The sequence below is a fragment of the Lissotriton vulgaris genome, chromosome 7 (genome assembly GCF_964263255.1).
Source record: "Lissotriton vulgaris chromosome 7, aLisVul1.2, whole genome shotgun sequence".
NCBI classification, from domain to species: domain Eukaryota; kingdom Metazoa; phylum Chordata; class Amphibia; order Caudata; family Salamandridae; genus Lissotriton; species Lissotriton vulgaris.
Genome location: NC_141695.1, coordinates 1,334,035,637 through 1,334,107,725, shown reverse-complemented (window position 1 = coordinate 1,334,107,725; position 72,089 = coordinate 1,334,035,637). Strand labels below are relative to the sequence as shown.

The 72,089-nt window shown below is 44.3% G+C and overlaps 1 protein-coding gene across 1 annotated transcript; it reads left to right on the top strand.

Moving 5' to 3' along the window:
• The first annotated feature begins 13,976 nt into the window (after positions 1 to 13,976).
• On the top strand, positions 13,977 to 68,475 carry LOC147703637 (zinc-binding protein A33-like). Its single transcript, XM_086931976.1, has 6 exons — positions 13,977 to 14,552; positions 55,328 to 55,423; positions 63,052 to 63,285; positions 63,688 to 63,710; positions 65,667 to 65,803; positions 66,158 to 68,475. Exons 1-6 carry the CDS (start codon positions 14,175 to 14,177, stop codon positions 66,697 to 66,699), a joined length of 1,410 nt encoding a protein of 469 aa, XP_086788102.1. The 5' UTR covers positions 13,977 to 14,174; the 3' UTR covers positions 66,700 to 68,475.
• The last annotated feature ends 3,614 nt before the right edge of the window (positions 68,476 to 72,089 follow it).

Genomic DNA, 72,089 nt, shown 5'->3' with positions numbered 1-72,089 from the left:
TTAAGTAAACACCCCGACTACCAATTCACCTGAACCTTCCTCAAAATTCCCCCAATACTAGAGACAGAGACGTACACCATATATATCTAGAGCTGCTCTACTTCCCATAAGAGTCCAGGTACTCTCTTGCTTTAATCTCAGAGGTAAAGTACATAGTTTGCCCCTCGTTTATGACTTTCAGTTGAGCTGGATTGATTAAATAAGCCTGCATTTTCTTCTGCTGAAATGGATTAATCAGTTGCCTGAGTCTCCAGCGTCTCCCCACTGTTATATGGCAAAAATCCAGGCGTACGAAGAACGAGATCCCATCAACGTTCCTCTTGGCATCCGGTCTTGCCTTCTCCGCAATTGTCTGCCTCAGCACAAAGTTACCCAAGAAGATTAGGATAGCTCTAGGTTTGTCCCCTTCTTTGGTACCTTTTTTGATTTTAAACGGTGTGCGGTGAGCTCTTTGGATTTCTGCTGCCCAGGTCCAATTAGTGAGCTCTGGAAATGCTTGTTCAAATATTTTGATGACATAAGCTCTGGCATCAGATCCTTCCGCCCCTTCGGGAACCCCGAGAACCCGGAGGTTGTTCCGTCTCATCCTATTTTCTAAGTCTTCCAATTTCCATCGAATATCTATGACTTGTGCGTTTTGGGCTTCAACCTTGTTGACTGCGGCTGCTGCTCTCGCCTCCGTAGATACAACTCTATTTTCCAGATTAGTTACCCGATCTTCCAAATTAATACAGGCCTTAGACAACTTTCTAACAGCCCCCTGGATTTTCTTCATGGCTGCTTGGGATTTTCGACTGTCCTGCTGGGCTTCCTCTCTGTGGGCCATGATCTCGCTGTGGATAGTCTCTAATAGCGACATCGGTGCGGCACCTCCCCCGGGGCTCTCCTGCAGGGGCAACGCTGAGGAATGGTCCCAACTGAGCTCATTTTGAGGGAACTCGCGCTTATTTCGTGGTTTGACCACTGTTACGGGCTCGAGATCGCTTTCTGCATCTGGATCTGAGACCGCGTTGGAGCCAAGCTCTTCATCTTCATCGTCCTCTGACCACTCCCCCCACTCCGACACTGAGAAGAAGCATTCACTTGGAACTTTTTCATTTTCTTTCACCTTCTCAGCTTCCCCACTGGCCGCCAAATTCTCCTTAATAGATGAGCCATCATTAGGTCCCTCCTGATCTTCTGCCGTATTGACGCCCTCAACCAGAGCCGCTGGGCTCTTCTGGGAGTCACATATAACTAACCCGGCAATAGAGTCCCCTGGCTCACACATTATAGTGTTACTATTAGTCTCTTTCTCTTTCCCCATAGCCTCATTCTCACATTTGCCAGGAATATCTGGTTTAGGCGGAGGGTCGGGGTCAGGTTCAGACATTAATTCTATAGTGTTCTGGAGGGGGAGAGGATCAATCGAATCAGTTGCATCTGGGAGAATCACATAAATTTGCATTGAGAACTTTGTTGCCTAGCAGGGTCCGGGGTGAACTTTCTGAAATTACAATCATAAATACATCAACCCTAAACCCAAATTAGGAAGAAGGGAAGAGGAGAGGCTAAATGGTGAATGAGAAAATAGAGAAAGAAAGTGCGAGACACATAAATCCAATGGAGGGGAACTGGTAAGGAAAAAAGAAGAAAGGAAAAGTTTTTTTAAACTTGAAGGTTTCGCTGCAATAGATAATGGAAGAAAAAGAAAGCAAGTGGAGTGAGGAAGAAAAGAGGCAAGAGATAGTGGAGACTAAGCAGAAGAAAATGTGAGAAATACGGGGCAACTGCTTCTTCTGGTGTTGTACATAAGAAATGGGAAATACACAGGGCTGGACTGGGAACCAAAAGCAGCCCTGACAAATTTTGTTACACCATACGTCGTAGCAAGTGAGCATGGCAAGCGAGCCCCTCTACTGCATGGGGTGCTTGGGTGGTTCTACTCCCAATGTATCTTTGAAAATAAATTAAATAGGATGAGTATTAAAACCTATTTTTTCAATATAGAACCTTGTTCAATCATTGAGTGGATTAATGGAGATTGGAGCCAGAGCCGCATTGCTCAACGAATGAACAGTTGGATGAGTGAGGAGTGTGTGGATGAATTAATTTAGGAATGCAGGAAATGAATAAAGGCTTTTACTTATCTAGAACAAATGTCCCTAATGCACTGACCAAGGATGGGTGCTTTGGTTTCATTTTAGGTACACCATTAAAACATCATCCTCCCCAAACACTACCAACAAAAAAACATGTGAAACAAGCATATCCCGATGTATTTAATACAGTGCATTGATGTAGCACCTCAAAGAATTAAACTAAAAAAATTAGGCTTTGATCTAAAACGGGAGAAAAAAGAGATTACAATATATTGGCTGAACTGCACACCATGAAATGAGAAAACCATGCAGCTATTCCTGCTTTTACATAAGCCCATTGCATGATCCTAGGCAATTACTTATCTTTCCGGAGCCTCCCCTACCTTCAAAATCACATGACAGCGCCTTGAAATACATCACATGAGGGTGTGCGGGGCAAAAAAAAGAAAACTAACTTTCCTGTTATTCACTAATAGTATAGGAGTCAGAGCAGTGGTGGTGAAAGCATAATTGTTTCCCAGTTTTTGTTTAGAATCTATCCCTTCTAACAACTGCAACTTGAAGGAAACCTGCCTTTTTTGCATGGTCAGCTCGGATTATTCATGTTTGCTGGACCAGCTTTTTGTTTCCTGGACTTAGAACTCTAGAGAACACTAAATAACACTTTACCTTGTTAACCCCCTCTAAACATGTTTGATTTGGCCTATTTCTAATTGGTATATGTAACTTGCCTGTAAGTCTCTAGTATATAATGTAAAACGTGCACCCAGAGCCTGAAAGTGTAATGCCATCTGTGGACAGTAGCATTTACTGTCCCATCCACAAGTGTGACGAAGCAAACATGACTTCAGGCCTACTCTATCTACCCTGACTGCAGCAGTCTGACCTGTTAAAATAACCCCTTTGACAGGTAATACAAAATCTATTTGAAATATTAGTGAGTAATCTATAAGGCTTGCAGTCCACAAGGTAGGGTGCATGGTATTTAAAAGTGGGACACATAGGAAAAACATATTACCATGTCCTTACAGTGACAAGACCAAGAACTCTATTTTCACTGTCGCAGGCCTACCCCTCCTATGCAGAAAACTAGAGTACAGCTTAAAATACTTATACTGTAACTTGGAAAAGGGAACAGCTTGAAAAATAATTAAACCACTATTTTTAATACCTATTAAACATCCAATTGAATTGTGAAGTTGTATTTTTAATGAATATTAGAGAAAAGTTACTTTTAGAAAGTTATCCTATACCTGCCTGAAATGTCAGAAGGCTAATTATTATAAGCCTCAGACATTGCTCAGCCTTGAGTATGTGTGAAAATGTGTTAAATGCTTTCCAGGAGCAAACAAAAGGCAGACCCAAATGGGCAGAGCTGACTCCTCTGAATTCCACAGACTATTCAGAGTGGGGGGGAGGGTCCCTTTTAACACTACTGTATCAAGTCCTGATTGACCGGTCTTTTGAGCCACATGTAACACCTAGGGCACACTTGAAAGGGAAAGGAAAAGATGCCAAGAACATTCTTGTGGAGCCCCTGTCTGGTTGCTGAAGGACCCTGCTTTTGTCCTACCAGAATTCTGTCTCTGGGTTCCTTAAGAGTACAGTACCTGCCTGAAATTAGATTTTAGTATTAGATGTGGAAGGACATTATGATTACCATAGTACACTACACACACAGCCCTCAGAGCCCAAGTTTAGTGTGGGTGCTTCCTGGTCGATGATGTGAAAGGTCATTGTGACTTCTTGGTAATCGGGTTGTATGGGTACTGACATCCGTCCTTGGAGAGGCAAAGAGGTGTGGCTCCCGTATGCATAGATTTTGGTATGTGACGGTACCAGTTGGGGCTTGGGTCGAAGGCGGTTGTACTGTTGAGCCCCCATCACGTTGACTGAGTGTGAGAGGCTGGTCTGGTATATGATGTCCACTAATGTAAGTGGGCACCTTGCACCAGTCCAAACAACCCTTATGGGGATTTAAGAGGTCTCAGACAACCTTAGAAAGCTCTCTAAGTGGTAGCTTTGGAGAGCAGACTTCAGGCTTAGTCCAGAAGGAGTGCAAAGCAGCTTGTTTTACCAGAATGCAATCTTATAGAATAGATTAAATGACAAGAACCATACATAGTATTTATACAATATGTATTTATCATATAATACTCTCTAGAATGTTCAAGTATCTCCAACATGGAGATAAACACAATGCACACAACACTTTAGCAAAGAAACACAGTAAATAGCACAAAATACACAGTGGCCCCAGGGGAGACCCGGCCATATACTAAGAAAGTGATATAAGAACCACGACTCAATTCATGATGGTGTCGAGAGGACGTAGAATTTCTGGGGACCCACAGAACCACCCAATGTAAGTAGATAGGGACCTCACGGAGAGCATGTGCAGTGTGAGAACACTGCGTGCTCCATACAAGTCTATGTGCAAATCGTGGTTGGATTTTTAAAGATTAAGGACCATTCCCAGTGGACCCTGAAGAAACCCTGTGCAAGACAGACGGTTGGAGAGCCACCCCACCTGTGGATACTCGAGTACCCATGTTACCTACACCAGGGAAGCCGGTGCATATTTGTGAAGTGGTGTCGGAAACCGCCATCGAATCCAATGGAGGACTTCAGGAAAGTGCCGCTGCTAGAAGAGGAGAAAGTGTGAGTGAGAATCCAAATGTGGATTCTTGAAGAGGAGTACCTGAAAGCAGAGGGGACAGAGTCTATGTCACTCAGGAGTGACCAGGAGACTTGGAAGACGAATAACCTTTGATGTCGGATGCTTCAGGAAAGATAATGATGACCTTGACTCTGCAGCTGGGAGGACCAGGCGACGCTGAGGAAGACCAGGACCCGGATACAAGCTGTCCTACAAAGGATGTCGAGTGCTGAGGGGTCGTGTCCAGGAAGAGCACCAACAAGCCTTGGCAAAAGCAGCCCACGCAGGAAGTCAAGAAGGTGCAAAGTTGGGACCAACAAGATCAGGGGACTCACCACAAGCAGGGGAGTCAGGGCAGGCTCCAAGCAATCAGGTGAGCCCAAAGGAAACAAAGGTGACCCTCAAATGGACCCACAGGCCGAAGGCACTGGAGCCGGGTGAGGACCTCAAGCAGCTCACCAAAGGACCGTGCCACGGTGCCCACAAGGTGATGTGGCTGAAGATCTTGGTGAAAGAAGTTGCCGGAGGCTGGGGCTACTTGGAGCCCAATGCACTTGTTGTAAATTTGCAAACAAGCTTTTGTACTTGCAAAATAACATGGTGCACAGGAGTTCGGTTATTGCAGCCCTCACGAGAGATACTGGCCTCAAAATTGGTAAGAGGGCAGCTCAGGCCTAGATGGACATGGAAAACTACCACCTGTGTTGTTGAACCCTTAGGAGTCCGCAGGAGCTTGGAATCAGCAGACCGGTCTGCAGTGTTGAGGTGCCTGCCGAATGCAGGGAAGTAATTCCCTTCACTTCAAGGGAGATTCCTTCAAGTGTCTTTGATGCTCCACAGGCCTTGGAGGGCTTCCGTATGAAGCATGGGCACAGACGATGCAACAGACAAGCAGGGAGACGAAGTTGGGCCCTTACGAAGTCCAGATGGTAGAAGTGCAGTGGTTTCTGATCTAAATCTATCCCACGACAAATCTAGGGACCTATACCCATATAACCCCTTAAGTACCCTAGGGAAAGAGGTGGGAAGATTCAGGGGACCCTCCCAGTTGAGGGTCTGGACATGGAGGAGGTTACTCCCATGTCCTTTGTCCAGTTTCACACCAGAGTGGGAGCCAACGGCTCCCAGAACTGGTTTGAACTGGCCTTATTTCTGAAGTTATTTGTTTGAACTGCCCCTTGCACTGTTCTATTTTTAATTAGGAGATTAATCCTTGTTCTAATAAAATGTTGACCATTGTGGGCTTCATCATCCTATTTTAATTCACCATTTCTACTGGTTTTGCACAGCACTTGATTGCTGTTTTGATTAATTATCATGTCACTTATATTCTGTTTTTAGCGAATGTGGGTTTGATCCATTTTATCCTTGTGGGGATGGTAATATATCTCTATGATCAAGAGACATACTATACCGCCATTTGGATGACATAGGGGCATATGTAGGTAATTTCCATTTTGTGATTTTCAAATAGCAATTTTTAAGGAATCGCTATTTGAGAATTTCAAAATGGAATGTAGGTAATAATTCGCAATTTTTTTGCGAATCTCTAACATTCCTTAATTGCGATTCGCAAATTGCGAATCGCAATTAAGGAATGAGTGTCCCATTCATTCCTATGGGCCAAGAGGCCCATAGGAATGAATGGGGATACATTCTCAAATTGCGATTTTCTATGAGAAAATCGCAATTTGAGAATCGCAATTCCAAGGGTGCCAGGGTGTCAAAAGCACACCTATTGCACCCTTGGAATGTGCCTGTAAGTACATGGGGTGCACATACATGCCCTAAGGGCATGTCTGTCCACCACATGGCACTTTGAATTTTTTTTTAAAATGCATTTTGACAGGAAATCGCAAAATACCATCTACTTGAAGTAGGTGGTATTTTGCGATTCCTTAAGCCAAAATCGCAATTTTAAAGGCACCCCTACATAGCATTTAAGGAATTGCAAAATTGTGATTCCTTAAATGCTTGAGCAAAGTAAGGAATCACAATTTTTGCGATTCCTTGTTTTGCTAAGTGGCACCTGCATACCAAAAGGCCATTTGCGAATCGCAAACGCCTACCTACATATGCCCCCAAATGATAAGATTGATCATTAAGATACATTGATGGCAATCCAACTATATGATATTGGATCATACCACGTATCACTCTGTTCACGCACTTTTTTCAAGTTCTGTCGCTTGGGCTTTATTGTGACTTTTGCACCACTTGATCTCTAAGGAATTCAGGTTAAGCCTGCCATAATATTGGCTTCTTGACCCCCGGTTCTTTTTGTGGTTCATATTGTAGGATGTAGGGATGTGAATCAGGGCATGTCTTTAAATTCCCTATGACCCTCTTTCTCTCTGTACTGTTATTGTGTTGAACTGGGCTATGCACAGGGACACCAAATGTGCCCCTCAAGCAGACTTTCAGGCACTGGCAAGCATTCCCAACCGGTCCCAATACACTAAATCGTGTCTGAGAGGTGGTCACACCTCCCTGTGATAGGATGCCTATTGTTCCACCTTCCTCTGCTCAAGCTTGGCTCAGCAGCAGGAGGGCAGAAATGTGTCTCTGGTCGGCAGCAACCATTTTGTGCTGTCTGGGACTAGAAGGTTGGCACTGGTAACACTGATAGCCTAACGGAGGGCTCTTCCAGTGCTTGTAATCATACCTCCCACACCGTTTATGGTGTGGGGGTATGATTCCAACACGTTTGATACCAAAGATGATAGGATTCGTTGCAGCCAATTTCGAGATGGTCATCGCGTAACTACGCTGAGCCTCGCTATATAGTATATGGCTGCTTCACTGACAACCAGTGAGAATGGACTTCGTAGGCTGCAGGGGTGTCCTGCTCATGCAGGGGCACCCTCTCACTTAGAACCAAGCACCCTGCCTTCAGGATTGCAAAGGCCTGCTATAGGGGTTACTTATAGGTTTTAAATACAGTGACCCTTAGATATAGTAAACCTATATATTTAGTAAGAAATTGTAAGCACCAACTTACACAGGCTGCAATGGCAGGTCTGTAGTTCCATTTTGAATGGTCTCTCATGGGTGGCACACATGCTGCAGCCCAATGGAGACCTCTGGGGTACCTCTGCCCTGGGTACATGGGTACCATATACTAGGGACTGACAAGGATACCCCAGTATCCAATCTGGGATGTACCTAAGTACCGAAAAAAACTATTTAGGGAGAAAGCAGGTAGACTGGGGTCTTAATTAGCAGGATCCTAGTCAGACTAGTAAAAATCAGTATCACTTAAGCAAAAAGTGGGGGTAACCATAGATGTAGATCCTACTTTCCTACACTGAGTTTCCAATATTGATGATGGCTTTCACCTCCGATCCTGCCCCTAGGGCGATATATGTCTGTTTTGGCTCCTATCACGTTTCAATTCCCTTCTGAATGAGAAGAGAATGGTCTCTTCTTCATCTTGTTCTGGGGAGGAATCCTTGAGACGACGATTTTGTCTCCCTTGCATTCTAAAGTCATCTTGGTGTGCTAGGTTCGTGAGGGACAATTGGTGGACTGCTTTTGCCAGTGGCCTGTTGTCTTTGTGGCCTTTACTCCGGGTTTTCTTTCTGCAGACTGATGCAAAGTGATTTTGGATGCCGCAGTTGGAGCATGTGCTGGTCCTGAGCTTGACATTAGTTGATGGGGTGTTCTTCTCTGCCACAGTACCTGCACATTGGTCTAGTGTTCGGGAATCTCCACCCTTTGACAGTGTAACTTCAGCTTTTCATTCGAATGACCTTGGCACGCTCTATCTTGATGCTTGCCGATTTGTCTGGGGCCTATGTGAGGGCCTGGTCTATTTTGTTTGACCAGACTGTGAACAAACTGTGTGATCGCGCTAGGATTTGGATGTCTTTGAGGCTGATGTTTGGTTGGCGCAGAATCAGGCCTCGTAAAGTTTTGTTTCTGCATCCTTGGATGATCTGAGCCGGGATTTCTTTGAGTTGGTCATCTTGTGTGCAAGTACTGGCCATCTCACTTAGCCTGGCGTAGAATGCGGCAATATACTCTCCCTCTCGTTGCCGGGCTTGGCGCAGTTTAAACCTTTCAAAGTCTGGGTTTAGCTGGGAGTCCAAGTGGGCGTTGAACGCACTTACGGCTGCATCGTAGTCTGTGGTAAGGCCAGTATTTAGTAAGTGTTTGAATCGTTTATATATTTCTTCTCTGACATGATGGAGGAATAATGACCTCTTGACAGCCCCTTCAGTTTCTCTTGTAACGATAAAGTAGGTCTTGAGTTTCTCGATCCATATCTTCCTTTGTGGGGAAGCAGTCGCTGGGTCAGCTAATTAGCTGAACGGCGGCAGCACCCCTGTGAGGGCATATTGTACTGGTGCCTGGTGTGGAGGCGGGGCTGGGGCTTCATCTACCATGTGGGCTGGATCTTGGGGCCTCACTGAGTGTTCGCGGGTTCTAGTCTTGTTTTGAGAAGGTGGAGAGCATGGCTTGGGGGCTTTTCATGTGGATTCTAATGTTGTGTGTCCCTTTAGTTATGTTTTCCTTTCTGATTGATTTCTTGTTTTTTCCCCCTCTTTTGCAGGGCCACTGCTTGTTTGGTTATTATTGTCTTTAAGGCATATTTTACTTTTTTTTCCATTTTCCTCTCTCCACCAGCATGGAGCTGATTTCTAATGGCCTCCTGTGCCGGTCGGGCCTTGCGCGGCCTTTACTGTGGTCAAGAGTCACCCGGGAGCACGTGCGTTGCTGTGCGAAGGGTGGGGCATGCTCCAGCCTTCTACTGACAGCAGTCTGAACGCTTGTGAAGATATGCAGCCGATTCTGTGGCTTTCGCTCAGCTGAGCGGGAAAGGGTGTCAACGGTTGGTACAGCGTTCTTGGCTCCCAGTCAGTGGGAACGCAGGACATGTGATTCCTCGCGGTCTGTGATCACCACACTTTACGGTCTCAGCGGTACGCGGGCCAATCCTATCCTCATCGCTAGAGGGGCAGGTAAGGTGCAGCCCCGTGTGTGGCCTGCACCGTGATAGGCCCCTGCTTAGAGACCTAACACAAACAACACTCAAAAACTGTGTCTCTGTATTGGAGTGAGACCCCGAGCGGTCTCCTCCATTTTATTTTACTCCTTGTTAGGTTTGCTTTGGTGGGTTACACCAACTCTGTAAGAATGGGAGGGGTGTTATTAGCCAGGTCTAGATAACATAACATAACATGTGTATTTGTAAAGCGCACATTCACCCAGAGGTCTCTTGGCGCTGAATAACAGTTGTTCATTGTTACCCAACTCAATGGTACTCATTTTATTGACCTTAGATGGATGAAAGGTTGAGAGGACCCGCCGGGATTTGAACCTGTGACCATGAGGTTGAACACATGTCTCTGCAATGGATGCATTAGTCCACTGAGCCCTAACAAAAGTAAAGGTAGTTGCAAAAAGAAACTTACAAATTTATTTCCATATAAAACTATATCATTTTTAATGACTTCTCATGTTAAAAATCAATATTTCTGTACATCCACATTACATAAAAATAACCACAAAACACAGATCATACAATTCTTTTAAAATATAGTCACACAGTATTAAAAGAGACAAAAGTGGCAGTCAATACTTTCGAGTCTTTCCCATTGGTCCAGATAAAGAAGATGTCATCTATATATCTGGACCAATAGGAAAAGGATTTAAAAAATGGTGCTATTTCGTTATCAATGAACTTGTTCTCAAAAGAGGACATATAGATGTTTGCTATTGATGGAGCAACCGGTGCACCAATGCTTACTTCCTTAAGCTGGCTGTATAGAAATTCTCCAAATTCAAATGTGTTTTCGGTTAAAACGATAAACAGACAGTCAATAAGAAATTTCTTAGGGCAAACTATGCTGTGCCTATCAATAAACCAATCCTTTGCCTTGATCGCCTCATCTAAAGGGATGTTACTGTATAAGGACTCAATGTCCATTGTGACTAGTATGTCCCTATTAGGTACAAACTCCAGATTCTCAACTATATTGACCATGTGTCCTGTATCTTTGACATATGATTTAATTGTTGGTATATGTGGTCTTAAGTAGTGGTCCACAAATTTGGACAAGGACTCTGTTGGAGTACTGATTGTAGACACGATAGGTCTATAGGGGGATTTTTTGTATTCTATATGTATCTTCGGTAGTCCGTAAATACATGCTGTCTTGTTTTTATTAGTGTTCAAGAATTCATGTTCTTTAATGCTAATGTCTCCATTAGTCAGGGCTTCATTCGTTAGATATTGAATCTTTTTTATGATATTATTTAAGGGATTGAAGTTAATTTTCAAATAGGTGGAGCTGTCGTTTAACATTTTAATCATATTGCCTTCATATTCATCAGAATCAAGTACGACAATACCGCCTCCTTTATCACATCCCTTGATTGTCAATTTATTGTTAAATGATAGTCCTTTCAAAGCTAGTGATTCCTCCTTGCACAAATTATATAGAGGTTTTGGAATGAACCGAAGTGTTCTTTCAAGTTTCTGGAGGACCACCAATTCAAAGGCTGCAACTTCTGGACCCACTTGGTCCAGACCTGGACTAAAGGTAGAGGGTAATGTCAATCCTCTTTGTCTCATTTGTTCATTATTAGTATCATCATGGGCATGAAAAAACTTTTTAAGTCTGATCTTTCTGAAAAACGAGATAATGTCCTTATATAATTCAAAGGTGTTTACATTTGCTTGTGGTACAAATGAAAGACCCTTAGATAACAGAGTTTCACTGTGATTATCAAGTTCTGTAGATGATAAATTGAAAATGGGGATTACATTCCTTGACCCCAGTACTGCCTGTTCCAAGTTTCCCTTATAAATTGGGGCTCCTGCTGGTGATGTTGATGCTGCTGATGTTGTGGCTGATGTTGTTGCTGATTCATCTGAAAATTTCCCATGGTCTGTCCTTGCCCCTGAAAACTCACTCTTGGACGGCCTCAGCGATGCCCTCTGTTGGATAAAAAAGGGCGCTGTTGGGGTCGAGAGACAGCATAGGAATTAAATCCTCCTTCTGGTTCATAATAGTTGCTGTTAGAGCCTTCACCCTCAGAGTCTGATGTATCAGTAAAGTTATTGACTCTCTGTTGGGCATTTCTAGATTCATCTACATAATGATTTCGTTTATAGAAATCTTTACCTAGATAAGGATATGCGGTTTCTTCAGTATAAAATCTTTTATCTTTATTGAGTTTATCTGTTTTCCGTTTATTGAGGTAGCTAGCAAAGGATTCTAGCTCTTTGTTATACTCTTCTATTTTTTTCATTGCCTCTTCTACCCCGTTTAGCTGTTTAAGTTTTTCTTCTAGCTCATCTATTTCAATTTGAATAGCTGCTGCTAGTTCTTTAGATGTTCCAACGATTAAGATCATTAAATCGCGCGAGCATCTATTCGCTATAAAGCTCCATTTCTCCAGAAACGGTCTATGATGTACGAAAAGGCCAGGCACATTCCATACTAGTAGCCCGTTGGGAATGATGCCCAATTTTAAGTAAGATAACATGAACTCACCATGGGCCTCCATCCGAATGAGTTTCTTTTTCAATTCTATAAGTTTCTTACCTTCATCATTACCTCTGGTATTAGAAATGGTGTTACTAGAAGAGGCCGAGGTACCAACCAATGTGGCAAACTCCTCATTGGTAAAACCAAAAGTTTGTAAATTGGCCATGACTAAGGAGACAAGAAGATAAATATTAAGGTGGTAATCACCCTTAAACACAACTGCACAAATATTTAACAATATACTCAAAATAATGAGCACGATGAGAACGGCCCTGCACAGACAAGCTGTGGGAAATATAATGTAATCAACAAGGACCCCCTGATTAGAATTAATAATTTGTGAGACAGGGAAATGAACAATGTGTACGTAATTCAAATAGTCCTAACAAAAGTAAGGGTAGTTGCAAAAAGAAACTTACACATTTATTTCCATATAAAACTATATCATTTTTAATAACTTCTCATGTTAAAAACCAATATTTCTGTACATCCACATTACATCAAAATAAACACAAAACACAGATCATACAATTCTTTTAAAATATAATCACACAGTATTAAAAGAGACAAAAGTGGCAGTCAATACTTTCGACGCGCGTTTCGGCGTCCTAAAAAACGCCTTCTTCAGGAGCCACAAATTATATCTGAAAAACATAATAAGTACACATAAAAATACAATAACTTACATCTATTTAAAAGAGATTTACTTCATTTAACATTAAAACATCATACGAGGCATGATTATTTCAATAAGTCTGAAATAATCATGCCATATGTGTGGTTTCTGTCTACAAAGTGGAGGGGGGGTTGAGGTGTCACGCACGCAGACTCGACAGGGTCCAAAGGCTGGCATTGTGATGACGAGAGAAGGTGACGTCAGACTGCAGAAAGCATGTCAACGTGTTGGTTGAGCAAACTATTCAAGGCGTCCTGGTCTCCGGATCTAAAATATGATAGAGGCCGGGAAGGTCAGACGTCTCATTCTGAAGTTAGGCCTTTGTTGGCACCGGCAACAAGGTTATTATTAGAAGTCCTAAGAAGGCGGGCACAAGTGCGTCTCTGCAGAATTCAGAGTAGGCAACAGTTGACCATAATGTACCTGTTAACCCTCATCTTCACAAATAGGCGGGGGGACATTTAGACAGTATAGGAGGGGCCGTCTGCTTCCGGGATGCTGGTCAGGGGGAGAGTGGACCTTCCATTTCCGGCACGGTGTGTTCCGGCACTGGTTGTTCGTGTATCCGTCTGTCTCTTTCCCTGTACTTTTCTTTTGCCCGTGCCTGCCTGCTAGTGAGTGTCTGTGTGGTGTGCCCTTTCTGTGTTTGCTTTTCTGTCTGCGTCCGTCTGTGTGTGTGTGGTTCTGTCTGTGTGGGTGCATGTGGCTCTGTGTGTTGCTCTGTGTGGGTACAAATGCAATAGGTATCGCATTTACAAGAGATTAAGCTATTGGCATTGTACATGACAATGCCATTTATTTATCTATTTTCAAAACCAACACATAAATAAAAATGTTGTCATTTACAATGCCAATAGCTCAAACTTTTCCAAAGGCAAAACCATTGCATTGTAAATGCTTGTTCATCCATGATTCCTCCCTTTGTCGCTTTTTCCAGATGTTTCTCTTCTTCCCCTTTGAGTCTTTCTCTGAGTCAAAGTCTGGGGATTATTTCTTGCCCCTCCCCATGAACGAGGGCCCCTGCCCTCCGCCCGCACAATGCAGTCCTGTGTGAGGGCGTGGGGAGCCGCAGGTGCTCGCAGCGCAGGTATGCGCGAGCCAGATTATGAATGAATTTGGTCACGTGGTGCAAGGAGTAGGCTCTCGTGGAACGAGGAAACGCGGGCGCACGGGAGCTGCTCGGAGCCTGCCCTGCTCAGTGCAGGCTCACAAGTGTCGAGGAGCGCGTGGCATAGAGACTCGCACGGCAAGGGGGAACCATGTCCAGCATGCTGCCCGCCGAGGACATCGCCCAGGAGCTGAGCTGCCCCATCTGCCACGAGCTCTTCCGCGAGCCCGTGGTGCTGGAGTGCTCGCACGCCTTCTGCCGCGAATGCATCGACCGCTACTGGGCCAGCGTGGACGTCTGCACGTGCCCCATGTGCAAGCGCGAGCACCCCGGAAGGAAGTACACGCCTGTCCGCACGCTGGGCCGCCTGGCCGACACGCACCGCGAGAAGGAGGCGGCCGACGCGGCGGGCAGGCAGCTGCTCTTCTGCGAAGAGGACGAGGCCGTGGTGTCCGGGCATGCCGCCTCCACCCCGGAGCACTGCGGTCACAGCCTCCTGCCGCTGCCGCAGGCCGCCGCGCTCTACAAGGTACGTACATTAATATAGCGCTTCAGCACTCCCCTAAAGCGTCGTTGCACTAAGCTGTGTACGTTTATAGTGTGGTATGCTGCTATTTATTGTGAAGCGCTCTGACACCTTCGGGTAAAGTCCGCGCTATATAAAAACGCATAAAATAAATGAATACATACATTTCGCCCTGCTGTACTATAACTTTGTAATTCTCTGGGTTGAATTATAAGTCTAGCTGTGGCATACCGGGGTATCCTTCGTGACAGTATTTTATATACTTTGATTTAATACGATGTCTTACGTTATGCTGCCTAGTGTTATGTTGTGCAATTTTAAATATATTACGATACATTGCTCACAGTTTATTTCCAATGTCAAACTGTGCCTTTTTACCATATTCTACACATGTCAAACTAAGCCACCTCATGCTGTTCATCTCCTCGCCATACCGTGCTCCTTCCCTCATTTTATTAGTCCGCAGAACCCCCTAACACCACCAGGCGCTATAACTAAACATCAGATTCATTGAATGTTTAAGAACTGATTGTGAATTATAACCTCGTATATTGTCGCGTCCTGATATTTTGCCTCGAAACATACTGACTTTGGTTGTACTGCACTATATAGAGTGTTTCGTTACGTCCTTTCCATGCCAGGGATAGTGCCCTACATACACCCGAATACAGTACAATATCTTTGGTGGGTGTTTAAGCTCCCACACAAGAAAACATGTTACTCTGGGGCGAAAGCAAGCGGGTCTGACTTTTCCTATGAGGGCACAACATAGCTTGCAGGTCTGACGTGGTTTCGAAAGCTCTGGGCGTGAGAAGATAACACACCCCCGCCACATAAAACATGTGTCAGGTGCCGAGACTGCGAGTCCCATCCCGTGGGCAGCAGGTGGAAGAATGTATTGACTCAGCCCCAGGAAAGCAAACGCCCAGCAGCCCTGCATTCCTCCCACTCATGCAGAGCTCATGTTTACTGCGGTGCCAGGACCCTGCCAAGCATGACTCTGGTAACACGTACCATAAACAGTTGTGATCTATGTTTCCTTTATTTTAGCGCAATGTAGCAAACTGAATGTGATTTCCAGATGCAGTGATTCTGCAAGAGCGTTTTATTAGAGCTGTCTATGCTCCCCAGTCAACAGAGCGTCAACTCGAAGCATGCGGAAACAGCCAAACTCTCTAAACCTGGATTGAGCTGTCTTTTGACATGCTGCGGTTTCCTGCCAAGTGGTGATGTAAGTGCATCTTCGCCTCTTGGTACGCCGGTGTTTTCCACTAGCAAATGGGACTTCTCAGTGCTTTCAATGGACCGATACTGTCCAAGTACCGGCACTTTTTTTTATTTTGGGAAGGAAAGTACCTGCACTTCTTAAGAGAGACATAATACTTTTAATTGGAGAGTACCGACACTTCTCAGAAACAAGCATGTACTCTGTTACAGAGTACCTGCACTTCTATTTTTCCATTCCCTGCATGCTGGCGTAGACGCAGAGCCCGAGAGCCCTTTCCACATGGGCCCGGTTTGCACCGCTTCTCCATTGTCACAACATCTAATAGACAACATCAAAGGTGGTCTCAACGAGGGGCTCATGACTGAACCTTTCCGCTTTGGATTGGAAGTACACAAGTAATTTTTTTAAAAGAATTTTTATTTTTGGTATTTATACACATATATGACACAGTGCACCGGGGTATCATTGTGGGGGTGGGCTAAGTTGCCAATGCAAGCGCACTCAGACTAAAATTCAAAAGTACACATATTTAGTCAAACGTATAAAATGTGCACAATTATGCTTGTCGCTTGTTTATACTGCGTGCATCATCTCAAATTCACCAACTAATGGACAACAACAAAGCCAATATGTCTTGCTTTTCAGTTGCATTACCCAAACTTCTGGCTTCACCAGTGCCTTTTGATGATGCTGTTCCGCATTAGCAAAAAATAAACAAAATGCTTGTTTCCTAATGCGAAACTACATCCCAATCTCAAAAACGAATCTGCAGCGTGATCTCATTCAATCTTACATACGTCATTACTCACGCACACATACGCCACGACACAGGAGCAGCTTTTTATTTTTCAAACTTTAACATTCCAAGATTCTGAACACCAGTCTTGGAGTGGTAAATTAAACAAAAGTATGCACGGAAGTACATTTAAGAAAGAGGAACGACCTGGTAGAAAATTGCAGTTTTAGTGCGCACCTATAAGTAATTAAATAAAAAAAGAAGCAATGTGGAGGGGAACAGAGGAATAGGAGCGGGTACCTGGGGGTAGTAAGGCAACGCCACTGAGCAGGGTGAGCAGAGCGAGCAGTGCAGAAGTGGAGGGGGTGGAATAACAGAGTACTTGACAGAGAGATTGTAACTTTTTTTTAAAGTAAAGAAAAAAGCAGAAAGGGGCTGGTTGGGGAGCACTGGATTTGCTGGGAGGGGGAGCAACAAGGAGAGCCTTGGGCGGCGATTTTGAGGGGAAAAGCAGCACAAAAGTAAAAGAGCAACAAAATGCATGCTCTCCAATGGAGTGGTGAAAGGAAAAGAAAAACATTTCCCTGAATGTAAGCATGGAATGATTTAAGTCATCCAGCCAAAAGAATGGTAAAGAAGCAATGCTGTAGGGGGCATGACAAACACAAGAAGAAGGAAAGCCATTGAATAGGAAGCAAGTAAATAGCATTGACAAGAAAGTCAATCATTGATAAGAAATGGGTTGAACCAAAGACCGCCCTAAGTTCTGGTGCTGTATACAGTTGACTTTCAGCAGCAGATAGCTTAAAGCTGTGTGAGGTTAGACCTTAAAAGGAAGTTGATGCATAAATTAAATATTGGATTGGAGAACTCAATTTCAGATAAACCTTATGAAATAGGACAGTCTCCACACTCATTAATAAGGAGGAGGACATGGAGCTCGGAGAGTTTGTCTTCTTGTTTTTTATCCCAGGGTGCATGCAAGAGGCTTTGAAAGAGAATGGTTTTCGGTATCACACCACCTGGGCCCCAGTAGGAGAGTGAGCGCCCCCTTCCTTATCACCTAGGTCATGTCCATAATGTTGTGTGTTTGATAACCACAGCCCCACCCCACCCCCACAGAGGAAGGCCTGAGTGTCTTGGAAGGTAAGCATCAAATCGTGGCAGTTAGAAGACCCAGCTGACTACATCAGAGAACACAATTCCAGAGTACCTAAAGAACCCACCTGCACTTCTCAGCCATTCATTCTGGCATCAATACTACAGGTACTAGAGGATCAAAGTTGAACCCCCATCAACAAATTCGTATTCACCAGCCACCATTGAAGAGATCTAGCGAGGTGCAGTGAATCCAAAGCCATGACTCTGTAGCCCTTTGGATCCAGTTCACAATGGGGCAGATGATGGTGGACAGCCTGAATAAGACCAAATGCTACTTGCATGTCCTAATGTGGACCAGCTAATCGCACCAAGAGGAGAACATGGTAATCCTGTCCACGTGGGGTGTACACTGTATCGGCAGACTTAAACCTGAAGGTCAGGACTCCTGCCTGAAAGTGACCACCTGGAACTGCAGAACAACAGAACCTCTAGTGAACAGGAGGAATGAGTGTGGTGGCTTATAACTAAGGCTCCACATTTTCAGTGTTTACTGATTTAAACAGTTAATTACGAACCAACAGAAAGGAAGGTGTTTCCTGCCTGCATTTATTTTTAAAAGTGGAAAAATACAGAATATTGTGCTTCTTGTGGGTGACTCTCCATGCTGTTTTTTGTGATTTCTAGGACAACGGCTGAGCAGATAGGCAGCTTGGGAAGTTAAAAATAGGTTGAGATTTCCCTAAATGCAGGTGTATGGTAACATATATTTGTATTATAATGCTCATATTTACCTGTAGGTGTAGTGTTTTGCTATATTTGGCTGCTTAATTTGCAAAAATGCGACAGGCAGTAAAGTATGAGTTCATGTTTATCACTTAAATATATGTAGAAATATACAATTTTGTGACTCCATATATCCTCAAAACACAAAATAAATAAGGATAAATACATAAGATGGGCAAAAAAAAAAATATGGATAAATACAGACGGTAATGGTAGAAAAATAAATACCATAAAACTGAGAGTACTTCAAATTGGTGGTAATCTGCAATTCCTTTGAAAAATGCTAAAAATTGATTTTTTTTAAGTGTCATGTTGCGCACACACATGCCCTTAGGGCATGCTTGCGTGACACAAGTGCACACATGCCAATTTCAAGGGTGAATCGCTATTAATGACTCGCAATTGCTTACATTGATGCAATCAATGTAAGGATTTGTGATTCCTTAATAGCGATTTTTGAGGAATCGCTATTAAGAACTCGCAATTCCTTATGCATGCAGGAATCGCTAAATAAATTGCGATTCCTAATTTGCGATTCGCTAATAGGGAATGCCTTCCCATTCATTTCGAAGGGCCAATAGGCCCATAGGAATGAATGGGAAACCACTCACAATTTGCGATTTCCAAAAAGGAAATCGCAAATTGTGCATGCAATTTCAAGGGTGATAGGGGGCCAAAAGGCCACCCTGATTCACCCCACAAACTGGCATGTGTGCACATGTGGCGCACACACATGGCACTTAGAAAAATGCAATTTCTAGCATTTTTCTAAGGACTTGCAGATTACCACCAACTTGATGTTAGTGGTAATTTGCGATTCCTTAATGAGAAGTTGCAATCTCGGAATGCTTCTTGGATTGCATGTAAGGAATCGCAAATTATGATTCCCTAAATGCATTTGCAAAATAGGTAATCACAATTTTGCGATTACCTATTTTGCGATTGGGTTTGGGCTTGATGCATCCCAAATGGCTAATTACCGGTCGCAAAGGGGCCGATTCTGCGAATCTGCCTCTTCGCGACTGGTAATTAGCTTGATGCATCTGTCCCTAAGTCCCTCACTACAAGATCACTTCACAGCTAGAGTTCCTGCATCTAATGGAAGACACACGAAAAATAATGTGTTAGTGGAGAGGTTGCCTACGGTTATTCCCATCTCATATGTGGAGCAGCTAGGAGGAAACATGAATTTTGATTTAGATCAATGAAGTGCCTGCCTCCTGGAACCGGCTTGCCTAATTTCCAAGAAATTATAAATAAGAGGTGCAAAGTGATAATGAGCCTCTGTTTCACTTCCTGTTTCTGTGCAGATGAGCTCATGCCTGAACAGGAGTAACCTTAATGTGAAGGCCTGGTATTTTGGGAATTTGGGACTACATCTGCACCTGATGGGAGTGAGAAAAAGCTGCACGCGAAATACTGAAAATCATAAACCACCATGCAGACACACAGCCCCCATACAACATACTCGCACATTGTCTTTGCCAGGAGTAAATCAAAAACGATTTTCAGGAAGGAAAGGAGCGATACATGAGTGAGCCTGAATGGCCACAAACTGCTGCGTTTGTGGGCGTTCACAAACTCTCTAGGATAACCATGCTTTGAAATTAATGTACCCCCTGAAAACTCCAGTGCATCAGAGACATTTGTTATATATTTTTTTAGGCCTCACTTTGGAGGTCTTTCTTTAAAAAAAAGTGCAGCCTGGTCCGCTATGCAGCCATTGCATGGTGAGCCAGTTTTTGCTCTTATATTTTTTTTTACTAAGGGAGTCGCATTATAGAGATAAGAGACAATTCGTTTCAATTCAATAAACTTTATTCGGCAGATTAAAACACAGCCATAAAAGTACATACAATAAATATTCAGCATAAAACCAAATACATAAGACTAATGTTAAAAAGTCAACCATGCCTCATCCCATATTCAGTCTAGCACACAATACGTTTCCTGAGGTTAATTGTCCCCCCTTATCGAAAAGAGTGACATTAAAAACATGCAAACGGATCTCCCAAAGCAAACAGATCGCTCAGTGTATTTTTATAATTACAGATGTTCTGTGCGAGAAAAATTGGCTTAAGGTAGTAACTCCTAAGATTATAACAAAAACCACTGAACAACATAAAGCGCTGAGTGCATTGTTTGAACAGGCCATCACAGAGATAAGGTCTCTTGTCTGGTGGGCAAGTATTCATTTTAGAATCTAAAATAATCGATTTAGTAAAACCCATGTCCTCTTTAGACCATATGAAGAGCACAAATAATAAAGGTTTTAATAGAATCAGCTCCTCCAGGTATAGCATGTCAGCCTCCTTATGCGCAATCATTGATAAAGCAGAAATAGGTAGGCTTAACAAACGTTTTAGGAAATTATTTCCTCTACCTGAATGGGGTAACTTGGGGTATAACCCCACACCCTGCCCCAAAAGTGGCAGTGGACCCCTTACCCCAGCCTTGTATATAACTATCATCTTCTTTACAGGTCGACTGGCCAGTTTGTGAGAAAAGCTAAAGATTGCTTGACAAATTTTACTCATCTTTGTTCTGACATTTAGGACCTGCTGGGACCAAGTACCGTTGTTATTGAACAAAATACCCAAATAACAGAAAGAATTTACTCTAGTTACCGGTGCATCCCCAATGAAAAATGGTCTACATTTTTGTGCTTTTTTCCCCACTGCCATGGTATAAGTTTTGGTTTTATTAATCACCATCTTCTTGGCTTCCATGAAGGCTCTAAGGACATTCACTAGCTTCTGCAGGCTGATGGGTGTCCGAGATATTAAAACTGTATCATCTGCATATAACAGCATAGGTATGGAACGGCTGGCGACGCTGGGCGCATCGGCCTGCAGAGCCTGAACAACACCAAATACTCCATTAAGAAAGAGTGACATTGGAAGGGGGGGGCAATACACATCCCTGTCTGATTCCTCTCCCAACCCTAAAGGGGGTGGAGCATTCACCATGGGTGCCGTATCGAACTGTGGATGACAAACTCCCATACAGGCTTGTAAGGAAGCAGATGATCACCGAGGAGGTACCAAGGTAAATCAGAGTTGACCAGAGGATGGATTGGTCGACCAAGTCGAACACACTGCTTAAATCTGCAAAGCGAAAATAAAGGGAACCTGGTTTAGCCCTAGTATACTTTCCGATCAGTAGCTTTAGGTTCACACACTGCTCGACTGTTCCCAGACACTTTCTAATGCCAAACTGTACCTCTGATGAAATAGTTACTATGTGCCCATTCCTCTAGTCTCAATAGTAGAAATGTACTGATCAGTTTTACTGATGAGTCTAGGAGGGAAATCAGGCAGTAGCATTTGCGGTCTGATTTATCACCCTTTTAAAAAATGGGTAAAAATATTGAGACCGCCCAGTATAGGGGAATTACACACTCCGCTGCTGCATTAAATACCTGTGTTAATATATTACATCCTTGACGGCTTTAAATGCATAAACAGGAACCACATCAGGGCCTGGTGGCCTTCCCCACCTGCACTTTGTGTAGGGCAAGGAGGACCTCCTCAAGACGAATATTTAAGGAGAGGGATTACTACTTAGTTCCCCCTTATCCATAATTGGACTACTATCGCCCTGATTAGAGAAAATGGCAGAAAAGGGTGTGACTCGTGCTTCACAAGAATCTAAAACTTTATAAATAAATTATAAATAAAGAAGTGAAGCCCTGGGATAAGATCATTTTTAAAAAAAGGGGCATTTACTGTGTCCTAAAAGAACGTAATGTCATTTGTTTTAGCAGCTTGGGGTCAGTTTAGACCAGGCCTCTTCCTGTAACACCTTCTTAGCCTCTAATACCTGCATATACGTTTTATGCTGAAGCTTCATGACTGTATAATCCATGGGGAACGTTGCACGGGCAATTTGAAGAGCTGGGAGGCATGGGTACATGAATGATAATTTTGGTGGGTCCCCGGGGTCATGTGAGGAAGGAATTTATTGTGCAAGTGATCTGGTGGAAAGAAAAAACAACAACATTCCAGGATCCGCTTCAAGACAGTAATCAAACTCTCCTGTATTCCCATTTACTACTTGGTATAGTACTCCGATGGGATCTAATCCTGCCCATTTAATACGCACACCATTCGGTCTAACTGGGGTGATATTAACTATGCGTACAGTGTTTATGGTATTATTAGCCCTAAAGAAAAAGGGTAATACTGGATTGTGATCACTCATAGCTGTAGGAATAGTACTGGAGGTACGATCCAGGCGACAAGCAGAGGTGGAGATCAAGACATGATCAATAATACTATGAACATTTCTAACAATATACGAGGGGGTTAAGTTCCCAACATCTTGTTGTTTACAATCTAGCAGGAGGAGCTGATATTTAGAAATGAATGAGTTCATTGCATGTCCATAATCGTGATGGGGGAAATGTGAGAGGCCAACCCCCTTGGGACTGGAAAAAACACATATCTCCTTCGCTGAGAGGGGGAATGCCAGAGTATAAAAATCACCTGCCCATAACAGAATGAAGTTGGAAAGAATAGGGCGCTGAAAGGCTTCCAATCCCTCATCCAGGGCATGGCTCACTGTGTTACGGGAGGTGTCAAATACATTGTTGTAGAAACTGACTGCCACTAGGTCGAAGTCACCCTTCATTGACTGCCACAAAAGTTGGAAGTGGGGTGTAACTACTGAAAACTTGTTAACAGTAACAGGTAATTTATTAGGAATTAAAATGTATAGCCCCTTTTTCGCATGCCCGGCTGTGGACGGTTCAGCACCCAAGAAAAGATAAGTGAAGCCTTCAACCTGAATTGGTCCACCTACCAGGTTTCTTGTATGCAAGTAATATCAAAGGTAATGCAAAGCCATTCTGGAATATCCAGCTAGGTCTGTAGCCCACACACATTCCAGGTGACAAATGTCTATACGCCTTCATGACCCAATTGGGTAATATGCAAATGGAGGACTACAGAGAGAAACTCAGCAGGGCCACCTCTATGCGCAATAACATTTACAGTTGTCTGGTCAGTAATATCTGTGGCACAAACCTCTGTTTCAGATATACCTAATGCATTAGATTAAGAAGGTTCTACAATTAGGTGAAATAGATTGTCCACGTCTCCCCCCTGACATGAAGAGGGGATAGAAGGAACCCCCCCCCCCTGTGATAGTTAATCATTAACTTGAGGTGAGCTTAAGTCCAGGAATCTATGAGACAAGGCTATAGGGGGAATATGAGAGAAACTCCAACCTGTCGACTGTTAAATATTGGGTTTGTCACTAGGCTGCTATACAGTCCCTCGTAGATGGCGATAGAAAAAGCCTAGTGGAATTAGAGCAGTGTTCTTAGCAAATGGAGCAATTTGCATTGACTTTGGTAAAGACTACTCTCTAGGTTGTTTAAAATTGATAATGATACAATCCCCCTTAAAGACTTTTCCTAAGCAGGCCAATCCACCCCACTCGCCTAGTCATCAAAATTTGGTCAGCCATAGCAAGCAGAAATATATGCCTCAAGTGGAGTCAGTGTATAATTTTGTTCTTTAATAGTTCTGGTGGATCGTTAGTGTCCGGAGTCGAAGGACGGGCATTAACCAAGACTGCCATTTAGGGGCAACAGGCTGATGATAAATTGATAGTTACTGGGTCACAATAATCCTCAATGATGTTACTCTCGGGCAGTCAAATGATGGTGCAGTCGTCTGATTCGAAGACGTGGATGGACAAGGTGGCAGGAGTTATCTACAGTTAATTATCTTAACTGGCGTAGAAATACTAACCATAGGGTTACATTTGGAAGCATGGTTACTATAATTAGAAAGTGGTAACGAAGGGATGACACTTAAAGTGTTACCACTGGTAGCGTCAACTTACTGAAGGATTTGAGGCGACCAGCTGTGCATGATCAGGCGCAGACAGTGACTGAGGTGGATGGGCAACTGGAACATCACTACGCGAGTACTTTAGACTAAGCAAGAGTTCTTCGATTTTTTTCCCTGGCGCTTTGTAATAGTTAGTAGCAGGCTGTGCAGCATCCCCCTAACAATCATAACATTTCTCTTGGAAGGTGGCTAAAACCTCAGCGGAAAGCATATTCGTATTTGCAGAACAGGTAGTGACCTCCAAGACAGGTTGTGAATCATGTAAAGGGAGACCCTATTTTCTCCCCTGTCATGTTTTCCTTAAGGCTGGGGGCGCTCTATCGGCAGCTCTGTCCGAGGGGGGTGTAATTATTAAGTTACTGTCGTGTCCAATGTCAGCAGTCTTATGGGGGACATATGGTGAAGCTTGTGGAAGGTCTGTGGTTGTATCCATGACCACAGTTAAAGTCTGGACGCTTGCTTCAAGGGGCAGCATGGTACCAGGAGCTGGAGCTACGGATTAGCTTCAGTGGCAGATAAGCGTAACTCCACGCTCTATTTCTTTATTCAGAGTACCTACGGCATCCCTAATATAGACATCCAAAGTGTTATCACTAATTTTAGCAGTGGGCTGGAGGCTTGTGTTTAACCATGCTGCAACAGAATAAGGCACTCACTTACAGGCAGGTCACAATGATAGTTTAATACCTTGTTCAGGCTCCTGTAGAATGAGACCAAGAGAGATGGCCCATCCCAGCCTCGCCCAGGTGCCCCTGGGAGACTGCACAAGGCGCTTTTCAGCGCTTCCTTTGAAGGCCCCGCCCCTCCTGGGTTGTCACTGCATGCACCTCTCCTGCTGCATTTTGAGGTAGGGGAAGGGAAGGGATCCTAGTCTAAGGCCTGCCAACTCACACACAGTGCCACCGTGTGACACACGCTATCGACTCCCATCCCCCGGCGAGGAGCCGATATCACACAGTGGCAGGGAAAACGTGCTGGAAACCCCTGTAAGTAGTGGATTTCAGGATCGTTTTCCGAGTCTTTGAGCTGCCAATGTTTATTAAGGGGTATGACAACACCCCAAGACATGGCACCAACCTCATCAAGCTTTTTATGTTGTTTTTGGGGAAGGGGGCTTGGGTGCAGGGTGGGGGCAAAAGTACCTCGTAGCTACTTCCCAGCACGTGGCTACAAGGCCCCTCCCCCTCCACACAGGGTGAGATTTGTGTTCAAGTTAGTAGGTATGGCAATATGCCAGGTCTTTTAAGGAAGATCAAAAAAACAACAACCCAGCCATATGCTAACAGAAGACATGAAACTTTAAAGGCAGGAGCAAGTATTGCTTTTGTAACCAGGCTCCTAGGTATTCTGATGTGAGTTATCAGAAGCCAGTTTTAAATTATAGACCCAGAAAAATGTTAAATTATCATATGAGTTTCCATTTTTAGGTCGAGCCTACAGCATTGCTTTAGCAATGCTTTTTTTGCGAGATTATAGTAAGGCTTTCAAAAGTCTACCCAAACTGCGGATTAGGTACAGTTCATGTGAGCCAGGCACGTGCACATCGCCAGTCACATCACACACCCTTTGTCTGAGCCTCGGCATCAGACTTCAGACTTCAAAGGAATCCGCTCCCCCCCATCAGACATCAAAGAAAGACACTCCCCCCCCCTCTGCCATGCAATGCCAAGAGCTTGTTCCAATTGTGTTCATCCCGTCCGCAACAGCTCCTACCACTGCACACTGTTTCATGTTTATGGGCTCCATTGCCTTTCCCTTGTTGCAGCCTCCAAAGTCCTTGAATTCTCACTACACCCGCTGCTGCAGGTTATGCCGGGTGCCTCACCACATGATTTAGCACAGCGCTCTCTTTCTTCAAAAACCTTTCTTCCCCCATGTCGATCTATTCCCATGTTTTTAATCATTGATTGTCTTTGCCTGCAACGTTTTTATTTTGCACAGTTTTATATAGCACAAATTATAGCTCTTTACATGAGCACCCGTTACGTTGCACAAGGACACATTCATTTTTGGTAGGCAGCACAGGGAGATTAAGTGAATTGCCCAGAATCACACTATGTTGATCCAATGCCGATGCTCGAGCTTGGTTTCCCAAAGTTGGCAGCTCTGGCCATTACGCCGTCATTAAAAATGGCCCTCGCGCTCCCCCAGCACAGAGCTCGCATCGTTTGTTTACCTTCTCTCCAACCGCCCAATCTGTGTTCTGTAACTTTATACCCCCGCCTCCTTTGTGTTGCTTGTTTATTTGTAAGTTTTGCAGTTTGATATAGCACGAAATATAGCACTTTACATGAGCATCTGTTCATAGATTGTTTGCGGACACGGTGCTGAAACCTCCAATCAAAGCCGCGTCACTAAAGCGCTGGCCATCCCACCGCATTGCTGCCCACTGTCTCGCATACCTTGCAATCCGAAGATGGCTCCAAGGGATACAGGATTAGAATGAACTAGGCACCGGAGCCTCCATTCTGCCACCATTGCAAGGACACCGCTTCTGAAAACCTTATCAGGCCACGGGGAAGGAGAGAGCCGGCAGCGCTGACCTTCTGTCCCCGTGTCACATAAGCCGCTCTTTCTCTCTTCTCTAAATTCCTTTGGTTGGGGTTTTGAGGTACACGACTCGTGTGCTTTTTCATTTTTGTTTTGTGCAGTTTTATATAGCACGAATTATAGCGCTTTACATGAGCACCCGTTACGTTGCACAAGGACACATTCATTTTTGGTAGGCAGCACCGGGAGATTAAGTGTATTGTCCAGAATCACACTATGTTGATCCAACGCCAATGCTCGAGCCTGGTTTCCCAAAGTCGGCACCTCTGGCCATTACGCCCTCATTTTGGTTCCCAGCCACATTTAACCCTTTCACTCTCATTTCTATACCCCCTAATGTTAACTTGTGTATAAGAGGTGTCAATTAGGTAGGGAGGAGCTTCAGCACAAAGGGGCCCTGCGGATATATGATGATACAACGCATGTTATTACAACGCATGCTTTTACATCGCATTTTTTACAACGCAAAAACTTTTACAACGCATGTATTTACAACGCATGTTTTTACAACGCAGGTACCTTTACAACGCATACCATTACAACGTAAGTATTGGTAAATATATATTATTTTATAATCGTAAATTAATTGTTAAAAATATAATTTAATGTAATTTAATTTAATTTAATTTCATTTAATTAATTTAATTTAAATTTAATTTAAATTTATTTTTACCCTGTACCCCTGTACCCCAAAAACCCAAAACTGACCCTGAACCCCAAAAATACCCCTTTACCCAAAAACTAAAAACTGACACTGAACCCCAAAAATACCCCTTTACCCAAAAACTAAAAACTGACCCTGAACTCCAAAAATACCCCTTTACCCAAAAACTAAAAACTGACCCTGAACACCAAAAATACCCCTTTACCCAAAAACTAAAAACGGACCCTGAACCCCAAAAATACCCCTTTACCCAAAAACTAAAAACTGACCCTGAACCCCAAAAATACCCCTTTACCCAAAAACTAAAAACTGACACTGAACCCCACAAATACCCCTTTACCCAAAAACTAAAAACTGACCCTGAACCCCAAAAATACCCCTTTACCCAAAAACTAAAAACTGACCCTGAACCCCAAAAATACCCCTTTACCCAAAAACTAAAAACTGACCCTGAACCCCAAAAATACCCCTTTACCCAAAAACTAAAAACTGACCCTGAACCCCACAAATACCCCTTTACCCAAAAACTAAAAACTGACCCTGAACCCCACAAATACCCCTTTACCCAAAAACTAAAAACTGACCCTGAACACCAAAAATATCCCTTTACCCAAAAACTAAAAACTGACCATGAACCCTAAAAATACCCCTTTACCCAAAAACCCCAAACTGACCCTGAACCCTAAAAATACCCCTTTACCCCAAACATATAACATTTAAAATATAATTATATACTTACCAATACTTACGTTGTAATGGTATGCGTTGTAAAGGTACCTGCGTTGTAAAAACATGCGTTGTAAATACATGCGTTGTAAAAGTTTTTGCGTTGTAAAAGTTCCGTTGTAATGGTATGTCGTTGTAAAAGTTGCGTTGTAAGTGATGTCTCCCGGGCCCTGCACATCAGCTGCAGTACCCCTATTCAGCTACAGAGACACAAATACAGCCACTGCTCCAGATACATGAACGAAAACAATACTAGGGAACAATCGTGGGAGTTTCACCTTGGTGGTTCTTTGCTCTATTAAGCTGTTTCTGAGTGCTCAAGTATTTTTAAATCAGTGGACAGAGGTACCACAAGAGTCTGATGTGCAAGTAGTATCTAACTCCTACTTGCTCCCAGGGCTTCACATTTACCCTCATATTGCATTTTGGTGACTAAATCAGACTGGGCACTTCCTCCCTCCCCCAGGTACTATTCAGTCGATTTTGTATCTATGCTCTTGCTCGCACCTTTTACATTAATTCTAAATATCTCCAATCTTGCCGAAAAGGGATCAAAGGAATAATTTCAAAAAGTGTTTTCCCAAGTTCACACAATTTGGCCAAAAACATGATATCTCCTCTCTCTCTACAACCCTCTCTCTCTACACCCCCGTCTCTCTACACCCCTCTCTCTCGGTCTGTCACCCTCACTCTGTCCTATCTATCTGTCTATCTATCTACCTATCTATCTATCTATATCTATCTATCTATCTATCTGTCGCCCTCACTCTATCTGTCGCCCTCACTCTATCTATTGCCCTCACTCTATCTAGCGTCCTCACTCTATCTATCTATCTATCTATCTATCTATCTATCTATCTATCTATCTATCTATCTATCTATCTATCTATCTATCTATCTATCTATCTATCTATCTATCTATCTATCTATCTATCACACTCACTCTATCTATCTATCTATCTATCTATCTATCTATCTATCTATCTATCTATCTATCTATCTATCTATCACCCTCACTCTATCTATCTATCGCCCTCACTCTATCTATCCATCGCTCTCACTCTATCTATCGCCCTCACTCTGTCTATCTATAGCACTCACTATATCTATCACCCTCACTCTACCTATCTATCGCCCTCACTCTATCTCTCTATCGCCCTCACTCTATCTCTCTATCGCCCTTACTCTATCTCTATCGCCCTCACTCTATCTATCTATCGCCCTCACTCTATCTATCTATCACCCTCACTCATTCTATTGCCCTCACCATCTATCTATCTATCTATCTATCTATAGCCCTAACTCTATCTATCTATCGCCCTGACTCTATCTATCTATCACCCTGGCTATATCTATCGCCCTCAATCTATCTATCTATCACCCTCATTCTATCTATCGCCCTCATTCTATCTATCACCCTCACTCTATCTATCTATTGCCCTCACTCTGTCTATCTAGCGTCCTCACTCTATCTATCGATCTATCGATCTATCTATCGATCTATCTATCTATCTATCTATCTATCTATCTATCTATCTATCTATCGCACTCACTCTATCTATCGCCCTCACTCTATCTATCGCCCTCACTCTATCTATCGCCCTCACTCTATCTATCTATTGCCCTCACTCTGTCTATCTAGCGTCCTCACTCTATCTATCTATCTATCTATCTATCTATCTATCTATCTATCTATCTATCTATCTATCTATCTATCTATCTATCGCACTCACTCTATCTATCGCCCTCACTCTATCGCCCTCACTCTATCTATCTATTGCCCTCACTCTGTCTATCTAGCGTCCTCACTCTATCTATCTATCTATCTATCTATCTATCTATCTATCTATCTATCTATCTATCTATCTATCTATCTATCTATCTATCTATCTATCTATCGCACTCACTCTATCTATCGCCCTCATTCTATCTATCACCCTCACTCTATCTATCTATTGCCCTCACTCTGTCTATCTAGCGTCCTCACTCTATCTATCTATCTATCTATCTATCTATCTATCTATCTATCTATCTATCTATCTATCTATCTATCTATCTATCTATCTATCTATCTATCTATCTATCTATCTATCTATCTATCTATCTATCGCCCTCACTCTATCTATCGCCCTCACTCTATCTCTCTATCGCCCTCACTCTATCTCTCTATCGCCCTCACTCTATCTCTCTATTGCCCTCACTCTATCTCTCTATTGCCCTCACTCTACCCATCTCTCTATCGCCCTCAATCTATCTATCTATCACCCTCACTCTACCTATCTCTCTATCGACCTCACTCTACGTATCTCTCTATCGCCCTCAATCTATCTATCTTTCGCCCTCACTCTATCTTTCGCCCTCACTCTATCTATTGCCCTCACTATCTATCTATCTATCTATCGCCCTGACTCTATCTATCTATCACCCTGGCTCTATCTATCGCCCTCAATCTATCTATCTATCACCCTCATTCTATCTATCGCCCTCATTCTATCTATCACCCTCACTCTATCTATCTATTGCCCTCACTCTGTCTATCTAGCGTCCTCACTCTATCTATCTATCTATCTATCTATCTATCTATCTATCGATCTATCTATCGATCTATCTATCTATCTATCTATCTATCTATCTATCTATCTATCTATCGCACTCACTCTATCTATCGCCCTCACTCTATCTATCGCCCTCACTCTATCTATCTATTGCCCTCACTCTGTCTATCTAGCGTCCTCACTCTATCTATCTATCTATCTATCTATCTATCTATCTATCTATCGCACTCACTCTATCTATCGCCCTCATTCTATCTATCACCCTCACTCTATCTATCTATTGCCCTCACTCTGTCTATCTAGCGTCCTCACTCTATCTATCTATCTATCTATCTATCTATCTATCTATCTATCTATCTATCTATCTATCTATCTATCTATCTATCTATCTATCTATCTATCTATCTATCTATCTATCTATCTATCTATCTCTCTCTCTATCGCCCTCACTCTATCTCTCTATCGCCCTCACTCTATCTCTCTATCGCCCTCACTCTATCTCTCTATTGCCCTCACTCTACCTATCTCTCTATCGCCCTCAATCTATCTATCTATCACCCTCACTCTACCTATCTCTCTATCGACCTCACTCTACGTATCTCTCTATCGCCCTCAATCTATCTATCTTTCGCCCTCACTCTATCTTTCGCCCTCACTCTATCTATTGCCCTCACTATCTATCTATCTATCTATCGCCCTGACTCTATCTATCTATCGCCCTGACTCTATCTATCTATCGCCCTGACTCTATCTATCTATCGCCCTCAATCTATCGCCCTCAATCTATCTATCTATTGCCTCATTCTATCTATCTATCACCCTCACTCTATCTATTGCCCTCACTATCTATCTATCTATTGCCCTCACTCTATCTATCGCCCTCACTCTATCTATCTATCGCCCTCAATCTATCTGTCTATCGCCCTCACTCTGTCTATCTATAGCACTCACTCTATCTATCGCCCTCACTCTATCTATCACCCTCACTCTATCTATCACCCTCACTCTACCTATCTCTCTATCACCCTCACTCTATCTCTCTATTGCCCTCACTCTGTCTCTCTATCGCCCTCACTCTGTCTCTCTATCGCCCTCACTCTATCTATCTATCGCCCTCACTCTATCTATCTATCGCTCTCACTCTATCTATCTTTCGCCCTCACTCTATCTTTCGCCCTCACTCTATCTATCGCCCTCATTCTATCTATCTATCATCCCCACTCTATCTATTGCCCTCACTATCTATCTATCTATCTATCTATCGCCCTGACTCTATCTATCTATCGCCCTGACTTTATCTATCTATCGCCCTCAATCTATCTATCTATCGCCCTCAATCTATCTATCTATCGCCCTCATTCTATCTATCTATTGCCTCATTCTATCTATCTATCACCCTCACTCTATCTATTGCCCTCACTATCTATCTATCTATTACCCTCACTCTATCTATCGCCCTCACTCTATCTATCTATCGCCCTCAATCTATCTATCTATCGCCCTCACTCTATCTATCGCCCTCACTCTATCTGTCGCCCTCCCTCTATCTGTCGCCCTCACTCTATCTGTCGCCCTCACTCTATCTATTGCCCTCACTCACTCTATCTATCTCCCTCACTCTATCTATCTCCCTCACTCTATCTATCTCCCTCACTCTATCTATCTCCCTCACTCTATCTTTCACCCTCACTCTATCTTTCACCCTCACTCTATCTATCGCCCGCATTCTATCTATCTATCACCCTCACTCTATCTATTGCCCTCACCATATATCTATCTATCTATCTATCTATAGCCCTAACTCTATCTATCTATCGCCCTGACTCTATCTATCTATCACCCTGACTCTATCTATCTATCTATCGCCCTCATTCTATCTATCGCCCTCATTCTATCTATCACCCTCACTCTCTATCTATCTATCTATCTATCTATCTATCTATCTATCTATCTATCTATCGCACTCACTCTATCTATCGCCCTCACTTTATCTATCTATCGCCCTCACTCTATCTATCTATCGCCCTCACTCTATTTATTGCTCTCTCTCTCTCTCTCTCTCTCTCTCTCTCTCTCTCTCTCTCTCTCTTTATCTATCTCTCTATCTCCCTCACTCTATCTATCTATCTATCTATCACCCTTACTCTATCTATCGCCCTCACTCTATCTCTCTATCTCCCTCACTCTATCTATCTATCGCCCTCACTCTATCTATCTATCACCCTCACTCTATCTATCTATCACCCTCACTCTATCTATCTATCTATCTATCACCCTTACTCTATCAATCGCCCTCACTCTATCTCTCTATCTCCCTCACTCTATCTATCTATCGCCCTCACTCTATCTATCTATCACCCTCACTCTATCTATCTATCACCCTCACTCTATCTATCACCCTTACTCTATCTATCGCCCTCACTCTATCTATCGCCCTCACTCTATCTATCTATCGCCCTCACTCTATTTATTGCTCTATCTATCTATCTATCTATCTATCTATCTATCTATCTATCTATCTATCTATCTATCTATCTATCTATCTATCTATCTCTCTATCTCTCTATCTCTCTATCTATCTCTATCTCTCTATCACCCTCACTCTATCTATCTATCACCCTCACTCTATCTACCTATCACCCTCACTCTCACCCTCACTCTATCTATCTATCTATCTATCTATCACCCTCACTCTATCTATCTATCTATCTATCTATCTATCTATCTATCTATCTATCTATCTATCTATCTATCTATCTATCTATCACCCTCACTCTATCTATCTATCTATCTATCTATCTATCTATCTATCTATCTATCTATCTATCACCCTCACTCTATCTATCTATCGCCCTCACTCTATCTATCTATCGCCTTCACTCTATCTATCTATCGCCTTCACTCTATCTATCTATCGCCCTCACTCTATCTATCGCCCTCACTGTATCTATCTATCGCCCTCACTCTATCTATCTATCGCCCTCACTCTATCTATCTATCGCCCTCACTCTATCTATCTATCGCCCTCAATTATTATTATTATTATTATTTCTGGTATTTGTAGAGCGCGACACTCATTCCATGGGATATCACGGCGCTGTAAAACAAAGGAGACTGCTGAGGGCTGTGCAGGGGAGTTAGTTTTTGGGAAAAGGTGAGTTTTTAATTTTTGGCGGAATTGCAGGTAGTTTATGGTGTGCCTGAGGTCTACCGGTAACTCATTCCACCTTTTGGCAGCCAAGTATGAGAAGGCGCGTCCGCCTGTCCTTGCCTTGTAAATGCGCTTGGATTTGGCCAGAGCCAAGTGATTCGATCTTAGGTTCCTGTTGGGGATATAGAATTCAATTTTCCCTCGGAGGATCGTGGGACCCGTTTTATAAAGAGCTCTGTGCGCGTGGCAGAGTATTTTGAAAGTAGCCCTCTGGCGCATCGGTAGCCAGTGAAGTTTCTTGAGGCATGCGGATGCTGAGTCTCGCTTGCCTTTGTTACAGACTAGTTTAGCCGCCTGATTTTGTAGGACCTGTAGGCGGGAGAACAGTTGTTCGTTCATCCCTTCGAATAGGGCATTGCCAGAATCCAAGCGGCTGACTAAAAGGGCCTGAGTGACTGTACGTCGAAAGTCCAGAGGTATCCAGGGGAAGATTTTTGCCAGGAGTTTGAGTATTGCGAAGCCTTTGCCCCAGAGTGATCGTATATGGTCCTTCATGGACAGGGCGTCGTCCATAATGATACCTAGATTTCTGGCGTGCTGTTTCGGGGTGGGGGCTGACCCTAGTGATGGTGGCCACCACGTGGCGTTCCATGTAAGTTTAGCTCCTCCGAACAGTAGTATCTCCGATTTGCCGGCATTTAGTTTTAAGCAGTGGTTGCGCATCCATTCCGCCATTTCGGAGAGACAGCTATGTAGCTTTTTCTTTGTTGACTCCGACCCTTCATCCATTGTCACCATCAGCTGTGTATCGTCGGCATAGGAACATATGCCGATGCCCCACTTTCTTCCAATGTCAACCAGAGATGAAACATAGACATTAAAGAGAGTGGGGCTCAGCGAGGCCCCCTGTGGGACCCCACAGCCGATGGGATAGGGTTTTGAGTAGAACTGTCCCATGTGCACTGCTTGGGTACGATTGCCGAGGAATGATTTAATCCAGCTAAAAGCTGTGGATTGCACTCCTTTGCTCAGGAGGGTGTTTAGTAGGCAAACGTGTGATACCGTGTCAAACGCCGCTGACAGGTCAAGCAGTATCAGAGCCACGGATCCCCCTTGATCTGTGATGCATCTGACACTGTCCGACACTGCCAGCAACGTTGCCTCGGTGCTATTATTGGCTCTAAAGCCGGTCTGGGAGGGGTCCAGGAGTGAATTGTCTTCCAAATATCGGGACAGTTGTGTGTTAACCAGTTTCTCCAAAGCCTTGGAGAGGTAAGGGAGCTGGGAAATTGGCCTATAGTTCTCCGGATTGGAGATATCGGATCCGGCTTTTTTCAAAAGGGGAGTCACGGATGCGTGTTTCCAGGCTTCTAGAAAGGACGCAGTGGTGAGTGATTGATTAAAAAGTTTGGTGATAAAAGGGCAGAGCGTTGGTGCAATTTTGGAAAACACAAAATGGGGACATGGGTCCGCAGGAGAGCCGGATTTAATTGTCTTCAATACCGATAGTACCTCGTTTTCGGAGAATGGTTGAAAACTAGTTAGACGTGGAGGATTGCCTGCGTCTGATTGGTCATTGCATTTGTCTGGTGTTGGAGAATGCTTGTCAGATATGTTGGCCAAGGTAGGGGTGTTTGAGGGGGCGAAGGTAGAGTAAATTTTGTTGATTTTATCAGCAAAGAAAGTGCTGATGCGTTCACAGGCCTCGGTGGAGGGGGTGAGGGTTTGTGAGGTGCTGGACGGGTTACTGAGCTCCTTTACTATTTTGAACAATTCTTTTGCGGAATTGTGGTTTTCATGGATTCGTTGAGTGAAGTATACTTTTTTTGCGTCTCGGATGGCTAGGATATACTGTTTCCACTTGGTGACATAGTTTGCTCTGGTTTCCGAGTCTTTTGTTTGTCTCCATCGATGTTCGTTTTTTTGGCATTCCTTTTTAAGGCTCTTGAGGAGAGGGGTATACCATTTTTCCCTAGTAGTTGTTTTTTTCCTTGATTCCCGCAGGGGGGCTATTTTGTCTAGCGTTTGGCGAATTCCGGTGTCAAGAAGAGTGACATTGCTGCAGATGGAGGAGTCCTCCCGCAAGGTGACCTCTGTCTCAAGAAAGTAGTTTTGAAAATTAGAGTCATTGATTAGTCTCCAGGCTCTATTGGTAATAAAGGGGGTGGATCTGGGCTTCGCGGGTTTACCAAGGAGTTTAAATGAGAAGGATAGCATGGAATGGTCGGACCAAGACAGGGGGAGGATTTCCTTTATAGTGGTTGACTCAATATTAGTGAAAAGAAGATCCAGGGTATGCCCTGCTGAGTGCGTGGGGCCCTCAACCCACTGTTTAAGTTGTAGAATTTCCATGTCATATTTCAACTGGGAAGATCCAGGGGCATTAGTATTTTCGTAATGGACGTTGAAGTCACCGACGACCATGTAATTTTTATGTTTTAAACAAAATGGTAGCAGTTGGTTCAGTAGTTTGGCGCCTACACTGGCTTGTTGCCCTGGGGGGTTGTAGACAACTGCGCCGGCTAGTACGGTAAGGCCCTCAAGGAGAATTTTAAATGGTAATATCTCGTGTTCAGGGTAGATAGTTGTCGTTTCTGAGAGACATGTTAGGTGGTCTCTGAAAATCACAGCGACTCCACCTCCTTTTTTTTTGCCTTGTCTGTTTTGCGTAATTATTTTATATTCAGGTGGAAGGGCATTGGCAAGATCTGGAGCGCTGGCATCCGATAGCCAGGTTTCGGTGATAAAAACCAGGTCAGGGGTCCTAGATGTCAACATGTCCCAGATATCCAGTGCATGTTTAGGTAGAGATCTAGCATTAAGGTATAGGCATTTCAAGTCCAGCTGATTGTTAGTGGAGATTGTGTAGTGATCAGTTGGGGATTGGCCCATGCTTGACCATCGACAAGAGCGACAGGAGATAGGTCCATAGGGTAGGCCAGGGCCGGTCTGGATACATGGGTGAGATCTAACACCTGTGGTGTCTTTGTTGAGGGCTAGTAGTTTACTACGTGTATAACAGATGGGTTTAGACATGGACGAGTTGGAGCCAGTAGGGGGTATAGCCCCTAGTCCCGGTCGGTCGCGGACGGGCGCAGACGGGCTTGCCTTAGGCGCGCCTTCGGCGCGCAAACGTCGCGCCCGCTGCGCTCGCCCACTGCGCTACCGAGGATTACACATAATTTATGTTGCTCTGAGGTTGTGGATCGGGGGGCGTTGCCTGAAAGGGGCGTGGCCTGCGCTCGTGGCGGGAGGGCGCGAGGGGGAGAATGCGTGTGGCGTCAGCGCTGGCTCTGCTGCGTACACGACTGATCTACCCGGTGAGTGAGATTGAAACAAGTAATCTGTGACAATTAAATTTTTAAAAATGCAGGTAATCTGTGACACAAAATATTATGAAACAAGCTGCCTTACTCCCGGCTTCCGCCTCAGGAGTCAATTCTTAGTTTTGCTCGGTGCCCTGACACGGCGCCTTTTTATGCGCAAGTGTTTGGGGGCGTGGCCTGAAAGGGGCGTGGCCTGCGCTCGTAGCGGGAGGGCCCTCACTCTATCTATCTATTGCCCTCACTCTATCTATCTATCTCCCTCACTCTATCTATCTCCCTCACTCTATCTTTCACCCTCACTCTATCTATCTATTGCCCTCATTCTATCTATCTATCGCCTGCATTCTATCTATCTATCACCCTCACTCTATCTATCTATCTATCTATCGCCCTGACTCTATCTATCTATCGCCCTGACTCAATCTATCTATCGCCCTCAATCTATCTATCTATCACCCTCATTCTATCTATCGCCCTCATTCTATCTATCGCCCTCATTCTATCTATCACCCTCACTCTATCTATCTATCGCACTCCCTCTATCTATCTATCTATCGCCCTCACTCTATCTATCGCCCTCACTCTATCTATCGCCCTCACTCTATCTATCTATCGCCCTCACTCTATCTATCTATCGCCCTCACTCTATCTATCTATCGCCCTCACTCTATCTATCTATCGCCCTCACTCTATCTATCTATCGCCCTCATTCTATCTATCTATCTATCGCCCTCATTCTATCTATCTATCTATCGCCCTCACTCTATCTATTGCCCTCACTCTATCTATTGCCCTCACTCTATCTATCGCCCTCATTCTATCTATCTCTCTCCCTCACTCTATCTATCGCCCTCACTCTATCTATCTATCTATCACCCTCAATCCATCTATTTATTGCCCTCACTATCTATCTATCCATCTATCTATCGCCCTCACTCTATCTGTCGCCCTCACTATCTGTCGCCCTCACTCTATCTATCTATTGCCCTCACTCTATCTATCTCCCTCACTCTATCTATCTCCCTCACTCTATCTTTCGCCCTCACTCTATCTTTCGCCCTCACTCTATCTATCTATCACCGTCACTCTCTCTATTGCCCTCACTCTCTCTATCTATCGCCCTCACTCTATCGCCCTCACTCTATCGCCCTCACTTTATCTATCTATTGCCCTCATTCTATCTATCTATCTATCTATCTATCTATCTATCTATCTATCTATCTATCTATCTATCTATCTATCTATCTATTGCCTTCACTCTATCTGTTGCCCTCACTCTATCTGTTGCCCTCACTCTATCTGCTGCCCTCACTCTCTCTATCTCCCTCACTCTATCTGTTGCCCTCACTCTCTCTATCTCCCTCACTCTCTCTATCTATCGCCCTCACTCTCTCTATCGCCCTCACTCTCTCTATCTATCGCCCTCACTCTCTCTATCTATCGCCCTCACTCTCTCTATCTATCGCCCTCACTATATCTATCTATTGCCCTCTCTATCTATCTATCTGTCTATCTGTCTGTCTGTCTATCGCCCTCACTCTATCTATCACCCTCACTCTATCTATCACCCTCACTCTATCTATCACCCTCACTCTATCTATCACCCTCACTCTATCTATCACCCTCACTCTATCTATCGCCCTCACTCTATCGCCATCACTCTATCTATCGCCCTCACTCTATCTATCGCCCTCACTCTATCTATCACCCTCACTCTATCTATCGCCCTCACTCTATCTATAGCCCTCACTCTGTCCTTCGCCCTCACTCTGTCCATCGCCCTCACTCTGTCCTTCGCCCTCACTCTGTCCTTCGCCCTCACTCTGTCCATCGCCCTCACTCTATCTATCGCCTTCACTCTATCTATCGCCCTCACTCTATCGCCCTCACTCACTCTATCTATCACACTCACTCTATCTATCGCATCACCACAGCCTCACTCAGCACCACCACAGCATCACTCGGGGGCACCACAACATCACGATGTGCTACCACAGCATCACTGAACGCCACAGCATCACTCAGTGCCACCACAGCATCAATCTGTGCAACCGTTCAACAACAACTGGTTCAAATATGTGCTCTCAATGTTTCAAGCTTTATTACAAATGTCACAAAAAGATGTTAATATTTCACTTCTGTTCTTGGATTTTCGTCACAATAAAATACACTGAACATAATCTTCACAAAAGTTATTTACAAAAGTTTAAGCTATTGCCATTATAAATTAAAATAACTTTTTTTTGAGTATTAATTATTTTAAAAAAAGCCATTGTTATTTGTAATATCAATACATCTAAGTCACGTAAATACAACACATATTGCATTACAAATGCTATAGGTGTCACATTTGCGAAAGTTAATACTATTGGCTTTGTAAATGACAAAGCTATTAATTTAGCTATTTTCAAACCCAACACATAACACCTGGTGTCAGTGCCAATACCTCAGAAGCCACGGAGGAGACAGGACTCAGGAGGGGAGTGTGATGAAAATGTCATGAATACCGAAGGCATAGGTGAATTACTCTTTGTGTATGGTTTGCGTAAAGTGTAAATAATATACGAGTATGCATGTGATAGTTGAAACAAGTATGTTCCCAGCCCATGACGCAATGCAGTCAGAACTGTGCATTGTGGCAAATTACATTTTCTCAGTTGCTTTTAAGTCCTCATTCCACTGTCAGTTTGTTACCTACGTTGTACGTGAACGTAGTTCCTTCCTCGGAGAGACTGTTATTTTGCTGATGGCCTTCGTAGTTTCTGAGAGACTGAGCATTTGGCACAGCAATTTAGGGTGTAATCATAATACTCGTAAGACTAGATTGGCACGTTAAATAATGCTTCCATGTTTTCTCTACATGTTTCGGGTCACAGGCTGTGTCAATTGGCTAACATAGTTAATAGACTTAATCCATTCTGTTGAAAGAGGGGGGTCTGGGGATACCATTTTCTATAAATTTCTCTTCTTGCTAAGAGTATCAACCTAGTCTCTCCTGGGTCTTATTAAACAATACAGTTAATGTTGGATCTCTCCAAATACGATGAAAGTACAGCTTCTCTTGTTTTCACAACCAAATATTTCACCTCAGATTTTACTTACTTCTCAGGAGCCCGCTTGTTTAAGGGGATGAATACGTTTATCTTTCAAGTATTATGGGAAGAACAATCCATGGGAGAATCAAGTTTTTTAAGCTGTTGATCCTGCCCAACTGACTTTCTTATTTAATACCCTTCCTTTAACATTTCCAAAGGATCAAATTAATAAGATACAAGGCAAAGTGAGTAGTTTTATTGGGTCATCTAAGCCAGTCTTAAAAAAAAATAAGAATTAAAAAATGGGTGGCCTGGCACTACCTACTGTTATGCCTTACATTTTGAGAACATTCTTCGGATGTTAGCAACTCAGCTTGATAATTAATTTATAGGGAAAGTATATGCTGCTATTATGAATGATTTAGGTCAGATTTTTTTTTATATGGGATCCATAATGTTATAAGAAGGTTGCGCTAAAAATGGCTTCAGGCTCAAATTATGGTGGTAACTGAGAAAAACCTCCGGCATCTGCTATTAAACACACACACACACACCTCCAAATTGGTATTTCCCTGGGCCACCAGAGGTTTTTCAGTTTTAACACTTTGCCACCTGTATCAACTCAATTTAATACATTACCATGATCCAACTCTACACATTAATACAACTAGTTGTTTGGTGTATAGTGCAATAGAAGCAAGACTTGAGTTAATGTCTCTTCAGAGCCCTTGTCGCATGAGTGTTCACTAGAGGAAGAGGTGTTGATGCAGTGACTCTGCGGTTCATAAACATCTCAACCATCAGTAGCAGACCCAAGTCCTGAAGTGAAGTCCATGAGTTGAGATAGGTCACGTACCCGCTATCATCACACAGTGAAACGCAGTCAGTATATTGTTTTGCAATGGCCACTAACTCTGCCAGGAGTCCAAGGGAGAAGAATGTTAATCAGCATCTGCTCTGTTTTGGAAATAATAGTTTTCATTTTAAATACTTTATTTCGGCCAAAGGCCAAAAAGGTTCATAGTAATACAATCATTCATAATGCAATCTAAAACACATCTAACCGTATATTATATAGTCTCAATAAAAAAAGTCAGGAGTTTCGAACAAAATTATTTAAAACAATATAAACTGGTCACCATGACATTCCATTGTTACCACCCCAGTAAGTTTTAAAATGAGATAAAAACTTCTTGTGATACAGTAAAAGGGAGAACTGACTAGATATTATATACAAATCAAAGATAATTTCGCAGTCATAAGTGTATTGATCCTTGGTGCATCACGGCTTTATCCCCGCTTTTTTCCTTATCATTCCCACTATAAACAAGTATCTGGATAAGGCAAATATGACGTGTGGTTCAGTGCTAGTTGTCAATACCCTCAGTGCCTCTTGGTACTTTCAAAATCCCATTGTTTGCATAAAGTATTTAAAATGCAAATAATAGTTGCATAGAGAGAAGCCACAGCTCAGTAATCTAAACTGCATTGGTCACTGTGTAAGTGAAGAAGCACGTGCCTGTATAGGGACAGGTTGCCACATGGGGGTGCAGATGCAGAGAATGTATGAAGGAATAAAGTTCATAGTGTAGGCAGTGGCCAGGGTGACAGCAGGTCCCCTCCATCATGCACACATATGTCTGTAGGTTTATCTCACAAAAAGGTAGTGCATGAGTTGGCCAGTGAAAATTTCGAATGATTGGGCAACACTGATCTAGCATGAGACCTATTGCATGTTTCACCTGCCCATGGACTGTTCAGTGGAGTCATAGGCAGTGCATATGAACGTCCTACCGCTATTACTGGAAACAAGCATTAACACTGTGCCACTCTCCAGAGCATTCACATAGCAGATACAACAGAAGAGTACTCATATTAAACCATGGGAGTTGATGTAGGTCTGATGCAATGGCCACGTACGATTTGATGATATTGGTATTCACCCTAAAGATTGCATGGGGGACCCAGTGCAGGTGAACTTCAAGACTACCCTAATTGTGGAACTTCTTCAGGGTCGACTAAATCACCTGGCAACTCCATCAGGTCAAATTAAGGCCCCTCCCTTGGGTATATCTACATGCCTCTCCCTTCCCTGAGGTCCACAATGGACGTGTTTAGGACTGACAGCAGGCACGGCCACCCTGGTAACACAATTGCTAAAATCTCTGTTAGAAATCCTTCTGAATATCCATCATCATTAGATGCCCAAGACTGACAGTGCCTGAGCCAGGTATCTGGTGATGCCGAACCCTTTGCGATCACAAATGCCTACTGGGAACCCTTTGGCACTGCCTCAATCATTGTTCCCAGGCTAGTTCCTTTCAAGGACATTTTGTGCCATCATGTAGTGTCCTCCCCCTCCAAGTCTCTGGAACCCAGTGCATTTGGAATCGCCTCACACATGGGTGGCCATCAATGTGCACAAGTTTCTGAGGCACCAGCTACAACAAGCCCAGCTTCTCCATAGGGGACATACTCCAATACTACAGCCCTGCCTGCCCTGTTGGATCAGTCTCCACCACCTTCTAACCCAAGGTCACAACAAAAAACCTGGAATATACTTTAATGGAATATTACGTGTCTCAACTCTTAGCTGGTAGATCCAGACTTGGGGACATTTATTGACATATTTCATATTTGTATGTTCCAGGAAACATGCTATGTTGAGCCAGTTCATAGTTCAGGGTTTAGCATGTATTTTGTCCAGTAACCTCAGGTGGCAGGAGTCGTCTAGCAGGTGGTTTAATTATGATGATCAAAAATTTGCTCATGAGGCTTGGAATACATTTGCAAGATATTATTGAGCTGTCTCTTGCGGGGAGTGGGTCTTCTTGCTATGTCTTTAATGCTTACAGCAGGCCAAATGGGGCCAATACGCCATCCAATACACTGTATGTTTTAAAAAATGTGATAGGCATTTCCCCACAAAATGATAGCATAATCTCCAGCGACAATTTTAATGTTACCTCAAACTAAGAGAAGAAGAGGATGCAGTTTGGGTGTTCCTCAGTTAGACTTGGACCCTGTCACAAGATGTTCTGTTGCTGCCGACCAGTTGACGAGCGTATCTCTCAACCTTGGCCTTAGGGCCTGCAGTGGCAGGTCCCTTTTGGATCGTAGTGGTGCTCACACTTTTATGGGAGCATTGCAAAAGAGTCTCATTGACTGCCTATTCCTGTTACTACCGATGTGCTAATCTCTTAAAGACATGGTGGTTGTAGAGCATCATGACAGCGACCACAACGCCCACTATTAATCTCTTAGTGGAGTTGGGTCTACTGCTCCTCAGAGTGGTATCCCGAATCCCGAACTGTTCCAACAGTTTCGAATAATAAGCGGGCCATAAAATGAGAGGTTGTTTGCAAGGACACAAATGTGCTGGCAAAGATTTATGACCAGGTGGCTGACACTTTAGATGCATTGACCAATAGTGGGATGCAAACCCCTAATCCTGACTCTTGTAATTTACCATGGAAATCTTTTTAGGACCCTTAAAGCCTCACTTAGTAAAGATGCCCACAAGCCCCCTACTGTACAGTCTCGCTGTGCATGGTTTAATACAAGTTATAGGAAATCAAGACATTCTCTCATTCAGCTGGTGGTAGGCAAGATATTGTAAGCTCCAAGAGGGACTATAAAGAGGCACTTCGCCAGGCTAAAATAGACTGGGATCGAGAGATGTTAGAGTATTTGGTTGTAGTTGCACGGGCAGGGGATGCCAAATCACTTTGAGGAATAGTGGCCCATGGCAAGCGAAATTCTACTCCTAGTGTCAATTACACTCTCCAACCATAGACCTGGGTCGACCATTTTCAAAAAACCTATGCAGCTAAGCCCGACTTTGAGAGCAGACAGTCATTTAACAACTTGCCTCCTCTCCCAGGAGAAGGTCATCCTCTGACTTTCCAGCACAAAAACATACTGGTGTCGCTCCTGACACATAAAGCGAGTGGCCCCAATTCCATCCCTGGGAAACTCTGTACGTCAGAACCTGTGATCTGCGCTTCCTATTTCCAGCTGCTGTTCTGTTCTATTATAGCAGTGATTTGATCCATGGTTCCTGGCAGACAGCTAAGATCGTCCCAGTTTACAAAAAAAGCTGTAAAGGTATCCAGGGAACTATATATCCATCAGCCTTATTGATAAATCCCAGAATATTTTTTCGCGTCTAATTCTGGGACAGTTGCTTGTTTGGCTAAAGACAGTTCCATTCTCTCTGAAATGCATGCGGGGTTTAGGAAAAGAGTCACTACGGTGGAAAAAATCCTCAGTTTCTGTGCTCTCTATTGAAAAACGGTAACGCTTGACAAGGGCCACTTTTATGTGGTCTTTGTCGACCTGAGAACAGCCTTTGACTCCATTCCTAGGGCTAAGCTTTGGGAAGTTTTGAAAAAGATTGGTGTTCTTGCAAATATTTTGTCCATTCATATCAGATTGCATGGAAAAAATACTGCCAGAGTTAGGTATAGCAAGATTGATGAGCTCCCAGATCCCTTCAACATTGAAACTGGTGTCCAGCAGAGTTGTGTGCTGACCCCAACACTGTTTACCCACTATATAAATGATCTAGCTCACACACTTTATTTTCCTAGTAATGACACACCTAAACATGGCCTCCATAAAATTGTGATGCTGCTTTTTGCAGATGGCACCCCTTTTTTTGAAGGTGGGGAGTTTTACATAGTGGGAACTAGACTTGAAGGTATTGGTGCGCTTTACATGGGCACCGGTTGCGTTACAGATGAACACATTCATTTTTTTGTTAGGTACGGGGATATTATGTGATTTGCCCAAAATCTCAGGATGTTGAGCATCCCTGCTGAGACTCGAACCCGGTTTCCCAGGTCTGAGGTCGACTGATCTAGCCATTACCCATGCGTGGCCTGCAGGAAATACTTGATCGCTTCTTAATTTTTTTGCGGCGACTGGGGCCTTAAGCTCAATATTAGTGAAACAAAATGTATGGCATTTAACCCTTATAAATCTGTCGGAGCAAACATCATGGTGCAGGATGTTGCCTGCAAACAAATGCAGGAGCGTGTGTATTTGGGGGTCTGTTAATTCACAAAATGAGCTGGTCCATGCATATTAGAAAATGCTCACTACAGCTCCAACAAGAACCTGGTGCTGTAACTAAATTGCATAAGATTGCTCATGCCTGTTCCCTTGAACCAGTTTTGGGGATATATAATCTTAAAGCAGAGTACAACTATGTATGGTGTAGAACTGTGGGAACATGCTAAGACTGATGACCTCAGTAAAACCGAAAACAGGTTTGTGAGGGTCATTCTTAATCTCCTAACAGAGTGTCCTGTGCCACTCCCAACTTTTGGATTTGGATATTGTCCCAATATGTACTGGCATAGACTCAATAGACGAACTAGAATCCTACAGTCGCGATTAGGGCAGTCTTAAAATCCCCTAGCTGTGAGAAGATCGCCTGGTTTGCCTATAACAAATGTACGCTATATGAAATAGGCTTGCCTTTTCTGTGGGTCACACCAGATATAGCAAAATGAGTACCTCGCTCCCTGGTTAAAGAACAATTAAAGGAGCATTTGTGCCTGAGGGAACTGAAATGTGTCAAAGCGGGGAGCCTAACTGACCTTTTTTTAGACATTGAGTTTACTCCTGCTTATGAATCTTTCTTTGATATCCTGCCAGGTTCCATTTCCATTGCAACTTTTTTTTTTTTTATTAAGGTATGGGGTATTACTGTTGAATAGTTTCTGTATGAGATGGGGTGCAAAGTATTGCAGCTCGAACAAGTGCCCCTTGTTTGACTTAGCGGAAGAAACTCTTCATTACTTCGCCTTTTTCTGTCTTTCATATGACAGGCCATACAAACGATTGCTTAAGCCAGTATGCAAACTCTTCGGTTTTCGCCACTATGTGCCTGCATTATGCACTGTACGCTTTGACGTGAGAGAGGTAATTGTCGTTGAAATGACGGGCGTTTTGCATGCTGCTTGGCTCATCCACACTCGTAGTGCCAAAGCTCTGAAGCAGTTATCCCTCAAAAGCACACTTTCCTCTATTTGATCTGTATCTGCGCTGAATGCTGTTTTTACCCTTGTTGAGGTTTCCCTTCCTTGCTTTTTATCATGTACTCTATTGACTGACACTGATGCTCTGCATGGGACTGCTGGTATTTATTGCTTTTAACCTACTGCTTTTTTTTTTAACTTGTCGTATTGTGTTTTATGGATTATTTTATCCGAAATAAACATGTGATGATGATGAGATTAATTGCTAACCGTTTTCCAGTGCAAATGCCAATATTGGTAATTTTATTTCATACAGTGCTCATTGTTTCATTTGTTGACTACAATGTCAGATGCTAGAATAATGCTTGTTTTTAGGGCTCGCCTGCTGATGCGCTTCTGCGCATCGCTGGCGAAGCTCTATTACGGCTTATCCAGTGTTGATCCACCACTGGCGATTTCTTCAAGTGCATGTGCTTTTTAGGTCATTGCGCAAGCGCAAGCCCTAAAAAGCGCGTGCACAATGCCACCAGCCCCCTGCCTGCCTGCCTCGCATTACCAGATCAAAGGCAGCCCAGCCCCCCTCCCACAAGCTTCTCAGCGTGTGCTCTGCCTCAGGCCTGCATTTCTCCTCCCCTCGGGCAAACAGATAGCCGCAATAACACCCTCCCTGCTCAGCTTTTTTTTCTCAATTTCTCCCCGTCTACACTTCCCATTAGGAGCCCTTCCTCCCCCCAGATAATCTATCTCCATAAGAGATAAGCAGCTCTTCCACCATCTCAAACCCGTATTAGTGCTCCTCACTATGCATGTTTTTACTTAGAAAATCAGCACAATGCAGCAGTGTGACATCAAGCCAGGTTCATCGACATCACTGCAAAAGTAAAGTTTTTATTCCCCATTTCCTCTTCAAGAAAGTGACTGCGCATCAGCCTCTACGGATCAGAAAGCGGAGCCCCTCCACTGACCGGGCTGCGAGTCAAATGGCCATGTTTCACAAATTATGGTTTTCGTGGTCTTATTCTGGAGTAGCCCTGTTGGCAAGAGAGGAAAGAGCAAGGCTCTGACAGTCAGTCCTCCTCTGCTTCATAGTATGCCGCGCCACTATAGTAAGTTGAACAAGGGATATTATTTGACAGAAAGAGGCAACCTGCATCTATTCACGGAAATACATTGAGCAGTCTACATTTTTATTTTTTAAAGCTACATACAATGCACCATAACTATTCTAGGTCTACAAATGGAAATACATAACAAGCAATATTTTTATTTATTTTTTAAGAGGTGCATACTTAAAAAAATGATTACAAAAATGAAACATCAACTAGTAATTAAAAAACCTAGCAATTAAGATATGCCACGTCAAATAATAACTTTTGTCGCCAATTAATTATCAGTGTCTGGAATGGATATGGTCACACCCTCACTCACCCTCAACCCCTCACCCTCACTCACCCTCAACCCCTCACCCACACCCTCACTCACCCTCAACACCTCACCCTCAACCCCTCCCTCATGCTCACCCACCCTCACCCTCACTCACCCTCAACACCTCACCCTCACTCACCCTCAACCCCTCACCCTCACTCACCCTCAACCCCTCACCCTCACCCTCACTCACCCTCAACCCCTCACCCTCACTCACCCTCAACCCCTCACCCTCACTCACCCTCAACCCCTCACCCTCAACCCCTCACTCACCCTCACTCTCACTCATCCTCTATCACCCTCAACCTCTCACCCTCACTCACCCTCAACCCCTCACCCTCACTCACCCTCAACCCCTCACCCTCAACCCCTCACTCACCCTCACTCTCACTCATCCTCTATCACCCTCAACCCCTCACCCTCAACCTCTCACCCTCACTCACCCTCACGCTCACCCTCACGCTCACCCACCCTCACCCTCAACACCTCACCCTCACTCACCCTCAACCCCTCACCCTCACTCACCCTCAACCCCTCACCCTCAACCCCTCACTCACCCTCACTCTCACTCATCCTCTATCACCCTCAACCCCTCACCCTCAACCTCTCACCCTCACTCACCCTCAACCCCTCACCCTCACTCACCCTCAACCCCTCACCCTCACTCACCCTCAACCCCTCACCCTCACTCACCCTCAGCCCCTCACCCTCAACCCCTCACCCTCACTCACCCTCACCCTCACCCTCACCCTCACTCACCCACAACCCCTCACCCTCACTCACCCTCACTCACCCACCCTCAACACCTCACCCTCACCCTCACTCACCCTCACTCACCCTCAACACCTCACCCTCACTCACCCTCAACCCCTCACCCTCACCCACCCTCACTCACCCTCAACCCCTCACCCTCAACCCCTCACCCTCAACCCCTCACCCACACCCTCACTCACCCTCAACACCTCACCCTCAACCCCTCCCTCACGCTCACCCACCCTCACCCTCACTCACCCTCAACACCTCACCCTCACTCACCCTCAACCCCTCACCCTCACTCACCCTCAACCCCTCACCCTCACTCACCCTCAACCCCTCACCCTCACCCTCACTCACCCTCAACCCCTCACCCTCACTCACCCTCAACTCCTCACCCTCAACACCTCACTCACCCTCACGCTCACCCTCATGCTCACCCACCCTCACCCTCAACACCTCACCCTCACTCACCCTCAACCCCTCACCCTCACTCACCCTCAACCCCTCACCCTCAACCCCTCACTCACCCTCACTCTCACTCATCCTCTATCACCCTCAACCCCTCACCCTCACTCACCCTCAACCTCTCACCCTCACTCACCCTCAACCCCTCACCCTCACTCACCCTCACTCACCCTCAGCCCCTCACCCTCAACCCCTCACCCTCACTCACCCTCACCCTCACTCACCCTCAACCCCTCACCCTCACTCACCCTCACCCTCACCCTCACCCTCACCCTCACTCACCCTCAACCCCTCACCCTCACTCACCCTCACCCACCCTCACTCACCCTCAACACCTCACCCTCACCCTCACTCACCCTCACTCACCCTCAACACCTCACCCTCACTCACCCTCAACCCCTCACCCTCACCCACCCTCACTCACCCTCACTCACCCTCAACCCCTCACCCCCTCACCCTCACTCACCCTCACCCACCCTCACTCACCCTCAACCCCTCACCCTCACTCACCCTCACTCACCCACCCTCACTCACCCTCAACACCTCACCCTTACCCTCACTCACCCTCACTCACCCTCAACACCTCACCCTCACTCACCCTCAAACTCAACATACATACATACATACATACATACCCTCACTCACCCTCACTCACCCTCAACCACTCACCCTCACTCACCCTCAACCCCTCACCCTCACTCACCCTCACTCACCCTCAACACCTCACCCTCACCCTCACTCACCCTCACTCACCCGCACTCACCCTCACTCACCCTCACCCTCACTCACCCTCACCCTCACTCACCCTCACTCACCCTCAACCACTCACCCTCACTCACCCTCACCCTCACTCACCCTCACTTGCCCTCAACCCCTCACCCTCACTCACCCTCAACCCCTCACCCTCACCCTCACTCACCCTCAACCCCTCACTCACCCTCACTCTCACTCATCCTCACTCACCCTCAACCCCTCACCCTCACTCACCCTCACCCACCCTCAACCCCTCACCCTAACTCACCCTCACCCTCACTCACCCTCAACCCCTCACCCTCACTCACCCTCAACCCCTCACCCTCACTCACCCTCAACCCCTCACCCTCACTCACCCTCACTCACACTCACTCACCCTCACTCACCCTCACTCACCCTCACTCACCCTCACTCACCCTCACTCACCCTCACTCACCCTCACCCTCACTCACCCTCACTCACCCTCACCCTCACTCACCCTCACTCACCCTCACTCACCCTCACTCACCCTCAACCCCTCATCCTCACTCACCCTCACCCTCACTCACCCTCAACCCCTCACCCTCACTCACCCTCAACCCCTCACCCTCACTCACCCTCAACCCCTCACCCTCACCCTCACTCAACCTCAACCCCTCACCCTCAATACCTCACCCTCACCCTACCTCAACCCCTCACCCTCAATACCTCACCCTCACTCACCCTCACCCTCACTCACCTTCAACCCCTCACCCTCACTCACCCTCAACCCCTCACCCTCACTCACCCTCAACCCCTCACCCACACCCTCACTCGCCCTCACTCGCCCTCACTCGCCCTCACTCGCCCTCACACGCCCTCACTCACCCTCACTCACCCTCACCCTCACTCACCCTCACCCTCACTCACCCTCACTCACCCTCACTCACCCTCACCCTCACTCACCCTTAACACCTCACCCTCACTCACCCTCAATGCCTCACCCTCACTCACCCTCAACACCTCACCCTCAACCCCTCACTCACCCTCACTCTAACTCACCCTCACTCACCCTCAACACCTCACCCTCACTCACCCTCACCCACCCTCAACCCCTCACCCTAACTCACCCTCACCCTCACTCACCCTCAACCCCTCACCCTCACTCACCCTCAACCCCTCACCCTCTCTCACCCTCAACCCCTCATCCTCACCCTCACTCACCCTCACTCACACTCACCCTCACTCACCCTCACCCTCACTCACCCTCACCCTCACTCACCCTCAACCTCACTCACCCTCAACCTCACTCACCCTCACCCACCCTCAACCCCTCGTCCTCACTCACCCTCACCCTCACTCACCCTCACTCACCCTCACTCACCCTCAACCCCTCATCCTCACTCACCCTCAACCCCTCACCCTCACTCACCCTCAACCCCTCATCCTCACCCTCACTCACCCTCACTCACATTCACCCTCACCCTCACTCACCCTCACTCACCCTCACCCTCACTCACCCTCACTCACCCTCACCCTCACCCTCACTCACCCTCACTCACATTCACCCTCACCCTCACTCACCCTCACTTACCCTCACCCTCACCCTCACTCACCCTCACCCTCACCCTCACTCACCCTCACCCTCACCCTCACTCACCCTCACCCTCACTCACCCTCAACCCCTCATCCTCACTCACCCTTATCCTCACTCACCCTCAACCCCTCACCCTCACTCACCCTCAACACCTCACCCTCACCCACCCTCACCCTCACTCACCCTCAACCCCTCACCCTCAACCCCTCACCCTCAATCCCTCACCCTCAACCCCTCACCCTCAATCCCTCACCCTCACTCACCCTCACTCACCCTCAACCCCTCACCCTCACTCACCCTCAACCCCTCACCCTCACCATCACTCACCCTCACTCACCCTCACTCACCCTCACTCACCCTCACTCACCCTCACTCACCCTCACTCACCCTCACTCACCCTCACTCACCCTCACTCACCCTCACTCACCCTCACCCTCACTCACCCTCACTCACCCTCACTCACCCTCACTCACTCACCCTCACTCACTCACCCTCACTCACCCTCACTCACTCACCCTCACTCACCCTCACTCACTCACCCTCACTCACTCACCCTCACTCACTCACCCTCACTCACTCACCCTCACTCACCCTCACTCACTCACTCACCCTCACTCGCCCTCACTCACTCACCCTCACTCACTCACCCTCACTCACTCACCCTCACTCACCCTCACTCACCCTCACTCACTCACCCTCACTCACCCTCACTCACCCTCACTCACCCTCACTCACCCTCACTCACCCTCACTCACCCTCACTCACCCTCACTCACCCTCACTCACCCTCAACCCCTCACCCTCACTCACCCTCACTCACCCTCAACCCCTCAGCCTCACCCTCACCCTCACTCACCCTCAACACCTCACCCTCACTCACCCTCACCCTCACTCTCAACCCCTCACCCTCACTCACCCTCACCCTCTCTCACCCTCAACACCTCACCCTCACTCACCCTCAACCCCTCACCCTCACTCACCCTCAACCCCTCACCCTCAACCCCTCACTCACCCTCACTCTCACTCACCCTCACCCTCTCTCACCCTCAACACCTCGCCCTCACTCACCCTCAACCCCTCACCCTCACTCACCCTCAACCCCTCACCCTCAACCCCTCACTCACCCTCACTCTCACTCACCCTCACTCAACCTCAACCCCTCAGCCTCACCCTCACCCTCACCCACCCTCAACACCTCACCTCACCCTCACTCACCCTCAACCCCTCACCCTCCCTCACCCTCAACCCCTCACCCTCCCTCACCCTCAACCCCTCACCCTCGACCCCTCCCCCTTAACCCCTCACCCTCACTCAGCCTCACTCACCCTCAACACCTCACCCTCACTCACCCTCAACACCTCACCCTCACTCACCCTCAACACCTCACCCTCAACCCCTCACCCTCACCCTCACTCACCCTCACAACACATATTGTGTTACAATAGATGTCACATTTGCAAAAGATAAAACTATTGGCATTGTAAATAACAAAGCTATTAATTCGCTATTTTCAAAACAAGCACATAAATAAAAAATGTGTCCTTTACAATACCAATAGCTCAAACTTTCCTAATGCAAGACCTATTGCATTGCTGTGCTTCTCTCCCCTGCTGCACTCTCCTGCTCTCTAGAGATGTGGCCTAACGACAAGAGCTGCCATCTAAGTCACGTAAATACAAAATATGTTGCATTCCAAATGCTATAGGTGTCACATTCGCAAAAGTTATAACTATTGGCATTGTAAATGACAAAGCCATCAATTTAGCAATTTTAAAAACCAACAAATAAATAACATATGTCATTTACAATACCAATAACTCCAACTTTTCTAATGCGAGACCTATTGCATTTCCAATGCTTGTTTTCTCTGCATTTGTTGGAGTAAGTTAAATACATGTAATTCATAGATCAAATGATTATAAGTGATCTGTATCTTTATACTGTTGTCCATTTATCATGCCAAAAATAATTTTGGGTGACTTCATTCTTCCTGACACATCATTCAAGGCGTCCACCATAATTCTGTATTGTGTGCATTTACCAGCAGTTAGGGTGTGGCCATTTTAGCTGGTCACGGCCAGTGCAGGTAAGAGCGGGTAGGGGGGAGTCGATATGCGACGATGAGAGAGAATAAAATAAAAAAAATGAAAAACACCTTGTGCTCGCCGCAATGCTGAGTCGGCAATGCGGAGAGTTCAAGGTAAGTGTGTTTTCTTTTTTTATTCTCCCTCATCGTTGTATGTCGACTCCACACCGCCTCACCGCTCTTACCTGCACTGGCCGCCGTTTGGCTGGTCGGGAAGCATTGTAGGCTTCTTTTTATAGTTTGAATTTATTTTGTACTTTGGTTGGCCTACTGCAAAGTTTGTACTTTTTCCTTCTCAGTTCTGCACTTTCTGAAAACGTAGTATCTTGCATTTTGTGTGCATGCCAAAATCTTTTTATTTAGCTTTTGTGTTGCTAATATCTGTGCATTTTTCTAACGGATTTGGAACTCAAACAAATGCTAGCATTATGTGGTGGGCCATTTTGCATTTTGTCGTGCTTTACAGCATTGTGAATTTCAAGGTCTCTTAACTCAACATCAGAAAGAAATATACCTTTAATGACTGTACACATTTGACATTGTGTCAACTGCTAGAACATCACATGCAACATGTTCTTTTTACCCATGTTACCCTTATTTAAAAAGTTTTATATTGCGCAAACAAGATCCCAAGGGATATCAGAGCGCTTTGCAATAGGACGGAAGAAAGGACATAAATACACAATTGTCAACTAATAGGGGTAATCCAGGAAAATTGCACCATGGGGGGCGGGGGGGGGGGGTAATACAAAAAACCCCAGCTATAAACAGGCAATGAAGGGGGTCACAGTCTGCGGTAAAGAGGAGCAGTAACAAATGATGGTACAACAGACGTAGGAAACTGTGTCTTCGAGCAGATGAGCCTAGCCCAATTAGGATATGAATTTATTCATAAGGAATCTTTTCGCTTGCAATTTGAGTGCCGTAGTTGAGGAGATTCTGCGTACGTCCGGTGGAAGAGAGTTCCATATCTTTGAGGCAGCGCCGGAAAAGGCTCTGAGACAAGTTCTCTTTTTGCTGAAGATGAGTGGTTTCAAAAGGCAAGTATTGGCACTTCTTGAGGCTCTTGCACCACAAGATAGCTCAAGTTTTGCGCAAGGTACCTAGGAGTATTGAAGTGAAGTACTTTGGGCGTCAGAACCGCAATCTTTTACTGAATTTGTGCTTCGTAGGGCAACCACTTAAGAGATTTTAGGACTGGGGACATGTGCTCATTTCGTTTGGTACCTGTAACCAGTTTAGCCGCTGTGCTCAGTGATGCCCTTAGTGGAGCCAGGGTGTATTTGGGAAAGCCACCGTGGGTAGCTCGGCCGTAGTCAAGCCTCGACAAGACAAGCCTTTGGACCACCTGCTTGAAATCATTTTGCATAAGGAAAAGTTTGATATTTCTGGGTGTCCTCATCATGTGGTTTGCTCCCTTACACACCTTGCTGATCCGATTTTTCATATTTAGGTGCTTGTCCATGGTGACTCCAAGCAATTTGGCTGAATCTCTGAAGAGAGGGGTGCAATTGAAGGCAGTGAGGTGACTCAACCAAATGCTAATCTTGGGGATGTGGCTGGGAGGGAAGATGAGCAGGAATTCCGTTTTGGTGGTGTTGAGCAGGAGATGGTTCTCAGTTAACCAGTTTTGAGTAGACTTTAGGGTAGTGTTGAGGGAGATGATGTTTTCCGGTGAAGAGATTTTCGAAAGAGTTGCGTATTGTCCGCATACATGTGGAAAAGAATGTTAGTGGAGTTTAATGAGTTAGCTAAAGGTTCCAAGAACAGGTTGAAGAGGATAGGAGATAGGGCGGACCTTTGGGGAACCCCCATGGGAACTGGAGAGGGCTGGGAGAGAGAGTGATTTGCCTTGACTCTTTGAGATCTGTGGTGAAGGAATGACAAAACTAATAACCAAATTAGAAATAAGTAATTGATATAATTTGAGAGGAAATGGGTTTCTCTGTGACAAGCGAAACAGGTAAGAATTTGAGCTACCCCATACCTTCATATTTCCTGCACTAAACAGAGCAGTCTTTTTCCTTTAATTTCAGGACAAGATGACTGCCAACTTAGTGGTTCTTGATTGTCGCATGCAGAGATTAAGGAATGCAAGGCAGCAGGAGGATGAGCAAGTTTCAGAAATACAGGTAAGTGGTACAGAGACAACTTCTCTATTACAATTTATGGTTTTGTATTTTTTTTAATAAAAACACTTTGGAGCCCCTTATTACCCACAATAGTGAAGTAGTGTGGCTCACCGGTTAGAGGCGGCAGACCCGAGAGCAGAGGATGGCCCGGGACCAGGGTTCGATTCCCGGCGCGGCAGGTTTCTGGACCAGGGTCAGCGGACTCGATAATTCTCTCGCCTCAGTGCCCACTCTGATCAGCGATCACACTCGGCAACTCTGGGCATTAGCTTGCCTCATCTTCACTAACGGCCCCACCAGACCGCCGGGGATGCCTGGTCTCACCCTGGAGATACCCATTAGGGACCATCTCTCAGGGAAGCCAGGAAGGGTTTCGCAGCGGTCGAAGCGCCTTGGGACCCTACGGGTAAGTAGTGCGCTATATAAATGCCTATACATTTACATTTACATTCACAAGGTTTTCTAATTGGAAGTAAGGCCCTTTGGCAAGGCACTGTTCCCTGTCCCAGTATTTTATAGCAACATATATATAAATATTTACTTTCCCTAAGTGATTCGCTAAAGTGCTTGCCTAAATGGGTAGCATGCTTTAACAGGGTAGGGTGTTTGGTTGTAAATGTCATGAGTGAGCACCATCAAGATTCAGTTATGTTATGGTATTCAGTGCTTAGCAGTGTGATAGACGAAGAAGTGCGAGACAGTTGCATAGTTTGTTTTTCAGTAAGCTGGCAGCTCTGCAGGTCCCTTTGTGATATTTCTTATGTTCATAGACCACTTAGCTGGTTAGTGTACTGGACTTTCAATTCAGGGGTATTTTCTTAAAAGATTGTGGTCCCAACCAGGCATAGATTAAAGGGGGAAATAGTGGAGTTATGTGTTGGGGTGGACTTTGTTAATGTTATCCCATATTTGATTCTGATTGTGAGATATCAAATGTGGCCGTATTATGTAGCTAGTTGGGACCTGCAGTGGTGGACTATAATAGAATCCTCTGTTGGCCAGTAGCATGTGGTAGTTCTTTTCCACACCTGATCAGATGGTAATGGGTGGTTTATTGCTGTGGACTCTTATAGTACTGCAAGATGAATATGATCCTTAGCAGTTTTATCTTATGTGAGTGTAAGAGCACCAAACAGTAAAGGGGAATTATTAAGCAGCCTGTATGAATTACAGTTGACTGTCTGACTGTTGAATGTTATGGTATTGGTTTTAGTGTGGCTTACATAATATATTGTAATTGCATTTATATAGCAATTACTACCCCTGAGGAGGCATTATTGTGCTTTACGCTCTGTAGCATGCTGCTGCGGATCCTGGATATGGTTTGTGGTTATTGGGATACGTCTTGCACTCTACAGTAATCCCTTCTAACTGGTAGATTACATTAGTAGGATATAGGTGTGATCTTTAACGTGAGAGGGGGCTATGTGAATTCATGCATTGGTTGGCGGCATTAAAAGATGTGCTACAGGAGATTCGGTATGGTTAGCTTGCAGGGGTATGACTTTTAAAGGAGAGGTTGTGGCCTTTGAAATGACGTGTGGGCAATTTGCTGGGAAACAAGAAGAAAGATTTAGTTCAGCATCCATGTGACTTAGAGTAGACTGTGCTCAGAGAGAGAGCATGCAGAGGATGGAAAGGAAGGAGACAGTCATTTCAAATAAAAAGGAATAATAATAATAATAATAATAAAATGACATTTGTAACGCGCTCAGCTTACCCGGGGGCATCCCGGCGCAACAGACCAGAAGGAGAGACTCAACTAATCACTCCTGTGGAAACAGATAGGTCTTAAGAAGTTTCCTGAATATTAGGATCTTGGGCTCTGAGCGAATCTTGAGGGGCAAAGAGTTCCAAAGAGTCGCCACCTGTACAGAGAAACGCCTGCCCCCAGAACGAGCTCTCCTTACTCTCGCTGACTGCAGAAGATGTTTTTGGTCCGAGCGCAACAGGCGTGGGGGCTTATAAGGACGGGCCATGTTAGAAAGGATGGGGGGGCCTTTGCCATGCAGAATTCTGTGGGCCGTGCACAGCGCCTTAAATTTCACCCGCTCCTTCACGGGAATGCCGACATTTAGAATTTTTTAGATCAAGGTCAGTTTTCATGAAGTGTTTTTAGAAATATAATAGAGGCTTCCTTAGATAGCATGCAAAACTGTAGGAGGAAACAACATTATTTGCATGTGTTACCATACCACTGTACCCCATGAGAACCCCAACTTGCACACATCACTATCACTCACTTGGTAAATACAGTTAAAGATGGCTTTATTTTCTCATAAAATCTGATGTAAGGAAACCGCAAAAACAGGAATGTTGTATTTTAAACGTTTATGCTAGAGATGCTCCTCCCTTTTCCCTGAAAAATCAGGGTGGGATAAAGGAGAACAGGGTCTGTTTTAGTGAATTTGTGTAAGGCTATGCTTCCAAGGACAGGTAGCACTGGGGCTGTCTCCAGTCTGGAGCACCCATAATATAGGCACAATGAAGTGTGAGATTTTACACCTGGCTGTGATTCAGCCTTCCTGCAACAGCAATCAGACTCCCAAAAAGTTGTGTGTAGAAACTGCCTCACCTGAGGAATAGAAACTTCAGTCCTACCCTTCACAGTTCCCATCTACCAAACCTGCAGTGCTCAAGGAGAGCAGGTAATCAGCAGTCTTTCCCTAAGGAGGCTCTAATTACATTTTCAAGGGGAGCCGGTCTCCCTTTCTTCCCACTCCAGCACATCGTCTCCACTCTCGAGCCATAGGGATGCGGGTTAATAACGTACAGTACTCGAACTTTGGGTCAACTGGAATAGTTTCTGTCATCTTGCAGCAGTGGGCTTGCCTTGGCTGACGGTGTACAATGGCAGCATGTCGTGACTCATAATTTGTTGACAGTGAACAGACCTCCTCATATTTTATTTTTTTCCAGCATAGGTCCAGAAATTCTGGGTCCACAAAAGACTTTCAGAATATTGTCACAAGCAATATCTCCATACAATGAGTCTAAATGAAATAATTTATGTACGTATTGACTATCCTGAAAACCTGGAATCTATCAACCCCCCCTCAACGTATGGTGGACATACATATCCTGTTGATGCCACCTAGCATAGGTCAGTCCAGGAACTGAATCTCTTCTCTACTCAAATATGCACAGGAACCATATTCTGTGTGTCAAACTACTTTGTGTGGCACTGTATGGGTGTGAGTTTCATTCCCACCATCATATACGAGGGGGATACCTCTCAGTAGGATACGGTTCTCCCCTGGCCTTCCAGAACTGGTCTCAGTTAACACTGCATACAGAATACATACAGGGAAGACACATGTCACTTTCACCCAAAGGACTTTGCTCATAATGGTGGGTTATGGGTCAGGGGTTAGATGGCAACTGCATCTTCAGCTAATAATAATCACATTTGGTACTGAGCCTGATCTTTCTCGTCGCCCCTGTGCCTTTCCTAGACTAGAGTATCTCCATGACTTAGAAACAGTTAACAGTATTGTAGGAAAATGGGCTCTGACCCATTTAAATCCCTGGATCTTTGCTTTTTGGACTAGCAGGTTTTTGGAATTTTGCAATGACTGGGTCTCACTTACTGGGTCTCAATCACTGTACGCTCTGTTGTTTGGGACTGGGCGTGCTGGCCGCCAGTGTCTGCCTTTAAACTAGGGTCTGCTGCTGCTCAGCTGGGGTAGAAGTCCCCGGGTTGGATGCACATGAACACATGCATGTGCAATCACGTGTAGACTGAGCAAGTGGAACTGCCATCCAGGTCAGCCCAGTATTTGCTAACAGGTAGCCTGTCACAGAAAGGACCCTTCATGGATTAGTGCTGACCCATGCTCAGGCCTTGTAATGTGAGTGGGCATTCACAGTTTTCGTTTGTGGTGCTTTATTGAAACGTGTCTGTGCTTCACTGTTGTACAGTATGGGTTGAATGTGCACTAAAGTACAATTCTGCAGTAGTTAGGCCTAGTGACCAAGGTGACACATAAATCTTCTGGTAAACAAGGATCACAAGTGTGGATTTAATGTTAATTTTTTGAAATCTCCACACCTTCTGGCTCATGAAGATGTATCATATTTCTGTGACTCAGCTCCTAATTAGAGTTTGCCTTTTGTTCATCCCCTGGGCCAAGTTAAATACTCTGCTGCCCAGCAGGAGGATCAAAGTTAACAGTGAGTCATTACATGTAGTAATGAATGTCATTTTAAAACTGCACCGTCCTTAAATGGTTTTAATAATGCCACATTGGTTTACTGTAACATAATGCTGCTTTTATCATTAAGGTAGCACACTGACCAAGCCAGTAAGCCTGATTTTTTATAACTATACCCCTTTATATTGTGTCTAGAAAATTCTATACTATGGGTTTAGGGTTCAGGAGTTCCTATAGGTATTTACACTTGCCAACTTGTGTGTACTTGCAGTTTGATGCATAGTATTGAGTATTGTGTACATTATTAAGTATTTTATTATAAATAAGTGCTCTGTCTGGACACTGCTCTATTGGGTATTATGTCTTGTCTGCCTGCAGTCTGGAATACTAGCCCACTGGCCATGGACTGCTCTTCCTTTCAACCCAGAGAGAGTCAAGTGCTACAGCAAGCTACTTGGTGCAGACTCATTACTCTTGAAAAACTCACTTCCTTCCCAACTAACAGCCCACTTTCTCATAGACATTTTCCAAGGTGAAACAGTGCAGGGCTTTGGATCTACATTGAAAGCATCAACCCAAACTCCCCCACTCTAGGGGACAACTACATTAACAGACTAACAAGACCCCTGAACTAGGATCCTATCCTGTCCACAATCGGATTTCCTCTGCAAATAGGGGCTATCACACATGGTATGTCACAGCTCTGAGCTTGAACACATCTAACAGATGATTGAACATATCTGCCCACTTATTGTCCCACTCAGACATACAAGGCACTGGGTCACCATTGCTTCGAGGTCCCTCCAGACTTCAAAGTGGTATGGGACCAGAATTCCCCAAGGGAATATCTGCCAGAGTATAGGCAAATGGCCAACTTTCCTACTATTGGGCTTCCAACTAGGTGCTATCTCAATCTTGTGGAGTCCATTTCAGAAGACCTACCTAGAGGCGTTCGCCCATGTAGGTGTGAAGCATCATATATGTGCACCCATTCACTGGCCAACCGTACTCTAACACTGAGGTCTCCAACCCTTTTCAGTAATAAGAGCTGTTTATCTTCATTGAGGATCACCCCGAGCTACTGTTAATATTAGAGTTGTAATAGTGACCACATCAGGCAAAATTACATTAGTGGCCACCATTTATAAGATTAACAGCACTGAACCACTGGGAGCACAATGCATGGTTGCCATCAGTAATTAAAAAATGCTTTGTTAATGTGGGTAATGTATAACAGCCATAGCTGCAATGTCCCTGCACTAAGTTAATATTAATAGTAATAAGTCTCCCCAATGTCATATGATGTATTACTCAAATATCTGCATTAAATCTATTTTGGAAATTCACAGATTTTAATCCAAACAACATCAGCTCATGAGTTCTGAAAATACACACATTTTCATCTCAAATACACACTTTTCAGTATTGATATACATATATTAATTCAACCAAGCAAAAGCGTCTAATTTAGTGGGCGGGGCTGCATATGTGATCCAGTCACTATACTCATTATCTAGTCACTGTACTTGTGAGAAGACTCACTCTGTAGGGAGGGACCGCTGCGTTTTCAACATTCCTCCTCTGAAGTTGCTTTGCTTTATATAAAAAATAAAACTAAGCAAGTGTGTACCCTACGTGATTACCTGAAACATGCTAGTTCCCTCTTCTCAATAGTGGAAGGCAAGGATGAAGGTGGGTCTTCTCTGTTTATGTGTGAGACATGATTAGACCTCCTCTGTGGTGGCATCTACACACTGCCAAGATGAAATAAGTTCCCCATTGTCATGTACACTAGGAGAAGGTTGTCAGATAACTATTAATTTCTAATTTTTCACAGTTTAACGATTTGTATACTTAGAAGATCTTTGGTCTCTTATGTTTATGTGATTCTCTTGATTTTTGCTCTGATATGTAGAGCCCATACACTTTTCAGACTTCAATAAATACTCCTAACAGAATGGATAACTTACAATCTGAAAACAAGGGAACAGTATGAACAGCAAGAGTGTGACGGATTTACAGTTAAAAGAAGCATTGACAAGGCCAATAGGTATGGCGTTTGTATAGTGCATGCGCACAGAGGAACAAAACATACAAGGCAAGCTACAAAGACAAACGCATCTACAGAAACCTAGTCGCATAGACTGACAGAAATAAATGCCCCCCATGCATAAAGACTTAAAAAGTTGCAGACATCCAAGCAAGCATAACAAAAAGCTGTTGTAAAAGTATCAAGGAACAATAAGATCAACATCAGAGGCAAATGGGGTGATACGCTGCAAGGAAACATGAGTCACCTGATTAGGTTGAATTTGCTTTGTAAAACAATATGATCACTATGTATTGCCATGCAATCTATACTAAGCTTATCAGCAGCTGGTCACAGAAAAGGGTAGTGGAATTTAAGTTAATATGTAATGTTAATGTTTCTTTTCATGATGTTTTCTATCATCAGCAAGCATGGAAAAAATAATCTCCACTTTTGCCTGTAAATCTTTTATAAATGATGTGCAAAGCATTGTGCCTAATGGAGAACCTTGTGGGGCTACACTGTCTCTCATGACAGTCAAATGTCTTTGTAATATCGCTGGTGCTTATTACAAGCTGTGAAGAGGTTCGGCCCAAATTGAGATGTTATGTTATTAAAAAGGAAAAGGGCACATAATGTGAGAAAACCTTGTGTTATTCAGTGCACAAATATTGACTGCCTTGGTTATTCCACAGTATTTTATGGAAAATTCATTATGTTGTGGTAATATCACACCCAGTAATTAGCATATCATGTGTATGGGTAATTCTGAATGTGGTGTTACTGCTTCGGTAACGAGTCTCTGTGTATATAATAACCGAGGAAAGACCGAATCTAGCACTCTATCTGATGTTGTGGATCCAATTATTTTTACCCCAAAAATCACGGTAATTGTTTTTGTACATATTTAGCACTTGTGCTTTCACTTTCCATTTTGAAAAGATCAGCTGACTCCTGAATTATATGTCTGGTGACTGTGACCAGCTGATATTCATAGCGAATTAAACTCTAAAACAATGTGACTCTACAAACAAAACATCTATCCTATCTCTCTTACATAATTATTATCCCTCAATAAAACCTAAGGGCTAAAGAGCCAGAATGAAACACATGCCAGCCAACTTTGGAATGAATGAAAACAAATTCTAATTGTCAAGCACAAAAATAATGAATGTGATTATTAGATTAAAGGGAACTGAGTACACAACATTAGAGAGAGTACCTCCGATTTTTCACATTGTTGAACCCACTGAATGTTGATCCAGTCCAAGAGAAAACAATGGAAATAATGCTACCATTTAAACCTACTCTACCATGCATATCCACGACGAGGTTGCTTTGCTCAAGATCTCTGATTTTCAAATAGAGCATATATAGTATGAAGCCTATTTCTTGGATATGGTTTTGGAGCCTTCTCACCCATTGTTCCCTCTTCCTCAACACAGGCCCAGTATTTAGTCCTGGAGGAGCACATCCGCCAGGAGTTTGCCGTGCTGTACCGTTGGCTCCAGGAGCGGGAGATGTCCATGACCAGGGAGCTGAAAAGAGAGAAGGAGTTGCTGCTTGAGGTCATCCGTTCCAATGACAGGACCTTGAAGGAGGGAATTCAGGCAGCAGAGGAGAAGGCTGAACAGATCCGCTGCCACCTAGAGAAACAGGAGCCCACCGACTTCCTCAGGGTTAGTAGAGTCTCCTGATGACACTATAGACAAAACCAGGAGCTTCTCTGAACTCCCTCTGTGTTCGCCCCATTAGTGAAGAAGCCTCTTAGGGCCATCTGGTTAGCAATGCTTCGTCCCCCTTCATGTCGTCATTCTTCTTAGAGTTGAACTAGGATGTGGGGGGGGGGGCATGCGGGGATCTTAGGACTGGTGAGTATAGCTGTGCAATGACATGGCAGGACTTGAGCCCTGTGATCGAAGATGGCCAGTTTCAAGTAACACAACTGACCCTATGGCTGCACATTTGCTTTATCTCACATGTAGAATTCCAGGTTCCCAGCAGATGCACATTTCTGGCAACAGCAGATGTAATTGATCTCTCAAGGCAGTCAGTCACTGATGTTTTGCTTTTTCTTACAGGATATGAACTCGTTCATTACAAAGTAAGTGTCACTTTCCCCTTTTTTGTGCACCTCGAACTGCTGAATATCCTCAATGCAAGATTGACCTACAGAGAGGGAGGAGGATATCAAGGGAAACCGCTTCAAGAGTGTGGGATAGTGCATGAAATAGGAGGAGGGTGGTGGAAAGTGATAGAAGAGTCAGAGAAAATGGGGAGAGTGGCAAATGAAAACACTTAAAATTTAGGTGATGAGTTACATTTAATGGGACCAAAAACATATTGAAAGGGAGATGAGATGGCAAGGAAGGGAGAGGAACAAGAACATGGTAGAAATGAAGAATGGCGCAAAGAGGTAATGCAGAGGTAGGTAGGTTGGTTGAAGTAAGAGAACTAAAAGCTAGGGGAGGCATAAAAACATTTGAAGCGGAGCATGTTGTAGAATATTGATCTACTGGGAGGGTTTGAGGTATTCCAGAATTGGTCAGGCGCGCAACCAAGTAACCGCAAAGTATTATACTGCTATGGAGTATCGAAATCCAGGCAAAAGGGCGGGCGGTAATCCCTCGTAACCGCTCAAGGTTGGATCACGAAAATCCACACAAATTGCACAAAAACAACAAAACCCCTGCACTGGATAAACAACAATAATGTCTGGGTGACTTCGAGTTTCAGTAGCATAAGTCAAATGTGCACATCGAAAATTTTCAAAGTCAATAGACTGCAAAGTGCTGAAAAAGGAATTTCAATGAAGTAAAGTTCTTGGTATAAAACACCGGTTTATTGTTCCTCTTGTACTGGCCAACACGTGTTTCATCGCAGGGAAACAGACTGCGAATCTTCAGGGCCTCTTAAACGAAAGAACCGGAAATGGTGTTGTGGCCAACGCCCGAAAAGGCGAAATGTAGAGGATGGACTTTACTCGCGTAGTTTGATGGTTCCTTAATGTAGTGGTAAGGAGGCCATAACCGGGAGGAGAAGATATTGAAGCAGTAGCGCTCAAGTTAAGGTAGACAGGCGGATGCACCTGACTGAATGTGTTCCCCCTCCTGTAGTTCCCGGCGCCGTTTTTCAAAGACGGTCTTTGAAAAACGGCGCCGGGAACTACAGGAGGGGGAACACATTCTGTCAGGTGCATCCGCCTGTCTACCTTAACTTGAGCGCTACTGCTTCAATATCTTCTCCTCCCGGTTATGGCCTCCTTACCACTACATTAAGGAACCATCAAACTACGCGAGTAAAGTCCATCCTCTACATTTCGCCTTTTCGGGCGTTGGCCACAACACCATTTCCGGTTCTTTCGTTTAAGAGGCCCTGAAGATTCGCAGTCTGTTTCCCTGCGATGAAACACGTGTTGGCCAGTACAAGAGGAACAATAAACCGGTGTTTTATACCAAGAACTTTACTTCATTGAAATTCCTTTTTCAGCACTTTGCAGTCTATTGACTTTGAAAATTTTCGATGTGCACATTTGACTTATGCTACTGAAACTCGAAGTCACCCAGACATTATTGTTGTTTATCCAGTGCAGGGGTTTTGTTGTTTTTGTGCATGTTGTAGAATATGTAATGGTGATGGGAAATAATAAGCACGATAAAGGGAACTGTTGTGGGAGGAAAGAGAGGAATCTTATTTAATGATGAGGGGTAGAGGTGGAGAAGGCCGTTTCAAAGGGCTATCTGTATCAGATATAGACCCTAAGATGAGGGCAAGGTAGCACTGACATGGGCCAGTGGTTGGGCAGTTTAAGACTCCATTGAAAATTATAAGTCAAGCCTTAAAGTAAGTCCCGGAGACTGTGCTGGATTAAAGAGGGTCGAACATGGATGTGCCTCATGATGAAAGAGTTTCACATTGAATCATATGGATGCAAAATGTGAAGAATGTAAATCTCTCTTGTGCAAGATTTTGATGAGGTTTTCCCCAGCTTTGAGGGAGCAGCGCTTATTCACAGCTTGGTGCATCTTATTCAGTAATGATTACTGACATTTGCTTGCAGGTACTTTAATGAGGAGAGCAAAGATCCAACTCTGAGTCCTGATGTCAGTGTTGCTGCAGGAGACCTCTGCCTGGGTCGTTTCAGGGGCCCATTCCAGTATGCCGTGTGGAAGGAGATGAAGAACATCGTGCAGCCAGGTGAGTGTCACTACTGAGAGCACTCTGCCCACCGATCAAGCAGGAGTTTTGAAAAATATGAAAATATATATCTTGTTACAGACATTTTGGGGTAAACCCTTATTTCAAATTTAAAAAGCGATTATTGTTTTTTGTCTGGTCATTTCCTTTGCCTGTGGTTTGTACCATGCTTATTTAGAAACCAGAGGTAAATGCTTGCACTACGGCTTGAAGAGTGTTGGCATCAGCTCCTTTTTTCTGACCTCAATGATTGGTGGCTTCAGCTGCTCGTTTCTGACTTCAGTGACTCTGACTCTGCTCACTGTATGCTTTGAGATCTATTTAATTGACTATGTGTTTGTGTTGCATTTCCAGTTCCGTCACCAGTGACATTTGATCCAAAGACCTCTCACCCCAGACTCATCCTCTCCAAAGACTTGACCAGCATGATCGTGGGGGACCCAGAGGAAGAGGTGCAGGAGCATCCGCTCCGCTTCAGCAAAAGTGGCTGTGTTCTCGGCTCCATGGACATCTCTTCTGGAAGGCACTACTGGGAGGTGGCAGTGGCCAACAAGACCAGCTGGGATATTGGCGTGGCCAAGGTCTCTGTTGACAGGAAGAAGATCATCAAGCTGAAGCCTGAAAATGGCTACTGGGCAATCTGGTTGCGAAATGGGCATGAATACAAGGCTCTAGATACCCCTTCCAAGAACCTTAGCCTAAAAGGGCAACCCCAGAAGATTGGGGTGTATCTGGACTATGAAGCTGGACAGCTTTCCTTTTACAATGCCGACGACATGTCTCATATCTATACCTTCAAGGACACCTTCACTGAAGTCCTCTACCCCATGTTTGGTCCAGGTGTCAACGATGGGACATACAGCGAACCAGTGCAAATCCTCCATCTGAAACTATAATCCTCCTGTCAAAGTACATATAGTGTAGTCTAGAGAGATGGACATGCATAACCTCTGAAACTCTGTTAAAGAATACAACACAGATGATGGTCTCACGTCAAAGTGGTGAGAATCCTTGATCCAAACCCTCAGCTAGATTGGTCTGAAAGCTGGGCACAGGAATGCATGACAACACCATGTAAGGCTACAGCCCACTATCTAGGGAGAACTGCTTGGGAAGAGATGAATAATGAAAGAAATCGGGATCCAGTGAAAGTCACCCTGCTACCTACCTAGATAGCTGTGCACAAGAAAAACTGGGAAGTAAACCTACTTGGGCCTATGAAAACTTCTTCATAGAACATTATTCTAGAAGCCTATCCCTCAAGTTCGATCTGTTCAGGAAAGTTATAGAATAATAAGATGTACACAATGCCAGTGAGACTCTTTCGAGAAATGCACAGTACCAATGAGACTCTTCACTCTAGACTGCAGACCTACTTTCGAATCAGTTTTGCATAGGAAGGACAGAGATAGAATCATACAAAAAAGACTGTGAATTTCAGCCAGGTTATATTGAAATCTACAATTAATATTTGAGCAAAATTTACCATGTGACGAAATTCAATGGGGATTATTCACATTTTTTTAATCCGAAAGAAAAACAAACTGGTTTTTACTAGACTTAGGTCAGTGAGTCAGTGATTCAAAGGGCTAGTGAACGTCCTATATACTGAATCAAAGACCTGCGACGGGTGGATCAAGGAACTCAGTTCACAGAATAATGAGAGCAGACAGACTATCAAGGACTAAACTGGTACAATTCATGCAAAGCAGCTAATTCAATCAATATATGTTTACGTTTAAAGATAAATGGAACTATTAAAGCACAAACACACCTCGACAAAATGATTACACCACAGAGAATTACAAACGTCCTGATTCTAAAATGATCCTCTCCATCCTGATGAGACATGAGATAAAAACACATTCTATATGAAGGACTGATCACTTCCAAGCCATGTTACTTCTGTGTCTAACAGATGAAGTCAAGAACCTCCCCATTGCACTTCAAATCAGTTTAATAGGTAACATGTTTAAATACAAAAACTGTGACCCATAAGCTGCAAAACTAAATGTGAATCCCAGATTATAACATTTTCCCCAGAGGTGACAATACCTTCTTGTTTACACTAATATTTTTAAGGTATTATGAACATTATTTTGAGATATATTTATGTTGCATTTAACTATATAGAGGGCATATCATTAACTAAAATTCAAAGTTTGTTTTTCATGTGATGAATGCCTTCTTAACACACCGCTGTAAATATAAACTACAATAGCAAAGTGGGTGGCTTTATGCTCACTGGTGGCTTCTGAAAAACCTTGTTGGTTAGAAGTTTGAATCACAGCAAGACTACCTCAGCCGTCCAATGTTCCACGAATGGTACAGTTATTGTCATGAGAGTGGGTAATAGTAACATCTTTTAATTCGTTCATTATTAGAAGCTGTAGAAGGATGATGCAGAGGTCCGCAAAGAAAAATATGATTGCCACAGATAACTAGTAGAGGGTGCGGAGAGCTGGGTTGATGTGGTACAATGGCTGCAGTTGAATGAGAAGTCTTGCTGCAATATTTTTTATTAGGTGACTTCAGAGTTTTAGATGAGGTTTTGAGGTAGACATATTTTGCATCCTCTTTTGGAAGCTGTGACTAAATGATCTCATAGGAAGCAAAAAAATATAATTCCTTGAGTAAATGTTTTTAAGCAAATAAATATCAATCATTTGAAATTATGTGTCTTTTGTGCTATAATCCATGTTGCCTTTTTTAAAGAAGTTTTATAAAGTTCCCAGTTACCAAAGAAAGGCATCCTGGTGCTTAGCGTTAAGCAACATCCCGAGTTTGACCAAAAGCTAGCTGTCAGATCAAAAGAACCAAGTTTCCAGGCTTTAGTCAAGAAACAGTGATTAACAGTGGTCTCATTTGAAAGCCAGTGAAGACACCTGTGATTTTCAGAAACATGGGTCCTCTCCAGTTTGTTATGGTGGTATTTGGGGACAGATAAAGTGCAATACAGTAGTTCTGACGTGAGCCACAATCATGCAAATCACTTGGAAATGCATCATTGATGAAAGTAAAGGAAGAACTTTGCTGAAAAGCGTAAGCTGAAAAAACAACTGTCAGACAATTTGGCTATTTGAATGTAGCAAGAGAGTTCATTGTTGAAGATAAATCCAAGGTTGCACACAGAAGATACAAGAAGAAAAGCAGTCCCCAAAGAGGGCACCATTCTCTGGACCATATTGAAGTTTTCTCGTGTCTAGTTTAGGTGAATTCCTTTTCTTCCAGGATGGCACAGGAATGAGACACGGTTGAAAATTCTGTTGTGCTTGATGGCAATTTACATCTAATCTGATCATTAACTGTGTATCAACTTTATTAGATGTAAACTGTCAAAATACACAAAGCATAGGGCTTAAATCTGACTCCGGTGGGACACCAGAAGAAAGCTTATGAGAAGATGTTATAGAGGGATGGAAAAATGTTTGTACTCATTCAGGTAGAAAAGATTGAACCCTACCAAAGGATTTATTACAGATACCTATCTCACACAGCCTATCCAGTATGACTGCAGGGAACACTGTGTCAAAAGCCGTGGACAACTCAAGTGTCTTGCTTGGTTTGGTGTATTGCACCTATCCCCCTCTCCCATCCAGCATTGTCCAGAGATAATTCATCACTGCCACAAAAGCTATTTCTGACATTGAAAATTCACAAAAATGAAAATGTATTCTTTTCCTTTTTAAAAGCCCCTCTTCAGATTAGGCAGCAGCAGCATGAGAGGGTCTTCTGCAGTCACATCATAACAGATTTGACTGACATGTATAATTTGCCAGGATACTTCAGATGGAAGCCTTGGAAGACAAGTGTGTATTCATTACTCCCATTTGTATCCTACTGAGAGTCTTTGACTGAAAGTAAAATAGGAAATTATGTCACTTTTCAGGTGGTTTGGTTGGTGTCTAAGAAGAAGATATTCCGATCTGACAAAGCAAGGGCATTTGCTTATTCCAAACATAAAAGCACAGGGCAGGGGTCAAGAGCTTGGTGGACAAGTAAAGGACAGATGAGTGGAGAAGTGTGGCTCACTGGTTAGAGGAGGCAGACCTGGAAGCAGAGGTCAGCCCTGGACCAGGGTTCAATTCCCGGCTCAGCGGGGTCTTGAGTCCTAAAAAATGTCCATGGACTCTACAATTCTTGCTCCGGTGCCTACTCGATTCACACTCTGCGACTCTGGGCAATAGCTTGCTTAATCTCCACAACGGCCCCTCGCGGCGGGATGCCTGGCTTTCACCTTGCGGATACCCTGCCGGGGGTATCTCACAGGGGAATACCAGGACGGGTTCCCTAAGCAAGCGCTTAGAAACCGCTCGGTGATTTGCGCTATATAAATTCCTGTACATTTACATTTACATTTACATATTCAGAACGAACCTTCCTTGAGAATTCTCGGACAATGTAAGTAGACTCTGACAACCGTGTTGCTTTGAGGTTGAGGTCGAAGTCCAAGGTGATTTCAGTGAAGGTGCAAGTAAGGTTCAATGGCTTTTGCATTGTAATGGTTGACAGGCGAGGACTTCTGTTCTTCTGACATTTAGTTTCAGGTGGTTGCTTGTCCTTGGATGATGGAGTTGAGGTGGCATCTAAATGTATTGCAACCAGTTTCTGATTGATTCAGGTTCCATTTTCAGCAGAATTTAAGATGTACACAATATTAAAACAGTCTGGGCAAAGGATTCAGTGAGATATGACAAAGGACTGAGGTAAATGTTATAGAAGATTAGTGCAATTACTGATCTCTATGATGGACTAAGGTTCAGTAGAGGAGGGGATTTGGTGAAATACATAGGCAAGATGAGGTGTGTATGGCACAAGAGCAAGGAATTAATCTAGTCAAAGGTCACATCTCAAATTCCAAATCACGGAGGTATAGTAGGAGGGTTGAGTGATCAACCGAATTGGAAACAACTAAGTTATCAAGAGGTGTGAGAACATCTGCTCCATTCCATTCTGTTTGTACCTTGAGGGCATCAGAAGTGGTGATTATGGTAGAGTCTATCCGAAACTGAGGGTGAAATCCAAATCCTAAACTCAGTGTCAGCAATATGTTCCTAGGCCTCAGTGTGCTCATTGAATTTTGTGAATGCTGCTCTTCAATCCACGGTCCCAGTAATGTCTATTTGCCATTAGTCTGTAATGTCTAGTTTGTAGTGATCAAGTGTGGACATCTTTAGGAGTGACAAATATAGTGAGCAGAGACAGATTTGGCAGGGCTCGCAAGTGGGTTGTGGAGTTCAGACAGGAATTTGAAGATTTTCTTTCAAGGACAGTCCTAGTTAGTGAAATGCTTCATATTTATGATCGATGGTATGTAGAATTTGAGTTGTGGATGTACAATAAAATAGTCTCTGTGCTAGCTCTGTGTTTTCAATTAGATTCTCTGCGGTGGTCCTTTGGTTTAAGCAAGGAGTTTTCTTTAAGAAACCTACTTGAGCCTCGGTGGTCAGAAAAAGTTTTGGGGGTGCTACTGAAGAGTCAAACACATCTGCGATCCAGTCTCTGGAAGAGGAAACTACATCTCAAAATGTTGTTAAAGCTTGCAATGTTATGGTAAATGACTCCAAAAGATATTTCATGCTGAAGCAGCTCAAATTGTTGTAGCAGAGGACAGGTGTATTCTTGGCCATAGTCTTTCTGGAAGATATTTGGAGAGAGAGAAGGGGTTGGTGTGATGATCAGTGCAGAGGATTAGGTAAATGAGATGTGCTTCTATAGTTTTATGGTTGAAGATCATGGCATCCAAGTATATCTACCAGAATGTGTAGCGATGTCCATGAATGTTGAAGGTCAAGAGCTTTGTGAGAGGGTAGGTTTGATCCAGAAGGCCTAACCAGCTATTAAAACGCAGAGGATGGTGAGTGATGAGGATCATATAATGCAATAATGTCACAAACTAAATCAGGGAAGGCAGCGTTGGAACAGAGAGGGATGGTCAGTTAGTAAGAAAGAGAGTAAAAATACAGGGAGTCATTGCTTTTTTTGAGGAGGGATTTGACTTTCAGGATAGAGGTTGCACTGAAAATAGTAAACAATCACATGTCCTTTTAGAAGACTGCAAGCCCTTCATGAAAATAAGTTATTCTATGAACCTGAAGATCATGTCTGTTGTCTGAGGATTTTACACACACATTTAGCACTGATTTAGGCAGAGGTTAGGCAATGGTAAGGTTGGGTTTAGGAGTAGTCGATGGTGGATAATCTTGGGTTGAGTGTGAGGGTGAGGGTGAAGGCTACCTTGTTGTGAAGGTTCTAATGGACCTTCTGGAGATCAAGAATTGCCATT

Excerpts from the sequence above, each read along its gene's own strand:
- LOC147703637 (XM_086931976.1), top strand. The coding sequence starts at position 14,175 with ATGTCCAGCATGCTGCCCGCCGAGGACATCGCCCAGGAGCTGAGCTGC. Across the intron at positions 14,553-55,327 it reads AGGCCGCCGCGCTCTACAAG|GACAAGATGACTGCCAACTT; the intron begins GTACGTACATTA and ends CTTTAATTTCAG. Across the intron at positions 63,711-65,666 it reads ATGAACTCGTTCATTACAAA|GTACTTTAATGAGGAGAGCA; the intron begins GTAAGTGTCACT and ends ATTTGCTTGCAG.